General features: G+C 33.9%; 15 protein-coding genes, 1 non-coding gene and 3 pseudogenes across 18 annotated transcripts in view; 17 read left to right on the top strand and 2 right to left on the bottom strand.

The window, feature by feature from the left end:
* LOC104782758 (copper methylamine oxidase) overlaps nt 1-1,755 on the top strand; it is a 5,592-nt gene extending 3,837 nt beyond the window's left edge. The window contains exons 8-12 of one of the 3 annotated variants that reach the window (XM_010507773.2): nt 6-191; nt 384-524; nt 891-1,159; nt 1,250-1,331; nt 1,434-1,755. In XM_010507773.2, coding sequence (XP_010506075.1) covers nt 6-191; nt 384-524; nt 891-1,159; nt 1,250-1,331; nt 1,434-1,568 — 813 coding nt within the window. In that variant the 3' untranslated portion in view covers nt 1,569-1,755. The remainder of the gene's footprint in view (nt 1-5; nt 192-383; nt 525-890; nt 1,160-1,249; nt 1,332-1,433) is intronic. The other 2 variants (XM_010507774.2, XM_019245036.1) reach the window with 2 other exon arrangements.
* Nucleotides 2,663-4,202, top strand: LOC104784370 (MATH domain and coiled-coil domain-containing protein At2g42480-like). Its single transcript, XM_019244253.1, has 4 exons — nt 2,663-2,778; nt 2,953-3,113; nt 3,351-3,565; nt 3,678-4,202. The coding sequence occupies exons 1-4, from the start codon at nt 2,663-2,665 to the stop codon at nt 4,200-4,202; spliced, it is 1,017 nt and encodes a 338-aa protein (XP_019099798.1).
* Nucleotides 5,612-7,637, top strand: LOC109125110 (MATH domain and coiled-coil domain-containing protein At2g42480-like). Its single transcript, XM_019244338.1, has 4 exons — nt 5,612-5,801; nt 5,944-6,107; nt 6,575-6,789; nt 6,890-7,637. The coding sequence occupies exons 1-4, from the start codon at nt 5,689-5,691 to the stop codon at nt 7,436-7,438; spliced, it is 1,041 nt and encodes a 346-aa protein (XP_019099883.1). The 5' UTR covers nt 5,612-5,688; the 3' UTR covers nt 7,439-7,637.
* LOC109132560 (MATH domain and coiled-coil domain-containing protein At2g42480-like) lies at nt 8,776-10,166 on the top strand. Its single transcript, XM_019244252.1, has 4 exons — nt 8,776-8,879; nt 8,967-9,139; nt 9,296-9,462; nt 9,651-10,166. The coding sequence occupies exons 1-4, from the start codon at nt 8,776-8,778 to the stop codon at nt 10,164-10,166; spliced, it is 960 nt and encodes a 319-aa protein (XP_019099797.1).
* On the top strand, nt 11,070-12,465 carry LOC109125236 (MATH domain and coiled-coil domain-containing protein At2g42480-like). The gene is made up of 4 exons (XM_019244251.1): nt 11,070-11,170; nt 11,317-11,483; nt 11,657-11,865; nt 11,965-12,465. Exons 1-4 carry the CDS (start codon nt 11,070-11,072, stop codon nt 12,463-12,465), a joined length of 978 nt encoding a protein of 325 aa, XP_019099796.1.
* On the top strand, nt 18,829-20,422 carry LOC104784367 (MATH domain and coiled-coil domain-containing protein At2g42480-like). Its single transcript, XM_019244250.1, has 4 exons — nt 18,829-18,982; nt 19,153-19,363; nt 19,496-19,684; nt 19,769-20,422. Exons 1-4 carry the CDS (start codon nt 18,882-18,884, stop codon nt 20,420-20,422), a joined length of 1,155 nt encoding a protein of 384 aa, XP_019099795.1. The 5' UTR covers nt 18,829-18,881.
* Nucleotides 23,239-24,636, top strand: LOC104784366 (annotated as a pseudogene).
* On the top strand, nt 25,663-27,727 carry LOC104784365 (annotated as a pseudogene).
* LOC109125207 lies at nt 27,798-29,796 on the top strand (annotated as a pseudogene).
* Nucleotides 30,464-33,111, top strand: LOC104784364 (MATH domain and coiled-coil domain-containing protein At2g42475-like). The gene is made up of 6 exons (XM_019244249.1): nt 30,464-30,468; nt 31,270-31,350; nt 31,488-31,648; nt 31,742-31,924; nt 32,306-32,646; nt 32,788-33,111. Exons 1-6 carry the CDS (start codon nt 30,464-30,466, stop codon nt 33,109-33,111), a joined length of 1,095 nt encoding a protein of 364 aa, XP_019099794.1.
* LOC109125109 (MATH domain and coiled-coil domain-containing protein At2g42465-like) lies at nt 34,023-35,623 on the top strand. Its single transcript, XM_019244357.1, has 4 exons — nt 34,023-34,171; nt 34,286-34,446; nt 34,570-34,835; nt 34,904-35,623. Exons 1-4 carry the CDS (start codon nt 34,068-34,070, stop codon nt 35,621-35,623), a joined length of 1,251 nt encoding a protein of 416 aa, XP_019099902.1. The 5' UTR covers nt 34,023-34,067.
* Nucleotides 36,187-37,534, top strand: LOC104782757 (MATH domain and coiled-coil domain-containing protein At2g42460-like). The gene is made up of 4 exons (XM_010507772.1): nt 36,187-36,360; nt 36,482-36,642; nt 36,764-36,969; nt 37,064-37,534. Exons 1-4 carry the CDS (start codon nt 36,254-36,256, stop codon nt 37,499-37,501), a joined length of 912 nt encoding a protein of 303 aa, XP_010506074.1. The 5' UTR covers nt 36,187-36,253; the 3' UTR covers nt 37,502-37,534.
* Nucleotides 38,987-40,186, top strand: LOC104784363 (MATH domain and coiled-coil domain-containing protein At2g42470-like). The gene is made up of 4 exons (XM_010509402.1): nt 38,987-39,090; nt 39,162-39,322; nt 39,439-39,689; nt 39,767-40,186. Exons 1-4 carry the CDS (start codon nt 38,987-38,989, stop codon nt 40,184-40,186), a joined length of 936 nt encoding a protein of 311 aa, XP_010507704.1.
* LOC104782756 (MATH domain and coiled-coil domain-containing protein At2g42475-like) lies at nt 43,423-43,965 on the top strand. The gene is made up of 3 exons (XM_019244247.1): nt 43,423-43,509; nt 43,586-43,691; nt 43,773-43,965. The coding sequence occupies exons 1-3, from the start codon at nt 43,482-43,484 to the stop codon at nt 43,963-43,965; spliced, it is 327 nt and encodes a 108-aa protein (XP_019099792.1). The 5' UTR covers nt 43,423-43,481.
* On the top strand, nt 44,390-44,856 carry LOC109132621 (MATH domain and coiled-coil domain-containing protein At2g42465-like). The gene has a single exon (XM_019244385.1). It carries the CDS (start codon nt 44,471-44,473, stop codon nt 44,786-44,788), a length of 318 nt encoding a protein of 105 aa, XP_019099930.1. The 5' UTR covers nt 44,390-44,470; the 3' UTR covers nt 44,789-44,856.
* On the top strand, nt 45,317-48,119 carry LOC104782755 (sn1-specific diacylglycerol lipase beta-like). Its single transcript, XM_010507769.2, has 8 exons — nt 45,317-45,528; nt 45,820-46,146; nt 46,236-46,423; nt 46,508-46,858; nt 46,946-47,146; nt 47,236-47,306; nt 47,387-47,526; nt 47,632-48,119. Exons 1-8 carry the CDS (start codon nt 45,489-45,491, stop codon nt 47,964-47,966), a joined length of 1,653 nt encoding a protein of 550 aa, XP_010506071.1. The 5' UTR covers nt 45,317-45,488; the 3' UTR covers nt 47,967-48,119.
* On the top strand, nt 54,334-55,662 carry LOC104782754 (LOB domain-containing protein 17-like). The gene is made up of 2 exons (XM_010507768.1): nt 54,334-54,713; nt 54,829-55,662. Exons 1-2 carry the CDS (start codon nt 54,435-54,437, stop codon nt 55,297-55,299), a joined length of 750 nt encoding a protein of 249 aa, XP_010506070.1. The 5' UTR covers nt 54,334-54,434; the 3' UTR covers nt 55,300-55,662.
* On the bottom strand, nt 58,815-60,738 carry LOC104782752 (LOB domain-containing protein 16). Its single transcript, XM_010507766.2, has 2 exons — nt 60,129-60,738; nt 58,815-59,333 (listed from the first exon to the last, which is right to left on the bottom strand). Exons 1-2 carry the CDS (start codon nt 60,429-60,431, stop codon nt 58,902-58,904), a joined length of 735 nt encoding a protein of 244 aa, XP_010506068.1. The 5' UTR covers nt 60,432-60,738; the 3' UTR covers nt 58,815-58,901.
* Nucleotides 63,282-63,352, bottom strand: TRNAG-GCC. The gene has a single exon. It is a non-coding gene; the product is annotated as a tRNA-Gly (tRNA).

The raw sequence follows: 65,623 nt of genomic DNA, 5'->3' as shown, positions 1-65,623 counted from the left end.
TGTAGGATGGGAAAATCGAAGCTGAAGTAAAACTTACTGGTATCCTCAGTTTAGGAGCGCTGCAGCCAGGAGAAACTCGAAAGTACGGTACTACTATTGCTCCTGGCTTGTATGCACCAGTCCATCAACATTTCTTTATCGCTCGCATGGATATGTCTGTTGACTGTAAACCTGGTGAAGCTTTTAATCAGGTATCTTTACTCTGCTGCTCTTCTCTTCTTGTTGTTGTTAACTTACATATGTGGTTTATTTTCTCAGTTTTTAGGAATGGCATTGGTAGCTTATGAATTTTAGAAGTCCCTATAATTCTTGAAAATAAATCTTAGATACATGTTGCCAGGTGATTTTGCTATATAGTCAGCTTATTCCTCTTTTATCTGTAGGTAGTTGAGGTAAATGCTAGAGTTGACGAGCCTGGTGAGAACAATGTCCACAACAATGCGTTTTATGCGGAGGAGAAGTTACTTAGATCAGAGGCAGAGGCAACGCGTGACTGTGACCCTTTTTCTGCTCGCCATTGGATTGTAAGCAATCCGAACCTTGCATGATCTCGTTTACTACTTATCATCTGAAAGCGTTAATTTATTGCATGTTTAACTTTCACATTTTCATATTGTCCATGCTCGTTCCTGTCTTTGTACCATCAAGACGGGAACCACTTATGATTCTTTCATCCTTGAATATCTACTAGTCTCATCCTCGAGTGAATTCGGGAGAAGAGATCACGTGACCATTCCTAAGTTTCAGTCATGTCCTTATATAGTCATACTTGAGTTGCATTACCAAAAACGCATCTCAGAGTTTCATTGAATATGATTTGTAGATGAAGTATAGATGGCATACTTATGCAAGATGTATATTCAACACAACTCATTGTAATGTGTTTTCAGGTAAGGAACACGAGGACTGTAAACAGAACGGGCCAATTAACGGGATACAAACTTGTTCCTGGTTCAAATTGTTTACCATTAGCTCGACCCGAGGCTAAGTTTCTAAGAAGAGCCGCTTTCCTGAAGCACAATCTCTGGGTTACCCGTTACTCCCCTGATGAGAAGTTTCCCGGAGGAGAATTCCCAAACCAAAACCCACGTGCTGGTGAAGGTCTTGCCACATGGGTGAAACAGAATCGCTCCTTGGAAGAATCTGACGTCGTTCTTTGGTATGTATCTTTCTTTCACTTAGCTGATTCACTTAAAAACTTCCTAGCTACCAAAATTTGTTATTTGAACGTGGAATTTTCATTTGACAGGTACGTGTTTGGGATTATACATGTTCCTAGACTTGAAGATTGGCCGGTTATGCCCGTCGAACATATTGGTTTCACGCTAATGGTTAGTCAGATCTTTTTTGTCTGTAACATTTAATCAAAAAAAAACTTAAATTATAAGACAAACAGTCACTTATAAAATGTTTTGGATTTTGGGTAAACACAGCCACATGGATTCTTCAACTGCTCACCGGCCATAGATGTGCCACCGAATCCATGCGAATTGGATACAAAGGACAGTGAAGTCAAAGAGGTTGTAGCACCGAAACCTCTTCAGACTGGTTTACTTTCAAAGCTATGAAGAAGACAGATTTTATTTCTCCTTTTCTTTAAATAAAATGGCTCAAATCAGTTTCGAATTTGGACCTTTCGTTTGTTTGGTGTGTGTTTGCAAGACTGAAAAACTTGTCATTGGAAATAATTTGGAATGTTATTCTTCTTTCACATTAATGTCGTTTATAAATAAAAAATAAGTTTGTCTGAGAAAATTTTAGGTGATGAAAGGTACATTATATCATCTTCCCGTTTTCGTGTTTTGGAATCGCGTATTCAAAAAAGCATTCTATAATTAGGCCCTTCTCTGTTAAGATGGATATCTCAATGGAGATGAAAAATGATGTTCGTCTTTGACCATTTATAGGAGCATTTAGATGAATCAGTTGGATTATTTTTATCAAATTCATCCAAAAATTATGAAAAATCTGGATGAGTCTGATCGGACCATTCAACTGCAGCTGGTTCAGCCAAATCTCAAAAATATCAAAAATACCCTCAACTGCAGATGCATTATCCAAATGAACCATTTTTTGCATTGTTGGTTGGATCATTTGACATTCAGATGAATCATTTCAATGAACTGTTTAAATGGATCAGTTGGATGGAAATACTAAATGGTCAAACTAACAGGACCTTAGTCTACAACGTTTTTATTTAGCTCAAATGCTATAATTTTAGTCTACAAAATATTTGTTTAGCTCAAACGCTATTGGAACTATTCCGTTGACATGCTGATAAAAAAAAGTCCTCGGTCGTTTTCTGACAAAATTTTCATAACTTTTGTCACATCCCACAACTTAGAGAGAAATTTAGAACTAAAATTTTAATTAATACAATATTTACAATAATACCATTGGCCTATTAAAACTAAGATAATAACAAAATATCTCGTATAGTTAGTTATAACAAAATACGAGATAATAACAAAATATCTCGTATGATAAGTTCCCTTTTCTCATCACTAAAAAAAGAGTTTTGTTTTGTTTTTTTTCTTCTTCTTATATATAGTTTGTGCCACTATAAATAAACCGAGGCCTGTGAAAGTAACAAACAAAGTTTTTGATAATTTCAGTCTTTGGTCTCGAAGTAACAAACTCTAAGAAAGCTTTCAAATCAACTATGGGGTTGAATAATCAAGTGCAGAGGAATCCGAGTTTCAGGTTTGAGATAGATAACTTTTCGGAGAAGGAAGCTGCGATAGCGTCTCAGACATTCGTGAGCTACGGATGTGAATGGTAAAAGAGAAAGAATCGGATCTTCAACTAGTTTTTAATTAAATTTTATTTCTCTCAAATGTAGATGAATACGATTTAACGTAGCACTAATCAAAAAAATTTTCTTTTAATTAAAACACCTAAAAAGGGTTTAGTATTTAATTTGTTTTAGTTTTTTTTTTTTTTTTTTTCCAGGTATCTCTACGTTTATCCGAAGGGAAATAGACAAACTGATCACTTGTCTTTGTACCTATTTGATGCAAACCCTAAATCATTGGAAAGTGGATTGAAAAGGAAAACCAGTTTTCAATTCGTTCTGTTAAGTCGATCCAACAAAGAGCTCTACAAATCACTAGGTAATAAATCCTTTATATATCCTTCCATGTCGGAAACTTTTTTCTTTTCTTTTTGTTGAAATTTCAGCATATGGAGAGAAACAGAGTCTCTTGATGTAAGGTCTATTTATACATATTTATCGGCATTGAACTAGTAAAAATAGCTCACGCATCGTATTTAGCTTATAAGACCCCACGCTTTTCTTTCATTGATGAAGAAGCTAACTTATTATTTTTATTTTGGTATATGTTTCACAGTTGGACCGGGTTGGCATACTGATAAGTCTAAAGGCTGGGGTTACGGAAAGACCTTGCCTCTCAGAAAGCTTCAGGAAAAAGGGTTTTTGGAGAAGGATAGACTCATCGTTGAAGTCTACATTAGTCAAGTTGAAGTTGTTGATGGAGAAGGCAGACTTGTATCAGAGAACAAGGAGACTCTAGATGTCAACGGTTTTCAGGTTTTTGCTTCCCAGGTAGGCTAAAAAGGATTTGTTTCTTCTTTTGGTTTTGTACATGCCTTTTGTGTGGTTGCTTATTCGGATTTCTTTTATGAGTAACAGAAACAAATATTTCCTTGGCATGCAGGCTACTTTAGCAAGAAAGATATTCACAGAGCACCCAGATATTGCAGAAGATTTCAAACCAAAGAACCAAGTGGTGAAGACGGAGTACATGAATGTCCTTCTCAACCTCATTGAGACACTTAACAAGCCTTCACAGAATCACTCAGAGACTGAGCTAAGCAATGCTCACAGTGAGTTGAGTGAGCTGATGGAACAAGGCTTCAAGCTGGACTGGTTGCAGTCAAAGCTTGATGAGGTTTCCTTGAAGAGGAAGAAAGCAGATGCGGATGTCCAACAACTCGGTGAACGTGTTAAGAATCTTGAGCTGATGAACTTGGACTTCAAGCTGGACTGTTTGAAGACAAAGCTTGAGGATGTTTCCTTGGAGAGGAAGAAATCAGATGATGCTGATGGTTCTCGGGTCAAAGAAATGGAGGCACGCATCAAGAATCTTGAGATGGTTGTGTCGGATCTCAAAGTTAAACTAGACAAGGATGAGGCCAAATCTTTTGCTGATGATTTTGAGTTGATGGAACCGGTTGATTGACGTAGAGATCGTCCTAATAGTCTAAGAGATTCAGCTTTACTGAAAGACCCGCTTATATGGTTTTATGATTTGTTTTTTATATGCGCCACTTTTGGATATTTTCTTTCAAAGTTTCAATCATATTTGGGTTTAAATAATGTGTTATGGATCCAATCCTAAAGTTAGCGAGCAAATTAATTCTCCTTGGACTCACTAAATTTTTCACGTATGAGATGGATATATACCTTCTCAATGATGCAGATGGGAACAGGAGAAGAACATATTTGTCTTTTGATTCGACAACGCTCATATTATATAAAGGGTACTAACATCATTAACTTGGGACATTCCTCTGTTTTTGGACCGGTTTGAAACTAATTGATATGTTCTCATTTTCTCTAATCAGATCTCGGTTTGCGTGTTAACAGTCAGGTTTTATAGGGGTGTGACTGTGTCGAATATGTTATAACCTCTTTGATTCTTTAACCTATTTCTACTTTCAAAGCTTTGAAGATGACATTTTTTTTTTCTTTTCTCTTGATAAATTGAGACGTTGCTGTGTATGCAAGCCTGAAAACTTGCCATTGGAATATATTGTTCTTCTTTGGGCCTTTTTTTTTGGTGTTTGGTGTGTGTTTTGCAAGACTGACAATTTGTCATATGGAATAAAAGTATTATTTTTCTTTCACATTATCGTTTAAAATATAAAAATATGCTTGTCTGAAAAAAAATTAGGTGATGAATGGTTAATCATATTTCCCGTTTTAAAAGAAAAAATTGAACCAATATAAAAATATAGTGCAGAATTTAATTAGTTAAAAAATATTAAATTAATATAAATTGTGCAAAGAAACTTAATAATATGGAACAAAGAAAAAGCCTAAAAATCCTATATATATTGGGGAAAAGGGACTATAAGAAATTATGGGCTGTAGGGTATATATCAAATATTCAATAAAGTATCTTAAATATTTTTTTGTATACAAATTAAATCAGTGATATCAATAGCTATATTTTGGACTAAAACTCTTAAATGCAATAATTAAACATTTAAAATTATCTACCCTAACTTAAATATTAGATTTACCAAAATTTCTTAAAAATTAGAAGTTGTATAAATATTCAAATTGATTATAATACCTTTTGCCAAATTTATTATATGTTTTAAAAAGTATATAACTAAATAAAAGTTTTGTAATTTATTTCATAATTAATAATTTAGGACAACCTATAATTATTATTTCCACTTTACTTAATTACTGATATTAAATTTTCTTTTATCTAGTAATTAAGAGAGAGAGAGGTAACTGGTTTCCTTGTTCTTTCCTTTTAATTGGTTTCATTTTTTGAGTTAAGAGTTTTTGAGAAGTTTTTCTTATATATATATATATATATATATAGTTCGTGCCTCCTCCTCTCCTCTATAAACCCGAGAGGGCTTTAATTTATCTGTGAAAGTAAGAAACATAGTTTTTGATTATTTTAGTCCTTTCCTCTCGAATCAACAATGGGGAAGAATCAAGTGCAGAGGAATTCGAGTTTTAGGTTTGAGATAGATAACTTCTCGGAGAAGGAAGCTGTGATAGCGTCTCAGATATTCGTGAGTCACGGATGCGAATGGTAAAATGAGAAAGAAGAATCGGATCTCTATATAGTTTTTGATTATATTCCTTTTGTCTTCTCTTTATATCCTAGAACGATATGTTCTCAAAAATTGATGAATTCGATTCTACGTAGCACTAATAAAAAATTTAAAATTCAGGTATCTCAGCGTCCATCCGAAGGGAGATAGTCTTTGTGATGATCACTTGCCTATCTTCTTGTACGTTGCAAATCCTAAATCATTGGGAAAGGGATGGAAAAGGAAAGCTAATTTTCGATTCTTTCTGTTAAATCAATCCGACAAAGAGCTCTACAGATCACCAAGTAATAAATTTATATATCCATGCATGTTTGAAAGTTTTTCTTTCTTGTTTTCCTTTTGTTAAAATTTTATTCGCTTTTGGAATTTACAAACGGTCTAGTGTAGATTTCAGAATATAGGAAGAGACCAAGAGTCTCTTACTCTCTTGGATGTATGAATTGAGGTATATTTCTACATACATATCGGCGGAGGACTAGTACAGATAGATTTAGCTTATAAGACCCTACACCCCTACACATTTTATTTAGCTTTTGTGATGAGTTATACTCAAGGGTTTTTGTGGACTTGGTTTGGATATCCAACTCTAAGGTTAGGCCTACCTTAACTATAGGATGTTCTTGATAGGCCTAAACTAAGGTTTGAATCTTGAAGAAGCAGCACCTATACATAAGCTAGCCTGTGACTGATGAAGAAGTTAAATTTTTTTCTGTCTTTTTTTTTTTTTTTTTTNTCTCTCTCTTTTTCACAGTTGGACAGGGTTTGTACAGTGCTAAGTTTACAGGCAAGGGTTTCCGAAACACCTTTCCTCTTGAAAAGCTTCAGGAAAGAGGGTTTTTAGAGAATGATAGACTCATCGTTGAAGTCTACATTAGTCGTGTTGAAATTGTTGATGGAGAAGGCAGAGTTGTATCAGAGAACAAGGAGACTCTAGATATCAACGGTTTTCAGGTTTTTGCTTCTCGGGTAAGTTAAAAAGGATCTGTTTCTTCTTTTGATTTTGTGCCTTTTGTGGTTTGCTTCCTTTCTGAGTAACATGCACATATTTTTCCTTGTTGGCATGCAGGCTACTTCAGCAAGAAAGATATTCACAGAGCACCCAGATTTGGCAGAAGATTTCAAACCAAAGAACCAAGTAGTGAAGACGGAGTACATGAATGTCCTTCTCAACCTCATTGAGACACTTAACAAGCCTTCACAGAATCACTCAGAGAGTGAGCTAAACAATGCTCAAAGTGAGTTGAGCGAGCTGATGGAACAAGGCTTCAAGCTGGACTGGTTGAAGTCAAAGCTTGATGAGGTTTCCTTGAAGAGGAAGAAAGCAGATGCGGATGTCCAACAACTCGGTGAACGTGTTAAGAATCTTGAGCTGATGAACTTGGACTTCAAGCTGGACTGTTCGAAGACAAAGCTTGACGAGGTGTCCTTGGAGAGGAAGAAATCAGATGATGCTGATGGTTCTCGGGTCAAAGAAATGGAGGCACGCATCAAGAATCTTGAGATGGTTGTGTCGGATCTTAAAGTTAAACTGGACAAGGATGAGGGCAAATCTTTTGCTGATGATTTTGTGTTGATGGAACAGGTTGACTGGACGGAGAATAAAAAGTTTTATTAGACTTTCATGCACTTCGATTGTGTTGTCAGAGTACTGGGAGCTTTTCACCAAGGTTTTCATCTTTAAAATAAATAAAGAAATAAAAACAATAAGAGGAGAGAAGGAGAGATGTTTGAGAATCTAAAGATAATAATTAGATAATAAAGGTGTGCGTTATTTATTTTTAAAATTTTAATTAGATAATAAAGTTAAAATAAAATTAATACTCTCTCTGTTTCACAAAGAATATCATTCTACACAGATTTTTGTGTTTCACAAAGAATGTCATTTTATATTTCTAATGTAATTTTTTACATCAAATTTCTTATTCTACCCTTAACCCAAAGTTTTTTTTATTAAATTTGAATGATTAATTACTCATTAAATAAGGGTAAATATTTATAATTCAAGTTTTTATTAATTTGTGTGCAATGTGTCAAAATGATACTTTTTGTGAAACGGAGGGAATATAATTTTATTGATGAAAACTCTACTATTAGAAACTTACCACTTTAATTTGGATGCTCTAAGGTAATTCAGTTTATGTCGTTATTAAGCTCGCTTATGTGTCCGACCAAAATTTTGTTTACAACTTTTATTGCATCCACTGAGAACTTAGTGAGGAATTCAAAATTAAATTTGGGTTAATAAACCTTTTACACTAATACCATTGGCTCACTAAAATTAATATAATAACAAAAAACTTATCTGGAAATTAATATCATTAATGATATATTTTGGTATTTTTTGTTGATGTAACGATCTTAATAAAAAAAATTCCGGTGATTTGAGTATTATTGGCGTTACAGAAGTTTATAGGTTTGTATATATCATTTGAGGAAAAAAAGGTTTTGTATATATCATACAATTATGTATATCTTAAATAGTTTTTCTAAAAAAGTATCTTAAATATATTTTTGTATATCAATAGTAATATTTTGGACTTAAACTCTTCAAGAAGGCAATAACTAAAAGTTATTGAAATTATCTATAATAGTTTAAAATATAGAATTACCAAACATTCTTAACATGTTTAAAGAAGCAGAAAAACATAATTAATAATAGAATTAAACAACGTAATTACTTATGATCTTTTTGGTTAGGACAAAATACAATTATTAATTTGGTACAAAAATATTATTTATACATCCGTAATTATCAAATTGTTTTTTAATCAATAAAACAATATGTAACTAATCACTTAGGCTTAAATTACTCCTTCTTGTGTTGGGATTTTGAGAATTGTTTTACTTGTTTGCCTCCTCAATATATAAACAGAGAGGGTTTCTCATAATATATATCTTTTTTTTTCTTTCTCGATCGACGTAACAAAATCTAAGAAAGCTTTTGAATCACATATGGGGAATCAAGTGCCAAGGGCTTTCAGGTTTGAGATAGATACCTTCTCGGAGAAGAATGCTGAAATAACGTCTCCTATATTCACAAGCGGCGGATGTGAATGGTAAAACGAGAAAAATCTAATAGTTAGCTTTACAACAAAAACATAATAATAATAAAGAGTTTAATCTTTGTTTTTATATTCTTTCAGGTATTTCACACTTCATCCGAAGGGGACTTGTCGTTGTAATAGTTACATGTGTTTGTTCCTAAACCTTGCAAATCCTCAATCATTACCAACTGGATGGAAAAGGAAAGCTAGATGTCACTTCCTTCTGTTGAATCAATCCGGCAAAGTGCTCGACAGATCACAACTACCTAATGGTAATGAAGTCATATTATATCCTTTTCCATGTTGAATCAATCCGGCAAAGTGCTCGACTCATGTTTGCGATCTTTAAGAGGCGGCAACTATACATAAGCATGTGATAAATGAAGTAGTTGACTTAAACTTTTTTTTTTGTGATTTTCTTTCGACAGATGAAAAACGACCACGCCACAAGTTTTGCGCTAGAACACCTTCATGGGGAAGGACAATGACCTTGCCTTATAGAAACCTTATTGAAAATGGTCTTTTGGAGAAGGACAAGCTCATCGTTGACTTCTATATTAGTGACGTTGAACTTGTTGATAGAAACGGCATAGTTGTATCAGAAAAAGGAGACTGTGATTATCAATGATTTCCAGATTTATGCTTATCTGGTAAGTTAACAACAAGGATCTGTTTCTTCTTCTGGTTTTGTGCTTTAGTTATGTGGGTTTGCTTCTTGGCGTATAGACGCAGATTCCTTTTATGATTAAACAATAATTATGTATTATTTACGATCCTTGGCAGGCTACTTCAGCAAGAAAGTTGTTTGCGAAGCACCCAGAAATTGCAGAAGATCTCAAACCAAAGAACCAATTCGTGAAGAATGAATACATGAATGTCCTTCTCAACCTCGTTGAGACACTTAACAAACCTTCACAGAATCACTCAGAGATTGAGATACAAAATTCTCACAGCAAGTTGAGTGAGCTGATGGAACAAGGCTTCAAGCTGGACTGGTTGAAGGAAAAGCTTGATGAGGTTTCCTTGAAAAGGAAGAAATCAGGTGCTGATGTCCAACGACTCGATGAACGTGTTAAGAATCTTGAGCTGGTGAAATTGGACTTAAAGCTGGATTGTTTGAAGACGAAGCTTGAGGAGGTGTCCTTGGAGAAGAAGAAATCAGATGATGCTGATGGTTCTCGGGTCAAAGAAATGGAGGGACGCATCAAGGATCTTGAGATGATGGTGTCAGATCTCAAAGTTGAACTGGGCAAGCAGAAGGCCAAATCTTCCGCTGATGGTTTTTTGTTGATCGACTAGGTTGATTGACATAGAGATATGGTACTAATAGTCTAGAGATTTGGCTTTTATAGAAATATCTGCTTTTANTTTTTTTTTTTTTTCATTTTTTATATGCACTACTACTTTGGATGTTTTCCGTAAAAATCTTTTTTTTGAGTTAATGACTTTATGTGTTATGGCATCTAATCCAAAAGTTAACGAGCAAATTAATAATTCTCCTTGAACTCACTAAATTTTTCACGTATGAGATCGATAAAGTACTTCTCGAAGATTGAAGATAGCACCATATCATATATTTTTCTAGCGGCGGCTGCAAATGGCAAAAGAAGAACATGTCTGTCTTTTGATTCAACCCTCAACAACATCAAGTTGAGACCACCTTCCTCTGTTTTTGGTCCATTAGATTAAGAAGATTTGAAATTAATTGATGTGTTCTCATTCTCTAATCAAATCCCGGTTTGCGTTTTGGGATGTATCAAGTACTTATGTCCATTTCATAATTTTAATTTACTGGAGGAGTTGAAACATTTCTTTTTTTTGTTTTGTTTTTGGTGAAAGAGAGGAGTTGAAACAGTTGAGAACTGTGTATATCTTTTCGCATGATGAGGGCTAACATCAAGACCTATGGTGACACATAACGAAATAGACGTATTCACACGTATATATAGGGTTCTTCCGCTGAAGGGACTAGTGTATTCTTTTTATTAATGGGCCCAAAAAGCCCATTAACAGATGTTCGATTAGCCGCACAATCACGTAATTGGTTTCTTTTTGAGTTAGGGTTTAGAGAAAGTGTTTATTTTCTTTTTGCGTCCTCTCCTCTATATATAGATAAAGGGGACTATACGAAACGAAGCTGCTTAGAATTTCTTATTTTGCTCGAATTAACAAAATCAAAGAGAAGCGTTTAGGTCATCAAAGATGTGGAATCAGAAGCCATGTTACAGGTTTGAGATAAACAACTTCTCGGAGAAGGAAGCTGCCCTGATGTCAAACGTGTTCGTGAGTGGCGGATACGAATGGTAAAAAAACGACAAGACTCGGAACTTTAATTAGTTTTGTTATTAAATTCTCGAAGAATTGATCATATAAATTTGATTGTACGCACGTAGACGTAGCACTAATTAATTAAAAAGGGTTTTAATTAATTAATTTAATATTCTTTCAGGTATATCTCCCTTCATCCGAACGGATACAATGGTCTTTGTGATGATGACTTGTCTTTGTACCTCTGTCCGACAAATTCTAAATCAATGGGAAGTGGATGGGAAAGGATTGCTAATTTTTACTTCGTTCTGTTGGATCAATCCAACAAAGTGCTTTACAGATCACTTGGTAATTAAGTTATATATATCCTTCCATTCGTTAATCTTGTTTAATTCATTTTTTTTTCAGTAATCAATAAAAATGTCTCGAATCTACATAAGAAGCTAATTTATAAATATATATATATATATATATATATATATATATATATTTGGGGTCTTTTTCTGTTTTTTTTTTCATAGTCGAAGAGCAGGTATCATTCCATGCAGATTCTCTGTCCTGGGGTTTCTCCGAGACCTTGCCTCTTAGCAAGCTTGAGGATGATTTGTTCCTTGAGGGCGACAAACTCATTGTTGAAGTCTACATTCAAATGGTAGAATCTTTTGATGGAGAAAGAGAAGATGTAACAGAGACTGTGGATATCTACGGTTTTCAAGTTCTTGCTTCTCAGGTAAATTTATAGGATCTGTATACGTTTTTTAAAATAATTAATCACTTCCTTTATAGTGTTTGCTTCTTGGCGTATAGATTCATACTCTTTTCTTGGTAGGTTTTTGCAGCAAGGACGATATTCTCCGACCACCCTGACCTCGCATATGACTTCAAACCAAAGAACCAAGTTGTGAGGACGGAATACATGAACGTCCTTCTCAACCTCGTTGAGACACTTTACAAGCCTTCACAGTATCACGCAGAGACTGATCTACGCAATGCTCAGATCGAGTTGAGTGAGCTGGCGGAAGCAGGCTTCAAGCTAGACTGGTTGAAGTCAAAGCTTGATGAGGTTTCCTTGAAAAGCAAGAGAGCAGGTACTGATGAAAGTTTTGTGAACGTTGAGCTGATGACATTGAACGCCAAGCTGGACTGTTTGAAGGCAAAGCTTGAGGAGGTTTCCTTGGAGAAGAAGAAATCAGATGATGCTGATGGTTCTCGGTTCAAAGAAATGGAAGGACGCATCAAGGATCTTGAGATAATGGTGTCAGATCTCAAAGTTGAACTGGCCAAGGAGAAGGCCAAATCTTCTGCTGATGATTTTTTGTTGATCAACTAGATTGATGATGTAGATATACTAATACTCTAGACAGATTCAGCTTTTATAGAAAGACCTGTTTCATTGAATCATATTATTGAGTTAATAATGTGTTATGGAGGATCCTATCCTTAAAATTAACGAGCAAATAATTAATTCTCGCCTTGAGCTCACTAAAGTTTTCACGTATGAGAAGAACATATTTGTCTTTTATTTCAACTTGCGACCTTACCTTCCTCCTCTGTTTTTGGACCATTCGCTTAAGATGTTTTAAAATTAATCGGTGTATTCTCATGATCTCATCCTCTAATGGTCATATGTCCTGGTTTGCGTTTAATCAGTCAGGTTTTATAGGGGTGTGACTGTCTGGGATCTATCACTCTTGTGCTCATTTCACAACTTGCAGGCCCAGGGGATTTTGTATTAACATCAAGAGCCATGCTCAGCGTAATTGTGTAATTATAGGGTCACTAGTTGCGGGTGTGGGAGAGTTTGCATAAGCATACATGTGTGGTTTTAAATGTTATTAAGCAATATAAATCTAAGAAAAATACATAAAATATAATGTAATTTTTCTTTCATTTTAATAAATAACGGGTGACCATAGTCGCCCCGTCCCTTATTTTAAAAAAAAAAGCATACATTGGTTTTGAATGTTATTAAGCAATATATATAAATCTAAGAAAATACATAAAATATAAATTTATATAAGAAAACCAAAAACTTGTTATAACAAGAAGTTTAGGGAATTGTTCTCTTGTATTATTCATCTGCTATATATGATACAACATATATATAAGGATACATATTAGGGTTTATACTAATGGGTCGATAATGGACATCCATATAATACAATATATTTATAACATTCCCCCTTGGATGACCATTATTAAAATGTAGTCCCATACGCATATGAGATGCTGCCTCGTTAAAAACATTACCAGGAAAGCCCAGTGGAAAAAACTATAGTTAAGGGAAAAAGAGTGCAGCGTGCTTTTACTCCCCCTCTTGAATACATCGCTTGAAATCTTCAAAATGACCGAACCAATATGATGAAATAATTTCTTGAAAGTAGTGGTTGGAAACACCTTGGTAAATGGTTCGCCAAATCTTCACACGAACGAATCTGTAGTAAACGTGTATCACCATTCTTCTATTGGTAATAGGTTTCGCAAGTGACTCATCTTTATCATTATCTTTGTTTCTCACGATCTCATCAATGTATGTCAAAGATTTTGAAGATGATAGTCTTTCACCATTGGAATCATAATATTCCTTTTCAGGTGTTTATCTTTCGCGTGTTCTTTTGTTGTCTCATTAAAAACCTTTCAAGGAAAAACCCAATAGGATAAAAACCATGATAAGGGAAAAAGAGTACAACCACGCTTATGATCATATTTCTCCCCCTGAAAGCATCATCTTCAGGTTATGCATTATAATCATATATATCATCTTTCTTGAACTATTATAAGCAACGCTTTCAGGTACTAACTCATATGATCATCATATATTCTACTGGGTCATTGAACCTCAACATTGAACTTCAAGTCATTTGAACCCCTTTCATATAGAAGATCTATTTGAACTTAAGCCCAAATATTCTATTACATACAATCTTCCAAACAATCTTATAGATAAGAGTTATTCATAATCTTCTTGTAAAACTTTCTCTTTCTACTCTTCTTACTAGTATGGTACTACAAGACCATTTTTCTATGTAAGATGAAGTAAGCATCTTGAGATAACATCTCATTCATCATATGTCAAATTTATAAACTCAAGAAATTTCATGAAATATCTGATCTTATACAATCTGATTTCTCCATCTTTCAAGAGTAATATTTCATCATTGATTGTTTCTACCGGAGATCAGATAATATTTTCATCATCAACATATTTTGCACTTGTTCTTGTATCTATCTTCTAACAAGAACCACTTGTAAGTGCAGAAGAGACAAGAGACACATACAATTTTTCTTATAACGAGGTTCAGCGAATGCCTACGTCCTCAAACTTTGTTGAAAATACTTCTTGAACATAATTACAACATTTGTTCAATCTCGGATTTACACAACTCTAAGATATTGTCTTAGATTGTTTTCGATTTATTTTCAACCCACTATGAGATCATTAAGATCAATAACAATGATCTACATCCATGATTCTCTTATAGAGATAAACTTTCACCATTTTCTCCTCAAAGGTGTCAAAAGTCTACAAAACTTTTTCTCGAGAACTATAAAATATTGCTTCTAGCAATATGATCACTTTAAAGGAAACTTCTGACAGTTTGAAAACCTTCTCATTAGACTGAATCAAGTCTTACTCTTATTTTCAAACTCATAAGGGATCTAAATTAATTGCTTCCAGCAAATGAGAATACATCTCTCATAAGTATTTTCTGAGAATCATTGTACTACTACACGTACTGAATTTCTCATGCATATCCACTTATGTTCCACTCATTTTACACTTTCAAGTGTAAGGACTACAAGTCCAAATATTATCTCTTCAAGAGATTTGAACTATTTCATAGCTATTTCTTTCCATGATTAACCAATCATTCTTTGTGTACACTTTCCAATAAAACTTTTCTATTAACCGCGGTTATGATCCTCGATTTTCATTCATAACATCATCAACTGCAACACTGCATGCAAACATATTTACAACGTCGATTTGCTTTTTGGTTTCCTTTCTTTCTAGACATGACTCAACTTGTTGAGATTTCTTTTCATTATGATTCTCAGGTACCTGAATCTCTTTCTTACTCATGTCTTTGTCACTAAATCTCCTCTAGAGATTTACATAACTCTCTGCTTCCTCGGTGTCATATTAAATTATGCTTTTTTTTCTTTTCCAAGAATGCTTATATTTGGAACCATAAGTTTATCACACCTCATGCGATCTTTAGACTTACTAGCAGTTGATCTTATCCTTCTAGGATATTAATTTCAATTGGAACACAGCTGGTATATGTGACTTTGTCACTCAAGGTCAGAAAATGGCTCTTGCATGCTTTTAGCATCTTTGCAAACTTTGCCAATAAATTATCTTTTAATTTCTAGCGCACATTTCTTAGTACAAGGATCAAGATAATTTCTTCCAATATATTTATTTACCAGCTGTTTATTTTCATCCCCTCATGTTGGAAAGACTGACTCACTAAAACAGTCTATGCATCCCGAGCCTCAAATTCTCGAGATATTCAATCTTTAAAAGAGATTCCATATCCAACATATTTTCAACATTCTTTCAAATTCCATCTTATATAACTGTGGTGGAGCAACCAACATGTATAACACATTTAGATGGAATAAATCTGGTTCCTAATCCAAACCAATTGTAATGGGGAGTACTCATAATTATTCGTTGGCATGATGCGAATTACTTGACATATATAGTCATTTATGTCAATTACTGTGCATGGTTTCACCACCATTGTCAATTAACCAAATCCTCTCGCAAACTCTATGTTGCACGTTAATAACAAACATATATAGTGGATGATCAGTCCACAATATCGCTTTGTATACGTACCAAAAAATTGACATTATCCAAATTCATGGGGTCGGTGAAAACCATATAATCGGCTTGCTTTGTAAAGCAGCACACATAACACTAGGAAAACTCTTTAGGTTCTCCAATGAATCTTTTCAGAAATCTCTGATTATCCTTTCGCATCACTACTAAACCGGAATGGCTTAACCGGTTATGCCAAACAGTGAGATTTTCACAAAGCATTTTATCTTCTAGATAATGTATGTAATCTCTAAAATACTTTTATTGTCTTGGGTAATACTTATGATTTCAAAGTATTTTCTTTGCTTATTGTCTCAACATGATTACTTTTCAAATCCTCAAGATTTGCTCTTTCATATGAGTAAATAAACTCATTTTAGGTGTGAACATAATCTTAAATTTGTTTCATCACCTCTCTATGTGGATTCATTAATTCTCCCCCTGGAGATGATGACACTTCATGTCTATCAATCTCGATTTGAATTCCACTCTGTAATCAATAATATTCTCCAATTGGGTCATGTATTATATCTTACACCCTTTTGACTTTGAGACTAATTGGGAGACTGTAACACATTAATATTAAATTGTGTTCCCATAGACAATAGTATATATACTCTTCAAGAGCTTTCAATACTTTTTCTACTACTTCTCGTTATTATAGTAGAATAGTGGAAATGGTCTCACACTAACTTCTTTCATCATCATCATATATAGATGAGATAAGTACCTCCTAATGTACTTATTATTCACTTATAGTGGAGACACTTATCGACTTAACCGCGACCTTATATATATATATCATACCCACATTTATAACCACTTTTATAGCAACTTTTCTTATCATTGATGTGGCAATTTCCTTTTTCTTTGCAGAAAGTCATATTCAGTTCAATGAATAGACAAAGCCAATAGGATGTGATTTACATCAACATCTCATAATTTTATATACAGTCACAAAAAAGAGATTATAATATTTTCAAAAAATATTTTTCACTATATTGTGTCTTACATGACAATAATATTTTGTGACAATTAGAATATATTTTCTCTAATATATTTCCAACAATGATATTATCTTCTATTATAATCTTGGTTATAAGTGGAATTAAGTTGTTTGTATATATTCTCTTATACACTTTTAGTCATTTACTTTCTTTAGATTATTCTGAAGAATAAGTAAATTTTTATGGTCATATACTTGGACTTAAACCTCCTCAAAGAAGTGATGCCAAAAAAATATGATCAAACAACATATTTTATAAATAAATTACTCATTATTTAATATCTCAAAAATATCATGCATTTATATTAAGTTCTCGTTGGTCAATTAATTCACCAAACAAGATTGGATGATAAGATTTTAAATATTTCATCATAATAAAATATTTAATTTTGATTAGATTTAAATTTGTGATTAAAATTCACAAACATGATAAACAGTCATATAAATGAGTGTTAAATTATTATTAAACATCATTTCTTTATATATAAATATATATATATATATATATATATATATTTTCTTTCTTTTAAACGTTTTTTTCTCACTAAAGATTTTATTATAAAATCTAAAACATTTTTCTAAAGAATATAACTATATTATTACAATTATTTCATGATAATAAATTCTATATGACCAATGGCCAACAATAACATATAATGATCTCATGAAATTTTTTTTCTTTTAACTTTTAATGGCAGATTAAAAGTTATATCAATAATTTGTCACCATCAATTTAATTGTAGATATGTCATAGATATATTTGGTGATAAAATCTAACTAATGCAAAAGAAATTTAGTTGTACTTATCTCGGTAATAAGACGTTGTCGAGAGGATGGAATATTTGAAACAAAACGTAGACGTCTCGATGAATGATGTTCCTAGAGACTGAGATGAATACGTAGATCTTTACTTCACCATGAGATATCTATCATTCCTTAGACAAAAGACACTTTTGTCAAACCAATAATATACGTACCAAACCAAACTTAATAAACAATAAATTAAATCCAAATAATCAAAAACATGTTCTGTTATGAACAAATGAGATGGCGTTAATTAGAACTAGAACGGTCAAACCAACGATGGACAAAAACATATTACCAAGCTAAATAATAGAATAATCATGCGTTTAGTTTGAGAATGAACCTCATGAAACCAAACGATAAAGCAACAATAATATACCCTAGCAAACAGATCCCTCTTCACAATAACGACTAATTAAAGCATGATCCACATAACAGTATTAGAGCATGAATCGATCACAAGTTTAAGTAAATAATAAAATTATTAATATGTGAGAGAATCTATGAATCAACCGATAGTGGGTATATCAAAAGTATAAGGTTGAATTCTATATACATAAATTATTCATCCCAATTTATAACGAAACATGCAGCCATAAGTGTAAATAGTCCATATATACTTATCTTGTTAGGGGTGGAGGATCGTAGACGTTGTTGGTTAAGGTTTCGACACAAAACGCAGACGGCTAGGTTGACGACGGCTGCTAGTTTTTTTTTTTTTTTTTTTTTNGCTAGGGTTAGAACGTGTTGATAACGGGTTATAACAAGAGGTTTAGGGAATTGTTCTCTTGTATTATTCATCTGTTCTATATGATACAATATATTTATAGGGATACATATTAGGGTTTAGGGTTCATATTAATGGACTGATAATGGACATCCATATAATACAATATATTTATAAAAAAGCTTTATTATTATAACAAAAAATATATATTTATTTTTCGTTATGAGTTAGGGTTTTGAGAAGGTTTTTTAATTCTTTTGCCTCCTCTATAAACAGAGAGGGCATAACCTAACCTGTGATAGCACCAAAAAGAGCGTCTGAGAGATTCGTAATTTTCTCGAAGTAACAAAAATCTAAAGGAAGCGTTTTAGGTCAAATATGTGGAGTCATAAGCCGAGTTTCAGGTTCGAGATAGATAACTTCTCGGATCAGGAAGCTAAGATAACGTCTCAGACATTCGTAAGTGGTGGATGCGAGTGGTAAGAATCGGTTCTTTGATTAGCTTTGTTATTTAAATTCTCTCAGTGTTCAACTATAACGTACGAGTTCTCCAAATCTTGATGAATTTGATTGTACGCAGCTCTAATTTTAAAAGGGTTTAATCAAAACATCAAAAGGGTTTAATATTTGTTTTATATTTTTTTATTAGGTATCTCACTCTTTACCCGAAGGGAGAGACTTTTTGTGATGATCACTTGTCTTTGTTCATGTCCGTTGCAAATTCTAAATCATTGGGAAGGGGTTGGAATAGGAGTATTGATTATTACTTTGTTCTGTTGACTCAATCCGACAAAGAGCTCTACAGATCAGCTGGTAATGAAGCTATATATCCTTACCGGCCATGTCTAGATCTTGTTTTTGTTCTTTCTTTTTCCTCTTTTTTGTATTTGACATTCTCAATTAATTTATATAGGCATGTGATTTAGAAGTTAACTCTGTTTTTTTTTTCTTTTTTTTCCATAGTTCAAAATCAAACAGAGTTTAAGGAGAAGTCCCCAAGCTGGGGTTTCCGAAAGACCTTGCCTCTTAGCAAGTTTCAGGAAAAAGGGTTTCTCGAGAACGACAAGCTCATCTTTGAAGTCTACATTCAAATTGTAGAAGCTTCTGATGTAGGAGGAGGAGGTATATCAGAGAAGAAGGACACTGTGGATATCAACGGTTTCAAAGTTCTTGCTTCTCAGGTAAGTTAAAAAGGATCTGTTTTTGCTTCCTTTATAGGGTTTGCTTCTTGGTATACATATTCATACTTAGCTTTATCTTGGTAGGCTAACTCAGTGAGGAAGATATTCTCCGAGCACCCAGACTTGGCAGAAGATTTCAAACTAAAGAACCAAGTGGTGAGGATGGAATACATGAATGTCCTTGTCAACCTCATTGTGACACTTCACAAGCCTTCAGAGAATCACTCAGAGACTGAGCTAAGCCATGCTCGCAGTGAGTTGTGTGAGCTGAAGGAAGCAGGCTTCAAGCTGGACTGGTTGCAGTCAAAGCTCGATGAAGTTTCCTTGAAAAGGAAGAAAGCAGTTGTTGATTTCCACCAACTCGATGGGCGTGTTAAGAATCTTGAGCTGATGAAATTGGATTTCAAGCTGGACTGTTTGAAGAAAAAGCTTGAGGAGGCTTCCTTGGAGAGGAAGAAATCATATGAAGCTGATGGTTCTCGGTTCCAAACACTAGAGGAGCGCGTCAAAAAACTTGAGCTGATGGAATTGGACTACAAGTTGGACTGTTTGAAGACAAAGCTTGAGAATGTTTCCTTGGAGAAGAACACAGATGCTGATGGGTCTCGCGTCCAACAACTAGAGGAAAGCATGAAGAATCTTAAGATGATGGTGTCACATCTCAATGTTGAACTGGACAAGAAGAAAGGTAAAACTTCTGATGATGGGTTTTTGTTGGTCGACGACGAGGTTGCTTAATGTGGATATTAAGTTTTTTTAGATTATAGAGAGATCATTACTAGACAATATCCTCAGATGTTTCCTTTGTTTCATTTTTATGTTGTTTTCTGAATCCAATAATAGTCTAGAGATTCGTCTTTAATCGAAAGACATGGTTTTGTTGATTTTTCATTTCTCGTGTTAACGATTTTTCTGATTTGATATTATTTACTACTACCATGTTACTAGGGCCGCTCATGTTAATACAAACTAATTCTATTTGGAATGGCTCTTCATCCTATTTAGAAAACAAACCAAGGACTGCTTTTCATATCAAGTGCCTCCTCTGTATCGTCTAGTTTTTACTTACAAGCTATTCCAAACAAATATGGTTGGGGGCTACCTCAAAAGCTTGAACATCATCATCCGCCTACTGAATTGGGAGGCGACTACAACAAACAGTATTCTAAGAAGATTCACTTCTTTTCTTGGGTAGTTATATCTAATTAAGTATTCTCATGAGATGAAGACGAGCAAAGTAAATCTGACTGTACTGCTGTCCTCTCTGTACATCTCCCTTCTTCTCTCATTCTGCTTCAATTGCAACCAAATATAAATAAAAAAGAGAGCTCAGAATCAGATTACAAACGCACACAAAAAGTAGAAAGAGTCGACGACCACACACAAGAGTCCACCGTACTTTAACTTATCAGTGATCGTGAATGAACGAAATCGAAAAAGAAGAAATCGTGATGATGAAGCGATGAAGAAGAAGATGAGATTAGATGCTAAAGATGATAGATTGTTTCTTTCTGTTAGCTTGCTGTAGTATTATTACTATTATATTACAGGGCGCCGTATTATACAAGTAATAAAGTATACCCGGTATAAACCGGTTATTTACATAATCATGACTAAACAACGTCTATCCCAGACCGGACCAGACCCGGACCAAATTAATTGTTGGGCAATATTAGTAAATAGACTATAGATTTGAAAGAATAAAGAGAATCGCTTTTTGTCATAATCTTTAGGTAAAAAATGTTTTCTGAAATAGCATGAAAAATATATATATACCAATGTCAATAGCATGTTTTATTTTTAAAATACATGGATTTTAAATTTCAGATTTTGTGTATAGTTGTTAGAAAATCATGTAATTCTATAAAATAGAGAGGTATATTAGCGAAAACAGGAAATATTGACAAAAATATATAATTTTATAGAATAGTAAGATATATTAGCAAAAATGCATCCAATTCTTTTACATAACATAGAAATATTGACAAAAATGTCAAAAGTTCTATACAAAATGAGTACTGTTTGGTCAAAGGTTAGTTTCTCAAGTCTTTTCAAGTCTTAGGTTAGTTAATATATACTCTTGATGAAGAAAGAGAACAAAAACGAGGTAGAATGCCCTACTATAATAACTAAGTGGACTACTAATTATAAATCTTCTTGCTGATTTGTACTTCTTTTTTTATATAGAATTTTGAAGATGTCTACGACTAAAATTCAGTGGACTTTGTCAATCGAGTGAGTAAAGAACATAAGGCGGGAATTTAGACTCACTCAGATAATCTCTACCGCGAATATGTACTTATTTGATAAAAAAAAAAGCATGATAAAGAAATATGCGACTCATGATCGAAGTAAGAAGCAATCTAAAGTGAGAGATAGAGAGCTATCCGCGAGAGAGAAAGGAATCTGAAGAAGACGTAGTGCTAGTGTTGAAGTTTGTTCGAGTGTTTAAGACTTCAGCCGAAAAGGATCCGAAGACAAACGATACCAAGAGGAAGGTCCGGAAGAAGAAGAAGAAAGTGCTGCCGAAGATAAAAGTACCACCGAAGAAGAACCTCTCCGTCTCCGAAAAGGATTTGGATGATTATGAATCTAATGAATCTGGTACTGGTGGCTCTGGATCAAGCTCTGGTAAGGGCTCGACCTCTAGTGAACATTCGTCAGGGGCGGATTTTGATGAGTCAGAACAGAGGTCTCAGGATATCGAGAGGAAGAAAAGCAAGAAGTCGTCCAAGCAAGCAAAAGAAGATGAGCGTTCACCACCATCATGACCCTCGCTAATCATTCATGATCAATGCTTCTAGCCATATGAGATGAATTTTTATCGATCTACTCTATATCTTTAACATTGTCTTGCTTCTTGCAATCTACTCTATCTCTATCATTGTGTCTTGCTTTTGCTTCTTTACTCTTGATTGTTATCTTTACTCTTGAAAATCTACTCGTAATTGTCATCTTTTCCAAGACTCGTAATTGTCATATTTTTTTTTACTTATATAGAAGCAATCTAATCTGTTCACTGTTTGTTATGTTTTAATTTGTTCTCTACATGATATATTAACTTCACATTCCATTTTGTAGTCCTAGAAGTTAAAAGATTTTCGATTTTTCTGATTTGATATTATCTACTACTGTATTACCATGTTACTAGGGCCGCTCATGTTAATACAAACTAATTCTATTTGGAATGGCTCTTCATCCTATTTAAAAAACAAACCAAGGACTGCTTTTAATTTAAACATAAATTTAACTAAATTTTTATTAGACTTACGATAGTGTTCAGGTGTTAAAAAAAAAAAGACTAACGATAGTGTATTAAAAAAACAAATTAGATGTTAAATATTTAGGTTAATTTATAGGAATGGGCTTAACAATATAGTATATTTACAAAAAAGTTATTGTTCATAATATTATTCTATTTTAATTAGGGTTTTGAGTGCCTCCTATATGAACGGAGGACTTTTAATTATGTGTGAAAGCATCAAAACAAAATTTCCAAAATTCGTCGTTTCTCTAAAGTAACAAAGTGTACCACGAAAGCGTTTTCATCAAAGATGTGGAATCAAAAGCCGTGTTTCAGGTTTGAGATAGATAACTTCTCGGAAAAGGAAGCTCTCATAACGTCTCAGGTGTTCGTGAGTGGCGGATGCAAATGGTAAATTAATCGATATGAATTAATCGGAAACTTTCATTAGATTTTGTTATTAAATTTATTATCTCTGTATTCCATAATATCACATGTTCTAAAAAACTGATGAATTCGATTGTACGTAGCACTCATGAAAACTGATTTAATCATTGTTTTATATTGTTTCAGGTTTCTATCTCAACCTTCATCCGAAGGGAGATAGAGTTTTTAAATTTCATGATAAATTGTCTTTGTACCTGAACGTCGCAAGCAAATCCTAAATCATTGAGAAGTGGATGGAAAAGGACTGCTAATTTTTACTTCGTTCTGCTCCAATCCAACAAAGAGCTCTACAGATCTGAAGCATATACTCATGTTTTTTGAAGAGGCAGCTACGTACATAAGCATATGACTTAATGACTGATGAAGAAGTTAAGCTAGGTTTTAATAATCACAGTTGGAGCAGTTGGAGGACAAGAAAGCACCGAGTTTTGCGCTGAGACTCCATCCTGGGGTTGGCGATATTCCTTGGCTCGTAGCAAGCTTCAGGAAAAAGGATATTTGGAGAACGACAGACTCATCATTGAAATCTTTATTAACAATGTTGACGCTTTTGATGGAGAAGGAGGGGGATGTATCATTAGAGAAGGATGAGACTGTGGATAATAACGGTTTTCAGGTTTTTGCTTCTCAGGTAATTAAGTTTTCTGAGTAGCCTTAACATATTTTTCCTTTGTAGGTTACTCCAGTGACAAAGATATTCACGGAGCACCCCGACATCGCAGAAGATTTAAACTTGAAAAACCAAGTTGTGAAGACAGTATACATGAATGTCCTTATCAACCTCATTGAGACACTTAACAAGCCATCACAGAATCACTCAGAGACTGAGCTAAGCAATGCTCACAGCGAGTTGAGTGAGCTGGAGGAAGTAGGTTTCAAGATAGACTGGTTGAAGTTAAAGCTTGATGCGGTTTCCTTGAAGGGCAAGAAAGAAATTGCTGATGGGGTCCAGCAATTCAAGGAGCCAAAGGTTGAGGAGGTTTCCTTGGAGAGGAAGAAACCAGATGATGATGACGAGTCTCGGGTCCAACAACTAGAGGAACGCCTCAAGAATCTTGAGCTCATGGAATTGATGAACTTCAAGTTGGACTGTATGAACTCAAAGCTTGAGGAAATTTCCTTGGAGAAGAAGAAAGCAGATGCTGATTGGTCTCGGGTCCAACAACTAGAGGAAAGCGTCAAGAGTCTTGTGATTATGGTGTTCTCAAAGTTGAACTGGACAAAGAGAAGGCCAAATCTTCTGATGATGGATTTTTGTTGATTGACGAGGTTGCTTGACGTAGACGTTAAGTTTGTAGAGAATTTCTCTAGTAGACAATACCCGCCTTTCCTTTGCTTCGGTTTTATTGCTTTCTGAATTCTAAGAGTCTAGAGTTTTAATGGTTTCATTTCTTTTTCTTTTTTTCTGCGCTACTTTTGGAAATTTTCATTCGATCATATTTTAGGTCCATGTGTTCTGATCCAATCCCAAAATTAATGAGCAAATCATATTCTCCTTGACCTCACCATGTTTACACGTTTGAGATCTGCAAATGGTATAAGGAGAAGAACATGTTTGTCTCTTTTAATTCTTGTTAAATTATAAAACTATCACCATCAACTCAAGATCTTCCTCCTCTGTTTTTGGCCTGTTAACAATATTTCCCATTTTATTTGTTTACAGTGTTGTGCAAGAATTCTCCTAAATAAAGTATTTGTCTTTGTTAGTGCCCTTAGGTAATAGGACTAATAGAATTAATATGTGTGGCTCTTAAGTTCATTCTTGATACATATGAGTATGAATCTAAAAATTATTGGGAACTTAATGGTAACACTTGTTCAAAGTTCACCCACAAGAAACTGGACAAAAGGAGTAAAAATATCATAGAACCTTTTTCGTATTAATATAAAATTTCTTATATTAGTAGCTTTACTTTTTAATTAAAAATTTTAAAGAGAGATATTGACGTCAGAATATATTACGAAGAGAGGAATGATTATCTATTTATTTATTTTTAGGAATTATTATTTTCGGTGTATTAAGTTTGGTTTTGGATAGATTGTATTTAATTTATTTACTTATCAGTTTCCCTTTCTTTTTTTTTTTCCTTTATTTATATATATATATATATATTTTTTTTTTTGTCAAATATCAGTTTTCCTTTTTACACTAGGGTTTTGAGAAGGTTTTTATTTTTCTATAGAAAGAGGACTTCTATTCGTGAATTTAAAAAATAAAGTTTCTGAGAAATTCGTCTTTGCTCGAAGTTAAAAAAAAAAAAAAACAACGAAAGCGTTTAAGGCAGCTATGGAGAATCAAAAGCCCTGTTTCAGGTTTGAGATAGATAACTTCTCGGAGAAGAAAGATGCGATAGCGTCTCATACATTCGTGAGTGGCGGATGCGAATGGTAAGCTTCTCTCTGTATTCATTAATAACGTGTTCTCGAAAACTTGATGAATTCGATTGTAAGTAGCAGCACTAGGTTTTAATTAAAAAAAAGGTTTAATTAATCTTTGTTTTATATTCTTCTTTCAGGTTTCTCTACGTTTATCCAAAGGGAAATAGTCTCTGTTAGGATTACTTGCGCCTATACAATACAAACTCTAAATCATTGGGAAATGAATGGAAAGGGAGTGCTTACTGTTACTTCTCTTTGCTGAATCAATCTGATAAAGAAATCTACAGATCACGGAGTAATGCTTTATACCCTTCCATGCTTTTTTCTTTTTTTTCTTTTTGGTGAATTATATTGTTATTCCTGTTCGGAACTTGTACAAACGGGTCTAGTATAGATTCCTAAGCATTATATAGGGGGGTATCAAGAGTCTAGTTGATGTATGAATTAAGATCTGTTAGTATATTTCAAACAGGAAATCTTCATGTAGCTTTTATGGTTGTTTATTCTTTACAATTGTAGTCATATCTTATTATGAGTCATTCCGACAACTTCCGGAGAAAAAGAGGCACTTGGTTTTAGTAGACTTGTTTTGGATCTGACTCTTGTTAATTGTTTGTTCAGGCCTTGTTGAACTTGAAATTTGATAGGACTAAACCTTTTCTTTGGTCTTTTCATAGCTGATCTTGCACTCTATCCGTTTGGCGCTAAGGATCCATCCTGCGTTTTCGCAACGGCCTTGCCTCTAAGCAAGTTACGGGAAAAAGGGTTGTTGGAGGAGGACAGACTCATCATTGAAGTCTACATCAAAGTTGTGAAAGCTGTATCAAAGAAGAAGGAGACTGTGGATATTACCGGTTCTCAAGATTATGCTTCTCAGGCAAGTTTTAAATTGGTCCGTCTCTGTTTCTGTTTTTGATCAGTAAATCACTTGCCTAGCTTTCTAGGGTCTTGCTTTTTTTGTGTATAGATACAGATTCGTTTTGTGAGTAACGAAAATACGTTTCCCTTTTGCAGGTTGAATTAGTGAGAAAGATATTCGCATAGCACCCAGAAATTGCAGAAGAATTCAAACCAAAAAAACAAGTGCTAAATGCGCTGAGGAATGCTTGCAGCAAGGTTAGCGAGCTAGTAGCGGAAGTAAAGGTGCATGACTGGTTGAAGTCAAAGCTTAGTGAGTTTTCTTCGGAGAGTAAGAAAGCAGATAATGATCTTGGTGAAGTTCCCTTGGTGACTAAGAAAGATGCTGATGATGGATCTCGGGTCCAACACCTCGAGGAACGCATCAAGAATCTTGAGCTGTTGGAATCCCGCTACAAGAATGAATGTTTCAAATTGAAGCTCAAGGAAATTTCCTTGGAGAAGAAGATGAATTCATGTGATGCTAATGTTTCTCTGGTCCAGAAACTCGAGGAACGAGTCAAGAATCTTGAGCTGATGGAAAATGGTTCGAGGCTGGACACTTTGAAGTCAAAGCTTGAGGAAATTACCTTAAAGAGGAATAATTCATATGATGCTGATGGATCTAAGGTCCAACTACTAGAGAATAGGGTGTGGAATCTTGAGATGATGGAGAATAATTCGAGGATGGACAGTTTGAACTCAAAGCTTGAGGAAATTTCCGAAGAGAGGAAGAACTCGTATGATGCTGATGGATCTAAGGTCCAACAACTAGAGTACAGGGTGAAGAATCTTGAGCTGATGGAAAATGGCTTGAGACTGGACCGTTTGAAGTAAAGCTTGAGGAAGTTTCCTTGGAGAAGAAGAAATCAGAGGCTGATGGGTCTAAGGTCCAACAACAACTAGAAGATAGGGTGAAGAATCTTGAGCTGATGGAAAATGGCTTGAGGCTGGACAGCTTGAAGTCTAAGCTTGAGGAAGTTTCCTTGGAGAAGAAGAAATCAGAGGCTGATGGGTCTAAGGTCCAACAACAACTAGAGNGAAAGAGGACTTCTATTCGTGAATTTAAAAAATAAAGTTTCTGAGAAATTCGTCTTTGCTCGAAGTTAAAAAAAAAAAAAAACAACGAAAGCGTTTAAGGCAGCTATGGAGAATCAAAAGCCCTGTTTCAGGTTTGAGATAGATAACTTCTCGGAGAAGAAAGATGCGATAGCGTCTCATACATTCGTGAGTGGCGGATGCGAATGGTAAGCTTCTCTCTGTATTCATTAATAACGTGTTCTCGAAAACTTGATGAATTCGATTGTAAGTAGCAGCACTAGGTTTTAATTAAAAAAAAGGTTTAATTAATCTTTGTTTTATATTCTTCTTTCAGGTTTCTCTACGTTTATCCAAAGGGAAATAGTCTCTGTTAGGATTACTTGCGCCTATACAATACAAACTCTAAATCATTGGGAAATGAATGGAAAGGGAGTGCTTACTGTTACTTCTCTTTGCTGAATCAATCTGATAAAGAAATCTACAGATCACGGAGTAATGCTTTATACCCTTCCATGCTTTTTTCTTTTTTTTCTTTTTGGTGAATTATATTGTTATTCCTGTTCGGAACTTGTACAAACGGGTCTAGTATAGATTCCTAAGCATTATATAGGGGGGTATCAAGAGTCTAGTTGATGTATGAATTAAGATCTGTTAGTATATTTCAAACAGGAAATCTTCATGTAGCTTTTATGGTTGTTTATTCTTTACAATTGTAGTCATATCTTATTATGAGTCATTCCGACAACTTCCGGAGAAAAAGAGGCACTTGGTTTTAGTAGACTTGTTTTGGATCTGACTCTTGTTAATTGTTTGTTCAGGCCTTGTTGAACTTGAAATTTGATAGGACTAAACCTTTTCTTTGGTCTTTTCATAGCTGATCTTGCACTCTATCCGTTTGGCGCTAAGGATCCATCCTGCGTTTTCGCAACGGCCTTGCCTCTAAGCAAGTTACGGGAAAAAGGGTTGTTGGAGGAGGACAGACTCATCATTGAAGTCTACATCAAAGTTGTGAAAGCTGTATCAAAGAAGAAGGAGACTGTGGATATTACCGGTTCTCAAGATTATGCTTCTCAGGCAAGTTTTAAATTGGTCCGTCTCTGTTTCTGTTTTTGATCAGTAAATCACTTGCCTAGCTTTCTAGGGTCTTGCTTTTTTTGTGTATAGATACAGATTCGTTTTGTGAGTAACGAAAATACGTTTCCCTTTTGCAGGTTGAATTAGTGAGAAAGATATTCGCATAGCACCCAGAAATTGCAGAAGAATTCAAACCAAAAAAACAAGTGCTAAATGCGCTGAGGAATGCTTGCAGCAAGGTTAGCGAGCTAGTAGCGGAAGTAAAGGTGCATGACTGGTTGAAGTCAAAGCTTAGTGAGTTTTCTTCGGAGAGTAAGAAAGCAGATAATGATCTTGGTGAAGTTCCCTTGGTGACTAAGAAAGATGCTGATGATGGATCTCGGGTCCAACACCTCGAGGAACGCATCAAGAATCTTGAGCTGTTGGAATCCCGCTACAAGAATGAATGTTTCAAATTGAAGCTCAAGGAAATTTCCTTGGAGAAGAAGATGAATTCATGTGATGCTAATGTTTCTCTGGTCCAGAAACTCGAGGAACGAGTCAAGAATCTTGAGCTGATGGAAAATGGTTCGAGGCTGGACACTTTGAAGTCAAAGCTTGAGGAAATTACCTTAAAGAGGAATAATTCATATGATGCTGATGGATCTAAGGTCCAACTACTAGAGAATAGGGTGTGGAATCTTGAGATGATGGAGAATAATTCGAGGATGGACAGTTTGAACTCAAAGCTTGAGGAAATTTCCGAAGAGAGGAAGAACTCGTATGATGCTGATGGATCTAAGGTCCAACAACTAGAGTACAGGGTGAAGAATCTTGAGCTGATGGAAAATGGCTTGAGACTGGACCGTTTGAAGTAAAGCTTGAGGAAGTTTCCTTGGAGAAGAAGAAATCAGAGGCTGATGGGTCTAAGGGCCAACAACAACTAGAAGATAGGGGGAAGAATCTTGAGCTGATGGTTTCAGATCTCAAGGTTGAACTGGACAATGAGAAGGCTAAATCCTCTGCCGATGGTTTTTTGTTGGTCCACTAAGGTTGCTTGATGTAGAGATCAAGTTTTATTAGTTTTGCAATCGTTTCTATTTAATTTAATTTTATTTTGGTTTTATCTTTTATTTCTAATAGTATAGATTTCGGCTTAAATGGAAAGACTTGGTTATGAATTATGATGATGGTTCTTTCTCTCTGTTTTTACATGCAAGAATTATGATAATGGTTCTTTCTCTGTTTTACATGCGTCACACTTTTCGACATTTTCATTTAAGTTTATATGTTGTTTCATGTTGAATCAATAGGACTTGGCCTTGTTAAATATCACCAAAGTGGTAGAAAAGAAAAAAAAATTGGAGAATAACAAAATGATCATGTAAATTACTCACAGATATATTATGATATAATTTATTAAGTTATCAACAATTTGGTACTTACCACTGCTAACAAAATAATGAAGAAACAAAAAATAAAGAGTTCAAATATGCAACGATAATTTGCTCTCGTTGAAGAAATCCTAAAGAAATATGCTATCAGTTTCACGTTTGAGATAGATAACTTTTCGGAGAAGAAGGATGTCATATCTTCTCCTATATTCATAAGCGGCGGATGCGATTGGTAAAAACTACAAGAATCAGATATTCACTAGCTAGATCAACAACAAAAATATTCATTAAGGTATCTAACTAGTTTGATCTGGAGCAGTAAAGATGGGGTTTAATCTTTGTATTTTTTTCTTTTTCTTTTTTTTTTAGGTTTGTTAGAGTTCACCCGAAGAGATACCTTAATAAAGATCACGTGTCTGTGTATCTTCACGTTGCAAACCCTGAATCATTACAACCTGGTTGGAAAAGGAGAGCTAAACATTCATTCATTATGTTGAATCAATCCGGCGAAGAGCTCAAAAGAACATCTGGTATTTAAAACTTATCTTCAACTATATTTATGTATATTGTTGCTGGAAAATAATAAGTTGATATATATTTGTTTGTTTATTAATGNGTTTTTTGTTGGTCCACTAAGGTTGCTTGATGTAGAGATCAAGTTTTATTAGTTTTGCAATCGTTTCTATTTAATTTAATTTTATTTTGGTTTTATCTTTTATTTCTAATAGTATAGATTTCGGCTTAAATGGAAAGACTTGGTTATGAATTATGATGATGGTTCTTTCTCTCTGTTTTTACATGCAAGAATTATGATAATGGTTCTTTCTCTGTTTTACATGCGTCACACTTTTCGACATTTTCATTTAAGTTTATATGTTGTTTCATGTTGAATCAATAGGACTTGGCCTTGTTAAATATCACCAAAGTGGTAGAAAAGAAAAAAAAATTGGAGAATAACAAAATGATCATGTAAATTACTCACAGATATATTATGATATAATTTATTAAGTTATCAACAATTTGGTACTTACCACTGCTAACAAAATAATGAAGAAACAAAAAATAAAGAGTTCAAATATGCAACGATAATTTGCTCTCGTTGAAGAAATCCTAAAGAAATATGCTATCAGTTTCACGTTTGAGATAGATAACTTTTCGGAGAAGAAGGATGTCATATCTTCTCCTATATTCATAAGCGGCGGATGCGATTGGTAAAAACTACAAGAATCAGATATTCACTAGCTAGATCAACAACAAAAATATTCATTAAGGTATCTAACTAGTTTGATCTGGAGCAGTAAAGATGGGGTTTAATCTTTGTATTTTTTTCTTTTTCTTTTTTTTTTAGGTTTGTTAGAGTTCACCCGAAGAGATACCTTAATAAAGATCACGTGTCTGTGTATCTTCACGTTGCAAACCCTGAATCATTACAACCTGGTTGGAAAAGGAGAGCTAAACATTCATTCATTATGTTGAATCAATCCGGCGAAGAGCTCAAAAGAACATCTGGTATTTAAAACTTATCTTCAACTATATTTATGTATATTGTTGCTGGAAAATAATAAGTTGATATATATTTGTTTGTTTATTAATGTATTTTAGAAGCATGCGACTTGTTCTGTAATGAGGTCCCTGCTTGGGGTTATCCCAAAGTATTGCCTGTTAGCAAGCTTAAAGAAGAAGAGTTTTTAGAGAATGATAAACTGATCATTAAAGTGGAGCTACAAGTAGTTGAAGTTGTTCATAAAGGAAACGCAAGTGGGACAGAGATGTTAGATATCAATGGTTTCCAGGTTCCTTATACTCAAGTAAGGACTAAGGAGTTTCCAATATATATATATATATATATATCTTGGATGATTGGCGCTCATGTATACAACATGCTTAACTTAATTACATTTTTGTCGTTGGTATAGGTTAGCTCAGTGAGTTGGATGTTTGCAGAGCACCCAGACATGGCAGTAGATTTCAAACCCAAGAGCCAATTGGTGAGAACGGCATACATGAATGTCCTCCTAGGCCTCATGGAGAGACTAAGCAAGCCTCCACAGAGTCTCTCGGTGGCTGAGCTAATAAACGCTTATAGTGATTTGACCAAGCTAACAGAAGCCGGATTTAAGCTGGATTGGTTAAAGACAAAGCTTGATAAGCTTTCTTTGAAAAGAGAGAAAGCAGACGCTGATGGGTCTCATGTCCAACAAGTTGAGGAGCGTGTCAAGAATCCTGAGCTGATGGAATTGAAGTTTAAGCTGGACTATTTGCAGACAAAGCTTGAGGAGGTTTCCTTGGAGAGGAGAAAAGCAGAAGATGCTGACAGGTCTCGGGTTCAACAACTTGAGGAACGTGTTAAGAATTTTGAGCTGATGGGAATAGACTCTAAGCTGGACTGTTTGAAGTCAAATCTTCAGGAGCTTTCCTCAGAGAGAAAGGAATCATATTATGCTAATAAGTCTCGGGTCATACAAACCGAGGAACGTGTCAAGAATCTTGAGCTTATGGAATTAGATGTTAAGCTGGAAGGTTTGAATACAAAGCTTGAGGAGGTTACCTTGGAAAGGAAAAAAACAGATGATGCTAATGGGTCAGTAGTCAAACAACTTGCGGAACGTGTCAAGAATCTTGAGATGATGCAATTAGACTTCAAACAGGACTTGAAGTCAAAGCTTGATGAGCTTTCATTGGAAAGGAAAAAATCAGATGATGCTAATGAGTCAGTAGTCACACAACTCGACGAACGCATCAAGAATCTTGAGCTGATGGGATTGAACTATAAAGTGGACTTGAAGTCAAAGCTTGATCATGTTTATTTGGCGAGAAAGAAATCAGATGACGCTTATAGGTCTCGGGTCCAACAACTTGAGGAATGCTTCAAGAACCTTGAGCTGATGGTGTTGGATCTCAAAAGTGAACTGGACAAGGAAAAGGCCAAATTTTGTGATGATGATTTTTTGTTAGTCAACGAGTTTGCTTGATCAGACTACTATCGTTTCCTTTGTTTCGTTTTACTTTTGCTTTAAGAGTTCTAGTTAATTCATTCTCTCTTTAGTCAAAGACCTAGTTATGTTTGATGGTTTCATTCTCTGTTTTATCTCTCTTGCCAGTTTTGGCTGATCTCTCACTTTTTGACGTTTAATTTTTGGTTCGATCATGTTTTGGGTTTAAGTGTTCTGATCCGATTCCAACCAACATACCAATTCTTGAGATAATCTTTCAAAGAAAGAAGTTCCCGTACCATACCAACTCATCCGTCTAGATTCAACATGTAACTAGTTCTTTACACACGTGTATTATTTTTCCTTAAGCTGCTATTCTCTTTTCGGTTTGTTATGGTTTAATTATCCCAAGGGAGTAATTGCTTATGATCACTTGTCTCCGAATTTTGTTTAGTTAGGTCAATCAGGATTTCAGATTAGTTTGTTGCGAATATATCTATGAGTGATATATTTTGTGTTTTTGCATTTTTTTGTTTTGTATCCATAATGAAGGATATGTGAGTTACAAACATAACTTTCCACCATGAATTACGTTGAAGTTTTTTTGTATTATTAATTACTTAATTAAAATCGTAAAAAATTTAAGTGTATCAATGGCAATATGTACATCAGATTTTTTTATATCCAAATAAGATATTGTCAATATTACAAAATTATCTATCATCCAATAAAATAGAAGAATATTTAACGATTTTGTAATGGCATGGACTGCAAATATAGTTAGATTAAAGTTTTTTTTTTAATTACCTTTTTAGTAGCTAGATAATAAGGATTATCTTTGTTTATCTTATTAAGGTCTCCATTTGTCACACTAATCAGATTTATATTCATATGTGTTTAGATATCTTCGCCTTACGATTCAAGGATCAAACAAATATATCTCAAAAGCGTTTCCTCCTCCCTCGAAGAAATACCAAAACCCTAAAAATCAACAGATGGGGACGCAGTTCCGCAAGGCTTTAACTTTGACGGTAACCAATTTCTCCCAAAAGAGCTCTCCAATAAACTCTCCTCCGTTCCCAAGCGGTGGTTGCGATTGGTAAAGAGATTTCTCAATTTCATTCTCTGTATTCACCAATAATGTTTTTCGTAAAAACTCGCTAATTAAGCACTTCAGTTTAATCTTGAATCTTTTTGTTCTTTTCTTATATAGGATTATAAAAGTTTATCCCAAGGGCAGTGGTGATGATAATTACTTGTCTCTGTTCCTGTCCCCTGATGATCCTAAATCACTTGGAATTAACTGGAAAAGGAAAGCTAATTTTTACTTTGTTTTGCTGAATCAATCAGGCAGAGAACTCCATAAAACACCTGGTAGTTTAACTTATCTTCTCTCTTTGTGTCTGTTTTTAAGACAATATACATCATATCAAGCTGATTGGAGATGAAGAAGCCTTAAAATTTACCCTTTTGTTTTTTTTTTTGTATTTTAAACAGAAATAGGTGATCAATGGTTTTGCGCTGACTCACTAAGCTGGGATTTTCCACAGACGTTGCCTCGAAGAAAGCTTGCGGACAAAATCTTTTTGGACAATGACAGATTCAAGATTGAAATCTATATTAAAGTTGTTGAAGTTATTGAAGGATATCATATGTTTCCAGCTTCATTCACTAATAAGCTCTTACAAAGCTGCTTAGCGTATCCAGATAAGTCTGAGAAGGACACTGTTGATGTCAATGGTTTTCAGGTTCTTTCTTCTCAGGTGAGTTGCGTTTTTGATCTTTCTGATTAATCAAAACCACACAAGATTCAAACTTTAAGTTTTGGCAGGTTACTTCAGTGAGGCAAGTTTTCGATGAGCATCCAGATATAGCAGTAGATATCAGATCAAAGAACCAAGTAGTAAAGACAGAATACATGAATGTCCTTCTTAGGGTCATTGAGACAATAGGAAAGCCGCCACAGAGTATCTCAGAGACTGAGCTTACCAATGTTCATAGCGAATTGACCGAGCTGACGGAAGTAGGTTTCAAGGTGGAGTGGTTGAAGACAAAACTTGAGGAGCTTTCCGTGGAGTGGAAGAAAGCTAATGCTGATGGGTGTAGGATTCAACATCTTGAGGAACACGTCAAGAATCTTGAGCTAATTGTGTTAGATCTCAAAGCTGAACTGGACATGGAGAAGGCCAAATCTACTAGTGATGCTGCTACAGTTTTGTTACTGCAGGATACATTGTCTGATCTCAAAATTGAACTGGTTAAGGAGAAGGCAAAAACTGCTACTGCTACTGATAAATTTTTTCTGTTGAAGGAGACTTATTCTGATCTCAAAGTTGAACTGGACAAGGAGAAAGCCAAATCTAGTAGTACTGCTGCTAAAGTTTTGTCATTGGAAGAGACTTTGTCTGATCTTAAAGTTGAATTTGATCAGAAGAGAGGGACTCCTGGTACTAATGTTTTGTCGTGGGAAGATGATGATGATGATTTATTTTCAAATACTAACTGTCTAGGAATTCAGCGGAAGACAAATGTTTATAAAAGAATAAACTGAAAGATATTACTATGTTCTTTGATATAGTTACATTCTATGTTTTGCTTTTCATAGAAAATAAATAAAATTTAGTATAAACATACATTACTCTGTTTAGACATTGATTGGGGTTTTGCCACATTCTGCATTGGCCTCTTGACATATTTGGACTTATTTGTTATTTTTATAAAAAACATATAAACTTTAAAAAGTATTCAAAAATCTGATATTATTGAAGTGATTTAAATAAATACTTAAAAATATTCACTGTTATTGGGAAAAAAAACCATAGAACTTCTAATAAATTTTAGAGATTTAAAAATTCTAAATCTCATGATTTTAAATGGGATTTAGATACCTTTTACAATTAAATCATAATAACTTATTTAAAATCATATTAAAAAATCATTAAAAATTAGATTATTGAAAATTTTAGGTTGAATACACCCTTTTAGATTTTGTTTAATTCCCTTTTCAAAATAGGAAATTGGAATTACAAAAGTGTTTTTTTCTTTGGCTTCTGATATATATAAAAACGTGATTGACGTATGAATGTCCGTCCTATATCAAGAATCAAACAAGTCTCTACTCTCTATTCCCTCACAGCTGGATCGGAAGAACCAAACCTTAAAAATAAGAAAGCTCTTTGAGATGAATAAGACAGAGTTGCAGAAGACTTTTACATGGGAGATAGACAACTTCTCCGTAAGGAAATTTCCAATAGAGTCTACTGTGTTCTCAAACGGAGGCTGCGAATGGTAAAACCAAGAAGAACTAACTCATTAGCTTTCTTAAACCCAATTGTCTACATTCTACAACTAATTAAACTTGTACGTATCCCTAAGTAGGGTTTAATCAGGGTTTTTTTCTTTCTCTCAGGTATGTTCTAGTTCGTCCCAAGGGTGATGGCTTTGAAGATTACTTGTCTTTGTATTTGTGCGTTGCGAACCCTAAATCATTGCAACCTGGATGGAAAAGGCGAGCCAGTTTGAACTTCATTATGTTGAATCAATCAGGCAAAGAGGTCCATAGAACATCAGGTAAGATAACTTATTTTCCAAGTCTGAATTGTTAAGAAGCAGGACCTATATAAATATAGCTCAATGATATAGAGGAAAAAACAAAACTTAAGAATTAATTTATCTTTCGATTGTTTTACAGAACGATGTGGCTTTTTTGACTCTGAGATACTTGGCTGGGGTTTTCGAGCAGCATTACCTCTTAACAAGTTACAGGATAAAGAGTTGTTGGAGAACAACACACTAATCATTGAAGTATACACTAGAGTTAGTGAAGTTGTTCATCAAGGAGATGAAACTAGGAAGGAGATGGTCGATTTCAGAGGTTTCAATGTTCTTTCTTCTCAAGTAAGTTAAGAATCCCCCAGGTATTTTAGTAGATGCAGCCTAAGTTTGGATTTGGTTGACATAAATTACATATTTTTGTTGTTGTTGTTGGCAGGTTACTTCAGTGAGCCAGATTTTCGCAAAGTACCCAAAATTTGCGGTAGATATCAAACCAAAAGCCAAAGCGGTGAGGACAGCATACATGAAGAATCTCCTCGGCCTAATCAAGACAGTAAACCAGCCTCCCGACAGCTTCACAGAGACTGAACTAGTTAAGGCTTACAGCAAGTTAATTGATCTAATGGGAGTGGGCTTTAAGGTAGACTGGTTGAAGTCAAATCTTGATGAGGTTTCCTCGGAGAGGAAGAAAAAACTTGATGCTGATGCGGCTCGGGTCCAAGAACTCGAGGAAAAGGTTAAGAATCTGGAGTCGATGATGTCGAATATTGAACTTGAACTTGACAAGGAGAAAGCCAAGTCTCATACTGAACCTAATTTTCTCTCGTTGAACAACGATTTTATGTTTCCTTTACGACAACTAAGAGTAATCTGATTCGACGGAAAAGATCGGATTAAGAAAAGAGAAAACAGGCTGGAAGACAATATTATTGTTCATCGCTTCCTTCTTCACATTCTCCTTTTTAAGTTGTTCTTCAGAATATATTTAAGTTCATTTGTTAATGTGTTTTCCTAAGCCTTGCGTCAGAAGTCTTTGAGTATGTTTTTTTCTTAAATCTCAATCTCAAGAATCCGAATAATAAAAGAAAAATGTTATAATTATGATAAAACAGAGAACCGAGCTGCAGCTGCAGAATACCCTGTATGTTTATATGAATGAAGTAAATATAGGAGAACAAGATCTCAGCTCAACAGAAGTAACAAGAGCATTGTATTTTGTAGAAACCACTTTAAAAATGCTAATTTTGCAACGCCTTTGTTGCATAGTGCTAAAAAGTGCTAAACTACTCATCACACAGATATGAAAAACACATTACAAATTACTGATATATGTAAAGACCAAAGCACAAAACGACACTGTTTTGTCAAAAGGCCCCAAGACGATGAAGCCCAACACCAAAGCAGAAGCTTGCAAACAAGAGTCCAAGCCCAGGTCTGTGCAACGGCTATATACACCTGCAACACAGGACAAGAACAGAACGTCAGCACAGCAACTTGGAGCATGTACGGAAGTGACGACAAAGAACAGGTTCACACCACTCGAACCATGCGACAATGATCAAGTCATGTCACAATCAATATGCCAGCTAGTCACTTCATAGATAGTTCTAGACATTAGGTTAAACTCTTGTAATCTCTATAAAAGGGAAGTCTCATTGTAATGCCAAACTTAAGGATTGAATAACAAAAGAAACAATCTTTCATATATATCTTATTTCTTTCAATATAAACATTTAAGCTCTAATTAGTAATCATAAATATCTTTGGAATTTGGCATTACTATGTTGGTCGTTTCATTACGAAACCAAAACAGAGTTTCCTTGCAACAAAAGGTGTCATATGGAAAAAAGCATGTTCAGTTATTAAGTTTTAATTTCCCGGTCCCTTTGTTTCTCTAAACGTTGTGAATTTGTGTATTTTTTTATTCTCCTCTGTAGCAAAACAGAGAACTTCCTCTGTTTCTCAACCAAGCCCTAAAAAAAGGGTTTTTGACTTGTACAGGAAGATACCAACATGGGATTTTTCAAAGGCAAAAATTGCAGCCCTACGTAGTCTGGCATTAAAATTTTTTATCATATACTATTAATTTATTTAATAAACAAATATAATTAATTAAATTGCTACAGAACTCTAGTTACATTATTGAAGAGGGATGTAATTAGATTTGGTCAATTATTGCTTAAATTTTGATATTTTTTTTTCAATTTAATTTTCAGGTTTTATTAATTAAGTGTGGTTTTGTTCTCGTTTCTTCTATAAATAGAGGAGAAGGGTTCATGTCACGTGTTAAGATATCAAAAACAAAATTTTGCGAGAGAGTTAGTCTTAAAGTGATAAGTAACCTCGTTTGTGAAGAGATATGGAGAATTATGAGAAGACAAGTTTCAGGTTTGAAATAGATAGCTTCTCAGAGAAGAAAGCTGCAATATCGTCTCCTATATTCTTAAGCGGCGGATGCGAATGGTAAAAACGATAAAAAATCACTTCTTTTAGTTTACTAGATTCAACAATAACTTCGTATATTTCTTTATCAGGTTCGTTACAGTTCACCCAAAGGGATGCCCTATTGAAGACTACTTGTCTGTGTATCTCCACGTTGCAAATCATGAATCATTACGAACTGGATGGAAAATAAGAGCTAATTATTCATTCACTGTGCTGAATCAATCGCTCAGAGAGCTCAAAAGAACAACTGGTTATTAACTTATCTTCTTTTTCTTTCTTTTTTTGTTTGTGTGCACAAGATTAACTTATATCTTCAACCACCAAAGAAGAAAGGTTGAGAAATCTATATCTGTTTTTGTCTTACAGAAGCATGCGACTTGTTCTGTGCTGTGGTCCCAGGCTGGGGTTATCCCAAAGTACTGCATGTTAACAAGCTTCAAGAAGAAGGATTTTTTGAGAAGAAGAATCCAAGCTTTTCCTTGAGTCAGTTCTCAGGCTGGGGTCAGGACAAATTGATCATTCAAGTCGAAATAAAAGTAGTTGAAGTTGTTTATGAAGAAGAGTTAACTGGGAAGGAGATGTTAGATTTTAATGGTTTTCCGATTCTTTATACTCAGGTATGTATGTTTATGAGCTTGCGGAATCTTGTTGTTAAATATGATTTTGATTTATATGTTACTTTTCTTGTTGGCAGTTGGCATCAGTGAGCAAGATTTTCGTAAATCACATGGACTTTGCAGAATATTTCAGACCAAAGGACAAAGTAGTGAAGACAGCGTACATGAATCTTCTTCTGAGCGTCATCGAGACACTGTGCAAGCCTCCACTGAGCTTCTCTGAGACTGAGCTAAGTAACGCTCGTGATAAGTTGAGCGAGTTAACTGAAGCAGGTTTCAAGCTGGATTGGTTAGAGGCAAAGCTGGACGAGGTTTCCTTGGAGAGGAAGAATGCAACTGCTAATAGTTATCGTGTGGAAGAACTTGAGGCACGCATCAAGAATCTGGAGCTGACTTTGTCGGATCTAAAGTTTGAACTGAACAAGGAGAAAAAGACCAAAGTTACTAAAATTTTGTCATTTGACGACATTGTTGGAAGTCGTAATTATCAAATTTAATCCACAAAAATATCTCTGGGATTTGGCATTGCCTTTGTTCGTTGTCTCAACATTTGTTTAGTCATCATCACTTTTCCTTCAAACATGCATATGTATCATCTTCTTCAAGCGGTCACATCTGAGATGTTTGTTCAAGATGGACATCCGATCCATTCACAACAATAGTCTTTCACTACATGGTTTAAACTTTTAAACTACATTATATTTATGTTTTGATTTGTAAATATACACAATCTCTTTTTTTTACAGCTAAACATAAATTTATATAATCGTGAGGGTTGGTCATGTCTTTTATCTACTGCGCTACGTCTTCTCTAACTTTATGTATCTGATTCTAAGAACTATAGGATCGACAATATATTTTACTTACGCTAACAAATTATACTAGCTCATGTACATCATTTATAACTAAAAACCAATTTGTAAAAAGGTAGATTGACATATATATACTTTTACATATTACGACGCTAAGTCTCTTTTAATTTTAAAACTAATATGGAAATAAATCTTGCCTCTATCAAGAAAAGTTCGCAACGTTTTACATAATAAGAGACAAACCCAAACCCAACAGAAAATAGGTATACACTAGCTAGACCTTATCTCATAAATGATATAAACTTATCCCAAATAATACATGTAATTATCCTAATATAAAAATATACTGAATTACGTACAAAAGTTTCACTAATTAATTCTCCCTATTTTATCCAACATTTTTATTATGTGAAATATTGTACGTTTAGGCCCATAATTACCGGTGTATATAAATAGGGTTTTCGCTGAGTACAGCTCACAGAATTCTTGTTACAAAATTTCACTGCAAGAATTTTGTCTTTTGCTTGACAAACGAAGCCTAATTAAGAAAGCGTTTTCATAAGATATGGGGAATGAGATGAGTGTCTCAGGTATTCCATAGTTTCTCCTGACTTCTTTTGTTTGCTTTTTATTCTCTGAGAGCACGTACCAAACAAGTTACAAGTTTATGAGAATTATGTTTGTGAATTTGTTCCTCAAAGAAAATCCAAGAGACTAAAAATTAAAGCGTTTAAACAGATTTGGGTGAACAGTTATAAACGAGTTACACGTTTATGATAGATAACTTCTCCCATAGGAAAGCTTCGATTAGGTCTCCTACGTTCTTAAGCGGTCAATGCGAATGGTAAGCGAGTAGAATCAATGTTTAGGTTATACAGAAATTTCTATTTGATCATTTAGCACTGAAAAGGGTCCCCTACTCTTTGCTTTTTTTTTTTTTTTTTTAATCTTCTCAGGTATGTTGAAGTTTATCCCAGATATAGCAAATATGATAATCGCTTGTGGCTGTATTTGGCCGTTGAGAATCCTTATTCATCAAGCATATATTCTGGATGGAAAAGGAGAGCTAATTTTCGCTTCATTATTTTAAACCAATTCGGAAAAGTTGTCTACAAAACAATTGGTAATAAATTAAATGATCATATCTTCCATATGTAGTTAGGATATTTATGAGAGAAGTAACATCATATCTCTTTTTTTTTTTTTGGTTGGACATCATATATCTCATTTATGAAGACGATAAGGTAAATGTATATTTTGTTTTTGTCTTACAGACACATCAACCTTGTTCAGCGGTCATAAGCCAGCCCAGGGTGTTGGCATAATCTCTCTTAGCACGCTTAAAGGAATGGGATGTCTGGAAAACGACAAACTGATTGTTAAAGTAGAAGTAAAAGTAGTTGAAGTAGCATATTTAACTGGGCGGGAGATGTCTGAAGTCGAAACGTTCGAGGTTCCACTAACTCAGGTATGCTAATTAAGAAGCTTCACGATTTCTTGTTGTTTAAGTATATATAATATATATACCTTTCCCGTTGGCAGGTTCAAACAGTGAGCAAGATTTTCGAAAAGCACCCGGACATTGCAGTAGATTTCAAACCAAAAAGCCAAGCGTTGAAGACAGCATACATGATTGTCCTCCTCGGCCTTATCCAGAAACTGCGCAAGCCTCCACAGGGCCTTTCTAAGACTGAGCTAGAAGACGCTCAAAACGAGTTGAGCGAGCTAACGGAAGCGGGATTCAAGCTAGATTGGTTAAAGACAAAGCTTGAGGAGGTTTCCTTGAAGAGGAAAAATGCATTTGATGGTGGTTGTCAGGTTGAAGAAGTGGAGGAACGCATCAAGAATCTGGAGCTGACTTTGTCGAATCTCAAAGTTGAACTGGAAAGTGAGAAGGCTAAATCTGCTGTTGATAATGCTAAACTTTTGTCGCTTGACGACATTCTTTGATGTGAAAATCAAGTTTTTCCCTTATATTGGCCATGAATGGGATGCTAATTTTTAAATCAGTTTTTGTTGGATTTAGTCTTTAGATTTTAGTTTATGGAAAGTCTAAAAAAATGTTTTTTGGTTTTTGAGAAAAATTAACTTAAAAATCAAAAACTAGATTTCTTAAATTATAGGATGACTAAAAGTCTAGAATCGTGAATGGAAGACTTCAACAAAATAGTTTACCTAAATTTTAGGAAAACCAAAATTTTAAAATCTTGATTGGTATGAAAATGAGTTTTTGAAAAATAAAAACCAAAATACATTCAAGGCCATTATTTTTTGGTTAGTAAACACTCATAAGTTAGTCATTAATTTGTTATATTTATGGGGCGCCTTATTTCATTAGTCTTTTCTCTATGATTAAGTTTCGTTAATTCTTTCTCCTTTAGAAAAATCGGAGAACTCTATTTCACTTTGTTGGATATTATCTCTGGTTTTTAATAAAACTTGTAAGAAAGACAAATCATCATCTAATTATTGACCGACTTCCAGGATTATCTTTAGAATAAATCTTTATGTTCATTATGAGAGAAGGCAATATAATAAGTAGCAAAGGAAAACAAAAAAAAATCTTATTAATTTAGAAAAATCTTTTAGAAAAATCTAAGATTTTTAATGTAAGAAATTGTGTTTCTCTTCTATTTATTTCTTTTCAATTCATTTCCCTTTGTTTAACCCATTCATGGTAATATATATGTGTGTGTAAATGTAAATGTCATTCATATTAATGATATGTTGTTACTTGTCACCTTTTATGGAGGGTATCCAACATACATAATAGGTGTGATATTTTATAATTAATTTTATTTAGGTCTATAAAATACTCATTTATAATGATAAAGAAATAAAAAGCTAGTATCTATAAACACAAGTTTTCTTTGACGTATATAAACTCAAAGTCTCTTGAAAAAAACAAATCTTTGTAGTCCCTACAATATTTCATCTTTAGATTGAAAAACAAAGCCTAAAGAAAGCGGTTTGATAAGATATGGGGAATCAAATGCAGAAGATCTCAGGTATGTTGCTGAGATTTTGTTAGTTTTTTTTCTTTATGTCTAATTTTCTGAAAGCAACAAAGCCTGTTCTAAACAGATGCGAGGAATCAAAAGCAGACGAGTTTCACGTTTGAGATAGATAACTTCTCGGAGAAGAAAGCTGAGATATCGTCTCCTTTATTCGGATGCGGCGGATGCGAATGGTAAAACAAAAATTATTTGGAAACATATATATCCAACATATTAGATGTAGAGTTAAACGAAGGTTTCTTTTATTTTCTCAGGTATGTTACCGTTCATCCCATGGGAGACCATTGCTGTGATCACTTGGCTGTGTACATGAATGTTGCCAGAACTAAATCATTTGGAACTGAATGGAAAAGGAGAGTTAGTTATCGCTTTGTTTTGTTGAATCAGTCGGGCAAAGAGCTCCAGACATTTGGAACACCTAGTAATGTTCCTATCTATCGTGTTTGAATCTGTATAGAACAATAATTATAAATCATATAATCATAATGAATAACAAAAGTCTATGTCTTACAGAAGCAGGCAGCTTGTTCTGTGATGAGGCCCGAGGCTGGGGTTATCCCAAAGTATTACCTCTTAGCAAGCTTAAAGAAGAAGATTTTTTAGAGAATGACAAACTGACCATTAAAGTGGAGCTACAAGTAGTTGAAAATGTTCATGTAGAAGAGGTAACTAGGAAGGGGATGTTAGATCTCAATGGTTTCGAAGTTCATTATACTCAGGTATATGTTAAGGAAACATTTTTGTATTTTTTCTAAGAATAATTTGAAACATTTTTGATATCTACCATGCAACTTTCTCGTTGGTTTTAACAAAAAAAAAAAAAAAAAAAAAAAAAAAAAAAAAAAAAAAAAAAAAAAAAAAANAGGGTGTTTTAGTGAGCAAGATTTTCGCAAAGCACCCGGACATTGCAGTAGATGTCAAACAGACGAACCAAGTAGTGAGGACAGCATACATGGATGTCCTCCTCAGCCTCATCGAGACACTGCGTAAGCCTCCACAGAGCTTTTCGAATGATGACGTAAAAAAGGCTTTGCGCAATTTGAAAGAGCTAACGGAAGCAGGCTTCAGGCTAGATTGGTTAAAGGAAAAGCTCAAGGAAGTGGCCTGGAAGAGGAAGAATGCAACTGATGATGGTTCTCGGGTCAAAGAAATGGAAGAACACATCAACAGTCTGGAGCTGACTTTGTGGAATCTCAAAGTTGAACTGAACAAGGAGAAGGCTAAATCTGCTGCTCCTGCTAAACTCTTGCCGTTTGACGACATTGTTTGATGTCAAAATAAAAGTTTTTTTTTTAAGTTCGTATAGTATATTCATGGTTCCAAAATGTTTTGATTTAAGGCGACTGTTATGTTCTAAATTAATAATGAGAGATTTGGATTTGTTATTTAAACTATTTAAGATTTGGTTTGTTCACTAAACTTCGTCTCTTTTCTCCTCCCTCTATAAAAGAAAACAGAGGAAATCCTCTGTTCTTGCAATTGCAAAATCCTCTTAAAAAAAACAGAAAGTATTCAGATGTTTTTATTAAGACTCCTGATTCCAAAAATGGAGGAAGAGAAAGATTAGATAATATACAAAGGTCGATGCCATCATTGAATTTGAAACCCTAAACGTAAGAAGAGAGTGTGTTACTGTTGTAATGCATGCAAGCATATATGTCTTTGACCCAAAGACGTAGATAGCCCCGTTTTTTTGTTTCCTTAAAATTACTGGACTAAAAATGGACTAATAAAAAAAGGCCCAATTAAGCCCATAACTCGTTACTGAATTTACAAGTCTTGAAGAACCAATCCAGTCGGTGTGCTTTTCCCCCGGTTTTGGTTTTTCCGATCATCTCCGACTTAATGCTCCGCCGTATCTTCGAAGTTTCACTTACTTAGAGATTTTTATTCTCCTCCGCCGTCGGCTTCGAAAGGAGGATTTTTTTTTTTTATTATTGGCCGGAGAAAGCCAATTCTGAGCTTCGCCAATGGCTAGCAGAGCATTGAACCGGCGTCTATGGAACTTATGTAAGCTCTAATTACTCTTTAACTTGTTGGAAATTTCAAGCCTTTTTAGTATAATCCTCCAATAGAGTGTGTTTGTAGGTAGAAACACTGAGATATCACTGGTGAATGAGAATATTGAATTGATGAGACTTAGCTCTGTTCTCGCTTTATTACTTTTTTCAGTTTTTGTGGACAAAAGCAATCTCTCTATGGTTTCTCTAATAAGAGTTTAGATTGAGAATTGACTATGTTTGAGATGAAAGTTTTGAAATTTTAGTAAGGATTCTTGACAAGTTTCCAGCCTTTGTTCAGTTGTAGAAGGTTCACCGTTCAAGAAGAGACGTGGATTATATCAAGGAGTTGTTTACAATGTTATCAAACGATTTCAGTCGCATCTATCAGAATCAGGCAAGGTAGAGAAGGAGTTAGAAGAACAGGGACAGGGAGAAGAGAAGAGAACACCTAGTAGAGCTTCTTCGAAGTCTGGATTAGAGGATATAAGACGGTTTGAACCAGGAGTCGACAGTGATGGCTCTGGTGATGAAGATACAGGTGATGGGAAGTGGAAACTGGACCTAGCTTGGCTCACAAAAGCACTTGAGCCAGCTATGCAATTGCGTAGATGGGCTCTTCCAACAGGTCTTTATTATATGGTTGCATTCACTGTGCTTATTTAAAAAACCATAATGCCCGAGGCAATGTTTGATGTGTGTTTTTCTCATCTCTAGGAGAGAAGTCACCGCCTGGTACTCGATCTCTGTCTGAGATCATTGCTAGTATTCAGAGGAGTAAGCTCGGGATTGAAGGTTGGACTCTTGGTGATCTTACAATTGGTCTCTATCTTATATATCTTAGACAAGCATCCTTGTCTCCATTTGAGGACGTCAAGGGTGTAGAAGTTGTTTCAGAGTCTACAGTAAGAACATTTAATTCTGACCATTGTCATGTAGATGATAACTTCCCTTTTTACCAAATTCTAAGTAGCTTTATTGTTTTTCAGGTTTATGATCTCATATACAATGCCGAGTTAGCTAAAGGTTGTTACAGAGATAGTGTGACTGGTCTTGCTAAGAACACAATGCTTCGCGAGAATAACATTCTTAAATTTGTGAAAGATTCAAGTGTTATGAGGCCTGGTTATTACATAGGAGTTGATCATCGAAGGAAGCTCGTTGTTTTTGGAATACGTGGGACACATACAATTTATGATCTTATCACTGACATTGTCTCTTCAAGCGATGAAGAGGTCACTTTTGAAGGCTACTCAACACATTTTGGAACCGCTGAGTCTGCACGATGGTTCCTTAACCACGAACTGCAAACTATAAGAAGATGCTTAGAGAAATATGAGGTGATGATATAATCATTGTTGTTTCTCGTTTCTTTTGTTTGTGAGATATGAGAAGGATGGATTTATATTGCAATGAACGATCCATAGGGATACAAGCTAAGGCTTGTTGGCCATTCTCTCGGTGGAGCTATAGCTTCGCTAATGGCGATAATGCTCAGGAAAATGCCAAGGGAAGAATTGGGATTTGATGCTGAAATTATTTCAGCCGTTGGGTATGCAACACCTCCTTGTGTTTCCAAAGACCTTGCAGAGAACTGCTCTGAGTTTGTAACAACTATTGTAATGCAGGTCAGAACAAAAAGAAACTCTCTTTTCTTGATCAAACTTTGCTGAGGCTACTCTCTTCTTGAAACTCACAGCATTTCCACCAATTACAGGATGATATTATACCTAGACTAAGTACAGCTTCTCTAGCGAGATTGAGGAATGAGATCCTTCAGACAGATTGGTAAACAAATACTTCTCTTGTTGAAACTTTATTACCCTTCTACATTTTGTTTGTTTACTGCTGTGTATTTGTAAATCCAGGACGAGTGTTATCGAGAAGGAAGAATGGAAGAGCGTACTAGATTTGGTTACAAACGCTAAACAAGTTGTCACCTCTGTGCAAGACGTAGCTCGAAAAGTTTCTGATTATGCCAACTTCGGAAACAAGAAAGAACTTCCTGGTAACTACTACTTGAACACGCGCTTTTGTGTAATTCTGTGTATCACAAGAATTCTTCATGATGTACTTAACGCTCCATAATCTCATCTTTCTTAATTCGTACCAGAAATCCCATCATCCAAGAACAACCAGTCTGAATCTTTGATCTCCGAAACTACCACTAAAGATATTGTTAAAGTGCCAGAGGAGTTATATGTACCGGGGGCGGTTTACTATCTAATGAGGAACCTAAGAGGAAACCCGAAAAGCGCAGGAGGAAAACAAGTAGAGTACTTTAGTCTATGGAAGAGAGATCCAGGACAACATTTTCAGAGGATACTTCTTTCAGGTAATTTCATTACAGACCATAAATGTGATAGCCATTACTACGCTCTGCGAGATGTGCTGAAAGGATTTCCCAGTTTCATCGACGAAAGCATCTTCAAGAAGAGATGCAAATGAAATGGAATCTCATCTCTCGGTAGAACGTAATGTTTTTAGTTTGTCTGCAAACATTTTAAGAATAAATGATCCAGTGTATCACAGCATGAAGAGATTTTTGTTTCTTAGAAACTTTGAAGGATTAATGGCAAGCTGGCTGTGATTGGTTCTACTTTTTTTATATGTAAGAATAGGTCATTAATGGTTGGTTTGTGTTTACCAAACTGTTATGCATCATACATGATTACATTCATACCCATGAGACAATTGTATAGTTTAAAGCCGATTTGGTTGCTTTATTTTTTTGTTTAACTGTTGTATAATATATTTCATAAAAAAAGTCCTCGCATGATTCTATTTGTATTTGTATTTGTGACACAATCCAAGAAAGAAAGAAAAAAAAAATTGAGTCATACCATTACTTTCAACTTCTGAATCTCATCGGTATCATTTTGATTCTTTGCAAGCCCCCATTTCAACCCCTCTGACACGACTTGCAAAATTGAAGTTTCACTCATGTCATGCTAGCTCAGAGGGGCTGATGTTGAGATACATACACTCCAAAATATAGGTCTCTTATCTGTTCATTGTAAACCTCAAGGACACTAACTGACTCAAGGACACTAACCGATATACTTAGGTGGTGGTTTTATAAACGTAGTCAAAGCTCTTAAGCTAAGGAATGGTGACCAGATCAGTTTTGATGTAGAAGGTCTTCTACCTCCTCAATATACATATAATATGATATGATGAACATATTATGCACACAATTTCTCAAAGGATTTAAGTACAAATACTTTGAGAAATGTGTTACCATCGGATTAGAAAATAATTAAGTCATTAATTAGAGCCTACTTGCCATAAATTGTGAAGTGAATAACACAAATCTTATTTCATCATTCATATATATATTCTCTCGATCGAATCCTACATACCATAAAGGATGAAGCTGTACCTAAATTTTAGTAACCTTTTGAATTGGATACAATTAGATATTCGGAACTTTCTAACTCTTAGAAACTAACACTGAAATTTATTTTCACCATTAATGAAATATTTTCTAAAAATATTATTTCATCACCTACAAAAAAAACAAATCTTTCCAAAAATTTGTTACCCACAAAATTCAAAGTTTATCACTATTTCAATTAGTTAATGATAATTCTAAACTTTTTTCTCCCTATTAATTTCGAAATCGTAACAATATAAATTTGCATCCATATTTTTGGAAATTCAAATATATACGTTATAAATGGTTGTGCATATTGCTAAGAATTTAGCATATTCTACAGATCTACAGCTGACTCACTAAGCCTATCTATATATAACTAGATGCAAGGGTTAAGTTAACACTCGTCGACTCCTTAAAACCATTTTAAAATGTATACACTTCTTTGATCATATTGGCTGCAAATGCTTTCACAGGCATTGCAATGATCAGACCTGCAAATGCTTTCACAAGCCTTGCAATGATCAAACACTCATAAGCTATAAACATTATAAAACCTTTTCCTATTAACCCCGTTGCTAGACGTTGCTACACGATTCTCTCTACACGATTCTCTATTCACTCCACTGGGTTAATTTCTCGGACCTCACTATTCACTCCACTGATCCCAAACAAGTACGACTTACTCATTCGTATTTTTATATATTATAAAAGTCCTTGAAAAAAAAAATGGCTCAAATTAGTGTTCATAATTAAGCGAAGCAAAGAAAGAAATTAAATATTTTTTATTTAGTCACTGATTGGTGGCTACTTAAATGTAGTAGTTATAGGCACTTAAAGATTAGGTTTATAGCAATGCATAGACCCCCACAAGAAAAGAAAGTGATCCATTATTTTAGAAAGCATGGAGACAAGAAGTGCCTATGTATTGCTATAACCACTTAAAAGTAGGTTTCCATTTACTATTTATGGTAGTTTTCAATTTGTCTTTCCCTTAGCCGCCGCTTCTTGTCTCCATGTCTTTCTATTATAAATTATTATCTCTTTGTAAGCTAATAAATTACTACTAATTACTCCCAATAATTCATCATCTATATTAACATTTTTTAAATACATTATTTTGTGTTATGTTCTTTTAGTTTTTCTTAATTATTTTGTTTTATTTACAACATTAACCTCTATCAATTTTCTAAAATAATATTTCATAGAAACTCAATTAATGAACTATTTAAAACGACCTAATTTGATACGTTCATTGCCATAAATATTTTTACAACATCTATTAACCCCTACAGATTTTCCTAAAATAACATTTGTAGAAAGTCAATTAATGGATCTATTTAAACCAACCTAATTTTAAACGTTTATTGTCATACAAAGGTTGAATATATATATATATATATATATATATATTCTGTTTGTTCCTAAAACAACTCTATGCATTAAATGATTAATCCCATAAAAATCTCAAAATCCATTTTAATAGATGTTTGGTGACTGTAGGACCTATTCCGTTTTAATGACACAACATCATTTGAGTAACAAATTTAACCCGCAGTGTATTGCGGGTTAAATAACCAAATATTGTTATGCGGTGTATTGCGGATTAAATAAGAGTGGGATTGGTGGAATTGGTGACACTTTTAAATGTGTACCAGAAGATAAATGTATTACTAGACTATACATATACCACACGGGTTAAAACCTTGAAAACACTACAAAAATCAAATACCTATAAAAATTTATATTTTTAAAATTAATAAAATAACAAATAAATACAAAATAAATTTTAAAATTTAAAATTAAAAATATTGTCCCGCGGTGTACCAGAGATTAAATACTAGTTTGTTTGATTTTCTTAACAATTTAGTAGAAGGAAAAAAACGTATTATTTGTATATTGTTGATATCGGAACTAAGCACATGTAAACGAATATTAAGACGACGCATAGTCGTTATATTAGTAGAGTTAAGCTGATAGCGCTCTCAAGAAAACGAATTAGTGGTGGCTTTATCTTTTGATTCGACCAATTGGATAAACTCGACGTATATACAAATCGGAACATGATAGAAGTTGAACACTAAAATTATGTTTCGTATACTTAAAGATGATGTTCCATAGTATTATTAGTATATAATATATTTACTTATTTCCATTACTTCCTGACGTTCTACGTATGATCTAATGAGAAATAAAGGTTGATGTCTCCGGGACTCGCATTCCCTTATGATTTAATGAGAAACAAAATTAAACCGTTCCCTTATATTGAGGTTTAGACTTTGAAATTTTGTCCTCGTTCAAACTAAAAGTACACTCGCCCAACTATTTTCATATATGCAAATAATATTAAACTAACCCATTTATATTAAGAACGACGTAAGGTAATTTGTTATTGTAACCTTTTGACAAGGAAATAGTAATTAATTTATATAAAATAAACCAACAACATCACTTTCAGGGTACTTTCTTGTCCATCCATTAAAAAAACTCAATATTCAACTATTTACCTGATCTTATCTATCTTAAGTACGTAGATATTGGTTGTCTCCATGTATTTATAATACTTCAAAAGAAGGGAAAATTAGAAATAAAGGATATTTTTTTAAAAAAATGTCTAAATATACTTTATTTTCACAAGTTTGGTCATATAGGTTTTATAATAATCAAAAACCAATTTTGCCCTCAAATTTACATAAATTTAAATAACAAAAATATAAACTTCTAATTAAAAAAAAATTTTAAAATTCCTAACATCAAAAACTCTAATCGATAAAGAGATTTCTATTATACTCATAAACCATCAAAATAAACCTTTATTCATTTTTTACTTTACCAAATCGGAAAAAGAATCCTTTAGAGACATCGACGGCGTCGGTAACTGTCTTCCTCTTGTTGTCGCGTTGGTAACCCTTTAGAGACATCGACGACGGTGAGTTTCTTTATTCCTCCTTTTCTCATCTGGGCGAAGCTTCATTCGTCCACCTCTTGATTTGTTTCATCTTGTTCTCGCGATTCATCATTTTTTGTTTGCTCCTATAAATAGCTCACTTTCGTTTGCTTCTCATAACCATACTTTAAAATTCATCTTCATCTTGCAGTGTATTTCATAGTTGTGAAAGAGGAACGAGGATAATCGTTAAGCATTTGCCAGAATATGTGAAAGAGGATTGACTTCGAGATGTCTTTTCACAAAAAGGAGAAATCACAGACGTGCAATTGATGCGTTTAAGGTACATATACTTGTAGATTCACAGCAGCTAATTTGTTGTGTGTGTTTATGTTGGAATCACTCTATATAGTTACGGTCGCTGCTTTTGCAGTAATGATGGCAGAAGTAGACAATTTGCTTTTATTGGATTTCGTAATGAACAAGAAGCTCAAGCTGCTATCACATATTTTAAGAAGTCTTTCATTGATACTCTTAAAATATCTGTTGAGGTGATTGATTTTCACTTAGCAAGATACTCAGTTAAGTTTCATGATAACGGTGAGCATTTTTCTAATGCTTATGCTAAAGGAGACATTTTTCTAACACTTTTCTTGACACTGGTCGCCTTTTCATCCGTAACCTGCCTTACACTACAATGTAATGGATCTTCATCTGGTCCCAGCAAGTCAAATCATCTTGTAATTCTCCTGTCACCTACACAGATAGAAGTAGAACTTAAGATATTAAGGAACACATTCATTACGTGACACTTTAGATATTTGATCTACTGGTTATCTAATTAAAACTTACCGTTGAGCTTATATACATAACATGGGAATAGCGTTCGATGTTCATAAGCTTCTCTAGGTTTGAAATTCAAATTAGAACGTAATCATAACAAACAAATACAATCTTAGATAAATATTTAATTTCCTTTTTCAAATATTCACTTCCTATATTTAGTGAAATCTAAAATTTTCAGAGTATACATTCTATATTTTTGTAGTATATATCTACTAATTTTCTCAGAGATATAGTAAAAGGAATAAAACATATTCTAACGTTTTCAGAGCATAGAGTAAATCGTAGAAGGTTTATACTAAAAAGTTTAGAACATAGAGTAAATCGTAGAATACATACTCTGAATATTGTAGAATTTTGAATTTCGGACTACTAAACTATTTAGAACAAAAACCTTTTCTGAAATTAGTATAACATGTACAAAATGTTAGAATACAAAATCTGATATTTTCAGAACAGTAGAAAACGTTTTTTGAATGTTTTATATCAAATTTTATCCATCAGAAAAANCTAACAAACAAATACAATATTTAGTTTCCTTTTTCAAATATTCACTTTCTATATTTTGTAAAATCTAAAATTTTCAGAGTATACATTCTATATTTCTGTAGTATATATCTACTAATTTTCTCAGAGATAGAGTAAAAAGAATAAAACATATTCTAACGTTTTCAGAGCATAGAATAAATCGTAGAAGGTTTATACTAAAAAGTTTAGAACATAGAGTAAATCATAGAATATATACTCTGAATATTGTAGAATTTTGAATTTCGGAATACTAAACTATTTAGAACAAAAACCTTTTCTGAAATTAGTATAACATGTACAAAATGTTAGAATACAAAATCTGGTATTTTCAGAACAGTAAAAAACGTTTTCTGAATGTTTTATATCAAATTTTATCCATCAGAAAAATAACTTATAAATTTTTATTGTTTTTTGTAAAAAAATATATTACCTCTATAATTGTATATCTACATATTTTCTTATATTTCACTTTTTGAAACTTATTAAATTAAGGTTTATTAATTTGTGTGGGTATTTTAGGTAAAAATGACAATTTTGAAGAAAATGTGTATATGGACAAAACTTTTTTTTAGTGATCCTTTATTTCCAATTATCCCTCAAAACAAAAATTAAATGGTTTTGTTGACAACAAAAAATACGATTTAAATTTGCAGTATATTGTATGTGGGTCAGGGTTATCGATCTATCATAATTCCATACAATGAGAGAAAAGCTTAATTTTGAACTAGATATATATATATAATAGATTAATTCGTATGAGTTATGACGTAAAATTAGAAACGTTATTATGAAGACTACTTAAATAAAAAAATGTCTGTGTCACACTCTACTCAACTGTATGACGTATCACATACCATATACATGTCTCTGTTGTCTCTACTATATTTTTGGCTCCTTCTTTGGGAAAAAATACGTTTCATTGCTCATTGGTTATAAGTTACACAAATTAAATACATCCACTGATTAATGAAGAGGCTGTGCGGTCTCAGTCAAGTTTCAAAATAAAAAATCTAGATCAATTGTAAATTAATCTTAACAAAAATTCAAGAAAAAACTAATGACAATTAACAATGAGATACGTGTATGCCACTAAGCAGACAAGTTTTGGTTAAAGAATGTAATTAGTAGTATATGAAAACCCACCTTCATCTAAATATTTATAAAACTATCCCCTACGCTAATGCTCCTCCATTCTTAAAGGTACTCAAGGTTAATTATAATCATCATTCATCAAACTAAAGACCTACATTACATATATACTTAGTAACACATAGTCATCACAATGACGGGCTCTGGCTCTCCTTGTGGAGCTTGCAAGTTCTTAAGAAGGAAATGTATAAAAGGATGTGTGTTTGCCCCATACTTTTGCCATGAACAAGGAGCTTCACATTTTGCAGCCATTCACCAAGTGTTTGGTGCCAGCAATGCTTCTAAATTGCTCTCTCATCTTCCCCTCGAAGATCGACGCGAAGCCGCTACTACAATCTATTATGAAGCTCAAGCTCGCCGTGAAGACCCCATCTATGGCTGCGTTTCTCATATCTTTTCCCTTCAACAACAAGTAAATACATATAACTTCCTTTATTAACCCTTATCTTGAATTTTTGATATGACATTTATATATGGATCAGAATTTGGAAATATGGATCCTAAGTTTTTCTTGGTATTATGTGTAGGTTGTGAACCTACAAACACAGCTAGAGATTCTAAAGCAACAAGCAACACAAAGCATGATGGCTAGAGATTCTCCATCCATAGAAAACTCTAATTGCTATCGAGATAATAAGCCTCAACATCTTCAAAAACCTCAAGATCTCCATCTTCGTCGTCATCATCATCATACCACTTCGAATTATCAAAATGGAAGTTTGGAAACGGAGCAATACTCTGATCTAAAGAATATCATGACGTCATGCTACCACCAGAACCAAACCGGGACGAGGTCATTCATCGGAGCTGGTGGAGATAACACGGCAGCGAGTTACTACTACAACTCCTCAAGTGGCTGCAGTGAAGAAATTAACTCTACCATCCGTGAATTTTCCAAATATTCTGAATTGGATCAACATTTGAACACTTTTAATCAACATCGTCATGGCGGTGGCGGCAATGATCTACTGTCCGCGAGTTTTGAGTACACCCCGTAGTCGTGATGTCTTTTTTGGTGAAGATATGAATGAACACGATCAAGAACCGATATGTATTAGTAAATATAGTATAATTTTACTTTATAGGAGTATTATGTCTTTTTATTCCTTTAGTTTCCATTTGAGTTTGAGCTTATATATCGGAGTCAATTAAATTATTGGGAAACCACAAATAACAAATTCTTAAGCAGCTTAGCTTACTACTGGCTACTGCGTTGGAAAAATTGTGTGTTTAGACACTCTAGGGCCTAATGATCTCCGCCTTTTATATTATTGGAATCTAAACTAAGAATTGTTACTGTTTTAATATATCTGGCTATATATAGTTGTAGAAGGTTTTGGCTATAATTAAATCACGTAAGGTTCTTCCTTACTTTGTACGTACGATGTATGTTGTCGATTTTTTCGTTGTAACTTTTGTGTGTGTGTGTGTGTGTTTTTTTTTTCTGTAAGTCAAGGGTTTTGCTTTGTCAAATTGTTATAGAATAGTACGATTTTCTAAATTAAATATGTCTGCTCGTGACTCACGAGTGACGAGTCGTGACTCGTGAGTTAGAGTGGTGTGACATATTTTCATTCTATAAATTAGTAATGTTAAAAACACTATTATCTTATCATTCAAATTATTTCTGGCTGACTGAAAGAAATAAGTGGGCCTAAAACTCCCTGATTGCTACTATAAAGCGTATTAGGCTAGCTTTTCATACTAAATGGGCCTAGAACGTCTCACACTAGTCACTTTCATCACCACATGACACTGATTAATTAAATGGCCTGGGGAAAGAAATAGATGGTGGGTCATACAAACAAACGACTTGTGCAGGCCGCACGTGTGTGTGTGTGATTTTAGTTCAACGGTCAAAGACTTCGATTGTACTTAAGCTACGGACCCACGTGTGTTAACTCCAGCCGTTTCAGTCTCTTTTTTAACCATTTTTAAAATAAAAAGGAAACAAATTGTGATTTTGACAAGAAGACAATAGTTCGTGTTTATTCCCTGTCAGTCGACATGTCATTGTACTAAAATATACGCATTTTATAATAGTAATGTAGCCACTTTTTTTTCCTTTTCTTAATAATTAAACTATCTCTGAACTGTGAACTCTGATCATCATAACCATAATTAGTAATTTACCTTTATACATCCAATTAATCCTCTATGATGAGCTTTATCTTTCTCTCAATGTTGCTTTAACATTATTATATTGGTTTGTCTTAGTTTTTATATGAATGAACTAGTAATAAACAGACGTCCCTGATGAATGTCTAAGTGGTGAATTGATGATATCATGCTTTGACCACCAGCTTTTGATCTGTTTTATTCTTATAATAGTAGAAAGAGTGAGAGAAATTGAATACAATTTTGTCTTCGGTAATGGGCTCGAAGAGGTCGATATTATTTTATTAAGTACGCACATACATAAAATGTCTTGACTAAGAACAGGCGTCGCCGTATTCTTGTTCACGACTCAACCACAATAAAGTTTTGATTATAAACGTGTTTGGAGTTTGTAAACAATTTTCTGATGTATCCCACCTAAATATTAAGTATTATATATAAAATACCATATATAAGGTCACGTGGTGCATTTTTGTTATCCAACTCCAGTCAATGTATATCGTTGACTATTCATCACAAAGTTAGTGAAAATTTCAAGAAATCTGTTCATTGTGAATAGTACTGAGATGTTAAATTGTCTTTCTGACCCCGTAAAATAAAAATAAAAATGTTAAGCTATCGAAATTTTCCAATCTACACTTTCCATGTTGAAGTGACCAACATTCTGACATGTTAATGCTAAAATAATAAGGTTTAGACATGTATCAAACATTTTACAATTTTACTGAATATTTGAGTAGCTTACCGAATGTTAAACAGAAGACAGGCTATCAAATTAACTAGACTTAATTAATGTCTGTCAAACTAACTAACCAGGTGAGCTATTATTTGATCCTTTTTAAAACTCTACGTAAAGTATTGATCATGTGTTTAACTAAACTTGTTCTTTTCCTTCTATTAATAAGCTGTTTTTGATTAGGTTACCTCGAGATTACAAACCATTAAGTCCTTTTACAAAGACTAAAAGAGCACTTGTGATTTTAGATGTGGACAATGACAACAATCGAAGCTTCTTGGTGGGGAATCGGGTTAATATTAGATGCGACTGATTAGAGTTGGCAAAGTAAAACTAATTAAAGATCATTATTTGAATTTAATTTAAGTGATTGTTGCATACGATTTAGGGGACATTTTGTCTATAGGACCACTACAATTTTTATGGAGGATTGGCGCTATCATAATTAACAAGACATTGCTTAGTTAATGTTAGGTAAACATGTTTATTAAATGTATTATCAATGCGTGGTCCATTTATATACTATTACTAGTAATTTGATACTAGATGATATGATTTTCGATGATTTGCTTCTCTGACAGACAATCATAACATCCATACCTCCTATGTTCTCCAAATTCTTTTTTCTTTATCAACAATTTTTCTTTATTGTTTCATCCCTTATAAAATTAATATATTTTTATAGTGAAAGTGTTGACTTATACATATAATTTGTATCGTTTAGAGTCATATACTACGATTTTAGCCTTCATAGAGATGCTAAAACTAAACGGTTAGTTAACATTTAATAACACGGATGTAAAACTTTTAATTCATATATATGTACGTAAGAAAATGTCTTTGTTAAGTTTAGATTTCAATACAATATCATTTTTTTTGACAAATTCAAATATTTTTTGCTTATTGATTATAAATCAACATTACTTCAACTTTTTTTTTAATATCTTCCACGGAAACTAGACAAAATTCGTAAGGAGCCAACTAAACGCTATTTGATAATGAATTATACACCAATCAAAATGAAATATTTTAAAGTTTCGAATAAGTGTGTCTTCTAAAGTCAACCCCTTGGGTCCGCCGCGCACACGTCTACAATTATTATATTTCTAACTTATGAAAATTTAGCGAATCCTTAAACAAACTCATAGGAGATGAAGCTCAGTCTGCACAGAAGCATTTCTATTAATAATAACTTATAGAATTTATCCGTCATATTATTTTCTCTGTATTCGTGTGACATTTTTTTTTTTCTTTCTGACATTACCTAGGTTTATTTTATTCATGTAAGTAATTATAGTGTCGAGTGGGATATAGTCCTCAATTTGTTACTTAATAAACTCATTTTTTGGGCAATTTAAGAGACGCAATAATCAATCATGCGTGAAAAAAATCACATTAGTCAATAAACATCTATATTGATCAACAAACGAAAGTTCGAAACCCTTGAACTAGCTATAACAATTATTTTAGTTTTTTTTTACTATAACCTATTAATTGTATTGATTTATTTATTTTTGTTTAGACGATTTGTGATATTTATTCGATCAGGACTAAATCATTTCTGTTTCAATTAGCTAAACCGATTTAATAAGATTACTGTCCAGTCAAATCTTTCAGTTAATGATCAATGGCCGAACCTCAGCTACTACAAAGCAAACATGGATGAAGACATCTTTATTGATGATAACATGCATGTGAACATGAATGTTATGTTCTCTGTCTGTCTACATACGTTACCAAATTATCTTAGTTCTTCATCATTCTAAGAGCCAAAGCCTGAAGCTCACCTAAATCGCTACTACAATAACTCACTGATCTCTTCTTGTTAGGATACCCTTCGTGAAAACCTAAACCATCGTGACCGTATACGCTTCCTCCGGTTTGATGAGTCTCTCGCACATTAGCTGTTGTGGTGACGTCACTGCTCGTGTTGCTGAAAGATTCTTCTAGCGAGCTCTGAGGCGAGACCGGATTATTAGGGTTTACATGACCGTAGTAAGGATGATGATCGTTATACGGTGTTGAGTATGCACTACCGATCGGAGAGCCACTAATTTGTTGCCACGTCATAAACTGGTTAGTACTCTCCGAGCTGTTTCTTAGATCTCCGGCGGCTGACATCTGGTGGCCAGCGATCTGTGCCTTCATTTGCATGACTTGCGCTTGCAAGTAAGCCATCTATATATAAACGCATAAAACTCTAAGTTAAACAAGATTGATCCAGTTCTATGCAAAATTTGTAAGCACATATATAGAATATGCTTCTTCCGTTTATTATGAAGTTATCGTCTATTTTTCTTCATTTAATGTCTTTGTGCTAAGAAAATAAGATGTTGCAGTTTTATGTAAATTGATATGGTATTTCTAAATATTAGCTAGGACATATGTAAGTAATTTACACTTATAGCGATTCATATTCCAAGAATAGTAAATGCATCCAAAGATATATGTTTACTTTTATAAGCGGTTAACTAGTATTCACAAATTTTTCAAAACATCCATCTTTATGAAGCGGAAAGAATATGGTGTCGTATTCGAAACATCCATTTTTATGAAACGGAAAGAATATAGTGTCGTTTACTAAAAAAAAAATTATGAAACGGAAAAATATAGTGTCATTTACACAAGATTTTGACGAGTCGAAAATGACAAACACACGAAATGAAAACATCATGAAAAAAGTTTTACGAAAATACTGATTGCCTATTTGTAACGTTTCCTAAAAACTCTTAACTATTAAGATCTCGAACTTTTAATAAATTTAGGCAAAAAAAAAAAAGAATAAAAGCCCTAATGTGAAGCAAATGATATGATGGGAAAATAAGTTGTTACTAATTCATAAAGATTTTCTGAGAACAATTAATATCATATGCACGAAGTCTCATACCAATCAACCACCACTAAATTTATGTAGTGACTAAGCAAATAGTCTATAAATAATCATGGGTCACTAACGATTACCCGGTCAATTACCTGTTGTTGAAGGGCGAAAATATGAGAGACACAGCCATAAACAGGGTCATGAAGACGAGCCTGAGCTTCGTAGGCGATGGTGACAACAGCTTCACATCGATCATGGATTGGAACATTAAGCAAGAGCTTAGAAACGTTGCTTGCTCCAAACACCTTGTGAATAGCTGCAAATCTTGCTGCTCCTTGTTCCGATGAGAAGTACGGTGCAAATATACAATCGGATGCACACTTCCTCCTCAGGAACTTGCATGCACCGCATGGTGAACCTGATCCCGCCGTTGTACCGCTACCAGAAGATGCCATCGGCGAATCAAACAAAAAAGAGTGATGATTTTTATGTTATTCGTACAAAAAGAAAGAAGGGTTCCCTTGTTTCGGTTTCTTATGTCCCTTTTTTTGTTGGTTGGATATTTTTGAGAGATGTTGAAAGGATTGGAAGAAGGAATGGTTTTAGAATTGGGATCGTCGTCGGAGATGTGCACGAGCGAACTAGGAAATGGTGATGGAGGAAAAATAAAAAGAAATGAAGTGATGATGGAGAAGTGTTTGTTGTCTTTGGGTGGATTTTATAAAAGGAACATTATGATGAGAGAGAAGAGGTCTTTTTTCTTCTTTTTTTCTTAGGCATACTTATTTTATATGTTCACTCAATGATTATTTACAATCACATATTATATGATACTATTTTAATTTGTTATTTTTGGTCTACCATATTGTGTCATCTCTGTATATAAAATCCTTAAATTCTCCATCACTAGAGTATGAGCCATACTTATCGTTTCGGTTATATGTATATTGTAATATTTAATAAAACTATAATTCGAATGACATAATCTTCCTCTTTTATATTCCACTTCTTATATATGGAGTTTTGACTATATTAGAATTGGAATTTTATGCTATAGTGGGTATTTCATTTTCTGTGTATTTTTAGTCATACACAACTTACATTTTTTTTTAACACTTGAACACAACTTCCACTATTGTCTAAAAAGATTTATTAACGAATCCTATAAATGATGATACTTCCGAAATATGTGATCCGATTTTGAAATGCTTCAATAAGAGCTTTTCCGCTTAATAAAAAATCGCAAATCCTTACAAAATCTTGATTTGAAGTCTCGCTGAAAATATATACAAACTCCAAATCACTCGAGCCATTAATCAATCTAGAGTCTTCACTAAATTTTTTTTTTGATTTTTATAATCTCTCAAGCTAGAATCAAATGTTACGTTGTCTAATGTTAGTACGTACGTAGCGGATCCATAAAATACATTTAGTCCATTCACAAGCTTTACGTTAGCTTTGAATTCACATATAAACACTATATTTCGTCCGTTGATAGATCATGAACTATATACAGTATGGAAGTGTATATGAAGAATTGCGTTGTCTACAAATAACAACATTTTGCTAACACCATTAACATTAACTGAGATCATGTTTTATAATTTCTACAAATACCTAAAAAGAATGCAATTAATGTCCAAAATTATCGAATGAGCCAAAGGGTGTGAATGGTAGACAATGGAGGGTCACATGTTGGATTCTAGGGAGACAATCAANCATGGTGAACCTGATCCCGCCGTTGTACCGCTACCAGAAGATGCCATCGGCGAATCAAACAAAAAAGAGTGATGATTTTTATGTTATTCGTACAAAAAGAAAGAAGGGTTCCCTTGTTTCGGTTTCTTATGTCCCTTTNTTTTATTGGATTTCAATTTTTTTTCTATACAATTATTCGATTTCAATTTAATTAGTTCCACTTATTTTTCTTTTCATTCGTGGATTTCTATAGAAAAAGGTCCATATTTTTAGTAGTGAGGTAGTCTTAGGTCTCCTATCCCTTTTTATCGTATTATTTTATATTCGTGTATACGTTTGGTTTCTTGGAGCTTCAAAGCAAACTCAATTAATAATCTATTTTGTTCTATCTTCTTTTATTATTTTAAAATTGTAGAAAAGTTATTTATAAGTTCTTCCGCCGAACGCCGGACATCGGAACTGCTGCTGTTTGTCGTGATGTGTGGGGGACCGGGTGAACCGGCAAATGCCGGTAAAGATGTACCGACAAATGTTAATGCCATGAATGTATTTTGAAACCCATTCTTGTTGTCTAATCGTTAAATTAATTACGTAATTATAAGCTGATTAGAGTCCCTTTATGACAAAACAATACACTAAAAGCTCTTAAGATTTTGATTGATCGTGCTGGATCTGCGTAGGTGGCTTGGGAATATTTGGTTACATGGATGGAGTGAGTGTGTAGCTGGTACAGACTAGGATTCAAATCACCTGAGGAGATTATTAGAATTTTAATAATGTTACCCAAAAAAATATTAATATCATGCACTTATGGATTTTGTACACGAGGGAAATCGTGTGATGCGATTAGGATAGTGTGCGCATGTGACTTTCACTTAATGCTCGTTTTCTTAAAATTACTCGGATATGGTTTTAGTTGGTAAATTTGTTATCATATAAGAACGTCAATATGTTTGGTGATATCTTTTTTTTATGCATGTCATTTTTGTACATGAACCATGCTAAGCCATTTATTTCATATTTTTAGTTTTATTGGGTGTTCCAGAAAAAACCAGATATTCAAAATCAAAAGAATAGAATTCTTGGCAATTTTTTTAAAAAAATAATTCTTTAAAACATGTTAGTGTGTTCCCATAATCCCAGTTAAAACCTTGTAAGTTGTGCTCATGGTAATTTAAACATGTTGTTGAGATGCAGTTTCCCTGAATACGTTTCTTTTTCGTCTTAGATAATAAATTATTGAAGAATATTGTTGACATAGCTAGCTTTATAAGTAAAGAAGACATAAGAACTTAACTTGTGGTGAAATCAATACATCACTTGGGAGGTTTCTTTCTCTCCATCACGCCTGACTTGAGCAAAAATGTCTCTTTTGTATTTAAAACTTACACTTCCCTTTGGACTTTCTCGAATCTTTTTTTTTTCAAATATTATTATTTGCATTGCAACGTGCCAACGTCGTTTACAAATTTCAATTTCTGATTTTTGAATTTTCCATGGCTATATGCAATTTTTAAATTCATGTGGGCAAAAGTCTGGTAACAGATGAAAAACATTAAGGCCGTTAAAGCCCAAACATAGAGGGTGGGGTTGGTTTTCAAAAGAATTGCACCAGCCGGGAATCGAACCCGGGTCTGTACCGTGGCAGGGTACTATTCTACCACTAGACCACTGGTGCTTCGATGTTTAGATGTTCCAAAGGTGCAAGTGATCGGTTGTTTTGTTTACTCTAAGTTGATTCTTCTCATTTTTCCTTTTGATTTCTTTGGTCGAAGGATGAACCGATGAACAAACTCTTATCACATTTAACTCCAGTTATATCATATTATGAGTTATGTATGTCACACGGTTCAAATCAGATTCAGAACAATCACTTCAGACAAAATAAAGAGATTCTTGAATGAACCGGTGAGAAGACATAACTAAAAGCATGTGATTTTGAGATAGAGACAGAAGTCAATGTGATTGGACAGTTAACAAAACCTACAATTTTTGCAGTTTTAGCCAAATAATCTCTAGGATTATTCAAATCAATTCCTCACCATTACTAGAAGTTAGAGTCAAATCTATTTAAGACAGCGGTACGGGTGTGAATAAAATTTCAATGGAAGGTGGGTGATTATTTTAAGAAACACAAGAAATTTTTGGAGCAAATTTGTAAGCAGAAGAAAAATATTAGGGTGCATGATGAAATTCTCTTAGCTTTCACATCACTCAAACACAAATAAACTCACTGTAATTATTATTCATGGAAAAGGGAAGAATTGAAGGGAACGTAGAGATTAGAGTGGAAAGTGATCGAATCTAAAAATGGAAAGGTGATGATGAATTGTATATTAAATTAAAATTGTTTGGGAAGATGGAAAATGTCAGATTTAATTTGTTCATGGGGAATCCACAAACATCCCAAATGTATTGACCAAAACATTCCATTTTCTTGTTACCTTTTCACATCACTTGTTTTCTAATTTTCTAACCTTGTCTCCTACATTCTTGGCTCTTGATCTGTCTGTACGTACTCTCTACATTCATTCATGTTTCGTATACTACAGACTCTACAAGATGTATATACCTATATAGTTGATATATGTGGAGTTTAATTTTTATAACCAAAAGAGCACTAATTGCAGGAACAAATCCCTATATGCATGCACACACTCACACGTGTGTATTTTTATGTGATGGAAAAAAAGTACAGAATTGTGTTAACTTAATAGTAACATTTTGTTGGTCGATATGAGTTGTTGAACTCTTGACTGATGGGTGATGGCATATATAATAGCATTTTTAGATCTATTCATCTCGATTTTGATTTGATTTGCAAACTCATATTAAAAAGTCTCCATGTCCAAACGGCTCTTCAGCTATAAACTGAATCTGTTATAATTTATAGACATTTTTCGCAACAATAGTAAGAAAACTATCCTCATTTTGTATCGGACAGTTTTTTAATTAACACATACACCATTAAGTACTTATATGTATGTAAAGCTAGAAGCATTAATACATGTGATGGTGAGTGTAAAAGATGAAAACATTAACTATTCATGAGTCAATTGATCATCATCCATCTTTATATGATTCATAGTACCACTTTGTCGCATGCGTTTGTGTCGTATCAACCCATCTCTATAATAATGCAATCTTTATCACTTTTTGTCTTTCTTAATACTTCATACACATGCAACCCACTTTCTCTAATCTTTCCTAGCTAGCTCCTATACTGCACGTAATTTTATTATACAATTTACAAATAGGATGATATAAATTGATAGTTTTTTTTTTGGCCAACAAATTGATAGATTTAACACCAATAATAAATATAATACTTAAATATACAGACATCGTCTGATTATCAAGTTTTAAAAAAAAACACAACATATATATCGTTTTCTTGTTTGGAAAAAATAGGAAAATAACACTTAATTATACTGGAACTTTACATATAGCCATCTTTAAGATTACTTTGAGCCTCTAATTAAGAGATGTAAACACTGTTGGTAAAATCATGGATAAATATTTCTTTATAAAAAGGTACAACTACAAACCTATATAGAAATTTGGAGGCTTTTTCAACTTTTTTTTTTTTTTCTGACCTCCATTAGCCTGAATGCAATCACAATCACTTGCTCACTGCTCAGCTATACCATGCATATACTGCTTATATTAATTAAAATTACTAATCAAATGAATCTAAAGGTATCCAAGTCGAAGCTCCAAATCAAGAACTTGTTTGGGATTCCTCAAACTCATCCCAAGCTCCAACCCCATGAGTTGATCATCTTTCTGGTTCATCAGATCCCCACGGCTTATCTCACATCTTATAGAATTACATGCATCGATCATGACACCGTTCTTGAGCTCTCTGCTACATACATTGCTCTTGTTCTTCTCTCTGTCCACCATCAAACCTCCGTAGCGAGTAGTAGTACTGTCCAAGAGATCGAAC

Source organism: Camelina sativa, chromosome 4 (genome assembly GCF_000633955.1).
Source record: "Camelina sativa cultivar DH55 chromosome 4, Cs, whole genome shotgun sequence".
In the NCBI taxonomy this organism is placed as follows: Eukaryota; Viridiplantae; Streptophyta; class Magnoliopsida; order Brassicales; family Brassicaceae; genus Camelina; species Camelina sativa.
The sequence above is the reverse complement of the archived record's forward strand: the minus strand, read 5'-3'. Positions and strand labels throughout refer to the sequence as shown.

Coding starts and splice junctions, on each gene's coding strand:
- LOC104782752 (XM_010507766.2), bottom strand. CDS start 60,431: ATGGCATCTTCTGGTAGCGGTACAACGGCGGGATCAGGTTCACCATGC. Junction 59,334..60,128: donor TTTTCGCCCTTCAACAACAG/GTAATTGACCGG, acceptor GTTTATATATAG/ATGGCTTACTTGCAAGCGCA.
- LOC104782755 (XM_010507769.2), top strand. CDS start 45,489: ATGGCTAGCAGAGCATTGAACCGGCGTCTATGGAACTTAT. Junction 45,529..45,819: donor CCGGCGTCTATGGAACTTAT/GTAAGCTCTAAT, acceptor GCCTTTGTTCAG/TTGTAGAAGGTTCACCGTTC. Junction 46,859..46,945: donor GATGCTTAGAGAAATATGAG/GTGATGATATAA, acceptor AACGATCCATAG/GGATACAAGCTAAGGCTTGT.
- LOC104782757 (XM_010507772.1), top strand. CDS start 36,254: ATGAATAAGACAGAGTTGCAGAAGACTTTTACATGGGAGATAGACAAC. Junction 36,643..36,763: donor AGAGGTCCATAGAACATCAG/GTAAGATAACTT, acceptor ATTGTTTTACAG/AACGATGTGGCTTTTTTGAC. Junction 36,970..37,063: donor TCAATGTTCTTTCTTCTCAA/GTAAGTTAAGAA, acceptor TGTTGTTGGCAG/GTTACTTCAGTGAGCCAGAT.
- LOC104784370 (XM_019244253.1), top strand. CDS start 2,663: ATGGGGTTGAATAATCAAGTGCAGAGGAATCCGAGTTTCAGGTTTGAG. Junction 3,114..3,350: donor AGAGCTCTACAAATCACTAG/GTAATAAATCCT, acceptor TATGTTTCACAG/TTGGACCGGGTTGGCATACT. Junction 3,566..3,677: donor TTCAGGTTTTTGCTTCCCAG/GTAGGCTAAAAA, acceptor CTTGGCATGCAG/GCTACTTTAGCAAGAAAGAT.
- LOC109132560 (XM_019244252.1), top strand. CDS start 8,776: ATGGGGAATCAAGTGCCAAGGGCTTTCAGGTTTGAGATAGATACCTTC. Junction 8,880..8,966: donor ACAAGCGGCGGATGTGAATG/GTAAAACGAGAA, acceptor ATATTCTTTCAG/GTATTTCACACTTCATCCGA. Junction 9,463..9,650: donor TTGATAGAAACGGCATAGTT/GTATCAGAAAAA, acceptor GATCCTTGGCAG/GCTACTTCAGCAAGAAAGTT.
- LOC104784367 (XM_019244250.1), top strand. CDS start 18,882: ATGTGGAGTCATAAGCCGAGTTTCAGGTTCGAGATAGATAACTTCTCG. Junction 19,364..19,495: donor CATGTCTAGATCTTGTTTTT/GTTCTTTCTTTT, acceptor TTTAAGGAGAAG/TCCCCAAGCTGGGGTTTCCG. Junction 19,685..19,768: donor TCAAAGTTCTTGCTTCTCAG/GTAAGTTAAAAA, acceptor TTATCTTGGTAG/GCTAACTCAGTGAGGAAGAT.
- LOC104784363 (XM_010509402.1), top strand. CDS start 38,987: ATGGAGAATTATGAGAAGACAAGTTTCAGGTTTGAAATAGATAGCTTC. Junction 39,323..39,438: donor AGAGCTCAAAAGAACAACTG/GTTATTAACTTA, acceptor TTTGTCTTACAG/AAGCATGCGACTTGTTCTGT. Junction 39,690..39,766: donor TTCCGATTCTTTATACTCAG/GTATGTATGTTT, acceptor TCTTGTTGGCAG/TTGGCATCAGTGAGCAAGAT.
- LOC109132621 (XM_019244385.1), top strand. CDS start 44,471: ATGGATGTCCTCCTCAGCCTCATCGAGACACTGCGTAAGCCTCCACAG.
- LOC104782754 (XM_010507768.1), top strand. CDS start 54,435: ATGACGGGCTCTGGCTCTCCTTGTGGAGCTTGCAAGTTCTTAAGAAGG. Junction 54,714..54,828: donor TCTTTTCCCTTCAACAACAA/GTAAATACATAT, acceptor TATTATGTGTAG/GTTGTGAACCTACAAACACA.
- LOC104782756 (XM_019244247.1), top strand. CDS start 43,482: ATGGGGAATCAAATGCAGAAGATCTCAG. Junction 43,510..43,585: donor TCAAATGCAGAAGATCTCAG/GTATGTTGCTGA, acceptor TGTTCTAAACAG/ATGCGAGGAATCAAAAGCAG. Junction 43,692..43,772: donor GGATGCGGCGGATGCGAATG/GTAAAACAAAAA, acceptor TTATTTTCTCAG/GTATGTTACCGTTCATCCCA.
- LOC104784364 (XM_019244249.1), top strand. Junction 31,925..32,305: donor AGAGATGTTAGATATCAATG/GTTTCCAGGTTC, acceptor CTTTGAAAAGAG/AGAAAGCAGACGCTGATGGG. Junction 32,647..32,787: donor TTGAGCTTATGGAATTAGAT/GTTAAGCTGGAA, acceptor GACTTCAAACAG/GACTTGAAGTCAAAGCTTGA.
- LOC109125109 (XM_019244357.1), top strand. CDS start 34,068: ATGGGGACGCAGTTCCGCAAGGCTTTAACTTTGACGGTAACCAATTTC. Junction 34,447..34,569: donor AGAACTCCATAAAACACCTG/GTAGTTTAACTT, acceptor TATTTTAAACAG/AAATAGGTGATCAATGGTTT. Junction 34,836..34,903: donor TTCAGGTTCTTTCTTCTCAG/GTGAGTTGCGTT, acceptor AAGTTTTGGCAG/GTTACTTCAGTGAGGCAAGT.
- LOC109125110 (XM_019244338.1), top strand. CDS start 5,689: ATGGGGAAGAATCAAGTGCAGAGGAATTCGAGTTTTAGGTTTGAGATA. Junction 6,108..6,574: donor AGAGCTCTACAGATCACCAA/GTAATAAATTTA, acceptor TCTTTTTCACAG/TTGGACAGGGTTTGTACAGT. Junction 6,790..6,889: donor TTCAGGTTTTTGCTTCTCGG/GTAAGTTAAAAA, acceptor GTTGGCATGCAG/GCTACTTCAGCAAGAAAGAT.
- LOC109125236 (XM_019244251.1), top strand. CDS start 11,070: ATGTGGAATCAGAAGCCATGTTACAGGTTTGAGATAAACAACTTCTCG. Junction 11,171..11,316: donor GTGAGTGGCGGATACGAATG/GTAAAAAAACGA, acceptor ATATTCTTTCAG/GTATATCTCCCTTCATCCGA. Junction 11,484..11,656: donor AGTGCTTTACAGATCACTTG/GTAATTAAGTTA, acceptor TTTTTTTCATAG/TCGAAGAGCAGGTATCATTC.